Source organism: Lontra canadensis, unplaced genomic scaffold, assembly GCF_010015895.1.
Source record: "Lontra canadensis isolate GAN:19392208 unplaced genomic scaffold, GSC_riverotter_1.0 scaffold240, whole genome shotgun sequence".
NCBI lineage: Eukaryota > Metazoa > Chordata > Mammalia > Carnivora > Mustelidae > Lontra > Lontra canadensis.
The window spans coordinates 42-70,819 of NW_022631234.1; the positions used below are offsets into that span (position 1 = coordinate 42).

Here is a 70,778-nt window from a genome sequence, read left to right on the forward strand (position 1 = left end):
CCTGTAACTGTTTATTGTCTCTCTTTCCTTATTAGAAGGAAAGCTCCATGAGAGCAGAAGTGTTGGGGCACCTGGGTGGCTCAGTTGGTTAAGCATTGCCTTCGGCTTGGGTCATGATCCCAGGGTTCTGAGATCGAGCCCTGCATCGGGTTCCCTGCCTAGGAGACTGCTCAGGAGCTCAGGGTCAGGAAGCCTGCTTCTCCCTCTCCCTCTGCTGCTCCCCTGCTTGTGCTCTCTCTCTGTCAAATAAATAAATAAAAATCTTAAAAAAAAAAAATAGAACAGACACATTATCTCTTTTGTTCTGTGCGGTTTCCCCAGTCCCTAGAAAAGTACCCACACATAGTAGATGCTCAGTATTTGTCTAATGTATGATGAATTGGCCCTGGGATCTAATGCTTTTCTTTCTGCTCTGACCCTCTAGCTTTTGGTTCCCCCCATGATTTATGACTTCTGCCCCCATGGGACATCACTCACTAGTTGTGCCCTCAAATTGGCAATGAGCTCAGCACTTTGCCATCTCCTTCCTCTTCTCTCTCGGTCATTTCCCACAGGCTCCCTGCTCACTGGCTGTGCTCTGCCCTCGCTGAGGACGACAGGGGGATGGCGCAGGGAGGCCTGGAAGGTTACCTGTGGCAGTGCCCATGGTGGCAGGTGCAGTTGCCCTCAATGGGGGCACAGCCAGGATTCCCGTCGGGGCACAGGCAGTGGGCCTTGTCCTCCCGATCCTGGCACTTTCTCGTGGGCTGGCACAGGTTGGGGACACACAGGGGAACCTCACAGACATGACCTGCAGTGGGGAGATGGGTCAGGGAGAAAACAGAGTCCCTCCATGTCCTCGATGGGGCCAAAGCCACTTCTTATGTATGACTTGCTCATACCCCATGAAGCTGTCCTTCAGTGGCTCCCTATTGCCTCAGGATACAGTCTAACTTCTTCAGAATGACACACAGGGCCCTGTGTGACATGATTTTTCTATAACTGCTGAGCCTTCTCAGTTTTCCCTCCACACCTTTGTGCATGCAGTTACCTGCAGCTAAAACATGCAATCACTCTATCATGACAAACTCCTACTCATTCTTCAAAATTCGGCTCAGCCATCACCTCCTCCATGAAGCCCTCTTATCTCTAGTCTGGTTGGCTGGTCCTTTGTGCTCCTATAGAATCCTGTGCAGTCCTCTCCCAGAGCACCTTTGGGCCATAACCAACAAGACTTCTTGGTCTCTCTGCTCTAGATTTAAAGCCAGTTGAGGAGAGCAACTCTCTTATTGCGCTTGTGTCTGTGTCTGGCAGAGGAGACACTTAATATGTTTTTGCTAAATAAGCCAGTGAATGGCTTCCTGTGGAACCCTAATCACACATGATTCATAATTGGGCCCAGCATGTGCCCTAAGGATGACAACTGCTGTCAGCCCCAGGTTGTACAGTTGTGCAGGTTGTGCATGGAATAACTCCAAGGGGTTCCCGTCTCCTTCTCTTCTTACGTCCCAGCCCTCGAATGCCCAGTTGTGACCTCTGCCCCACCCCAAATGGGCTTAGCTCTCCTGCCAGTCCTTTCTAATGCTCCCTGGCTGACCTGTGAAGCCAGAGGGGCAGAGGCAAAAGAAGGCTCCAGGGAGATCCAGGCAGCTGGTTCCAGCGGGGCATGGACCACTCAGGCACTCGTCCACCTCTGCCTCACAGCGAGGGCCTTCAAAGCCTGTGGCACAGCAGGAGGGTAAGGAGCCTGCCCAGAAGTCTGTCCTTTGCCCCACTCTCTCCTCCAGTGTTTGAGCCCTGGTTTACCTGGGAGACACTCGCAATGGAAGGATCCGGGCTGGTCCTGGCACTGCCCCCCATTGGCACAGGGAGAGCTCCCACACTCATTGATGTCCTCCTCACACTGGGACCCAGTGAATCCTGGTGGGGCAGGGAGTGAGTGCAGTGAGATGGCAAAGGTTGTCTGTTTTTCTTTTCTTTCCCTCCCTCCCTTCCTTCCTCCTTCCTCCCTCCCTTCTTTCCTTCCTTCCTTCCTTTTTAGTGATTTTCTCTAGATTCATTAGGCAGTTTGTTACAAATATTTCTGACTGAGCTGTACAGGTATGATTTCATGGATTTAAATAAGAAATTTAGAGTTAATACTTAGAGTCTTCTCTTTACATATATAGAAATAACATTGCTACAAATGGCAATGGAAAGGTTCTTGTTTCAGATGGCTTGGTTTGGGGGTTCGTGTACATGTTTCATTATATAATGAGGCACCAATTTCAGGGCTTCTCAAATACTGATTTGAGTTTGAGAACATAACAGAGAGTAACTTGGTAAGTTCATTCTTCATATAAATAAGCCGTAACTGGATATTTGTATCAAGGCTAAAAATATATTGTGTGAAAGGCATAAATGCAAGTCCTAGCCCTTCCCCTCACCAGGAAAGGTGAACCTGGAGGGCTTCCCAGAGAAGACACCTGGGCAGGTGGAGATGACAAGGGAATGATGCTCAGCCACCCGCTATCTGTGTGACTTTGGGCAAGCTACTCGAGCTCTCTAGGTTCCGGTTTCCTCCTCTGTAAAAGGGGAATAATGGAACATACCTCATGGTGTCATTGAAAGGATTAAATGAAGAATGTCTGAAAAGTACACAGCCAAGTGCCTGGCCTGGAGTAAATATTCAATAAACATCCATTATCATCAGAGCAGGGAACAGACGGGTCTGATGAAGCTGGAAGAGGAAGGCCAGGGCAATGTTCCCTGCATCCAGGGTGAGCGGTGCCAGGACCAGCCCTGGATCCCCACGAGCAGGGAGAGCACACAGAGGACTCTGGAGGAGGGCTAGAAAGGGTAGTTTGGGCGATTTGTCAGGACAGAGATGAAGATGGGTGAGTATACAGGGAAGACCTGGGGAATGTGAAGGGAGTTTGGGGGGCAGAGGAGCTAGAGAAATGGGGGCCTCCTTGGCCAGGCCAGAGTGAGCTTCAAGAGGCTTGGGGTGATTGGTGGTTCAGGGTGGGGCACAGGGCTGGAGTGGGATCGGCACTCACCGGGCAGGCATTCACACCGGAAGCCGTTGAGCAGGTCGTGGCAGTCAGCCTGGTTCAGGCACGGAGCAGAGGCACACTCGTCTGTCTCCACCTCACAGAGCTGCCCTTCTAAGCCTGAGGACATGGAGGTGTGGTGTGGGATGAGACTCAGCCAGGTCAGCCCCGCCTGGGCGGCTCACCCCTTCTGCCCAGGGTTCTAGAACCAGCACGTGTCCCCATCAGGCAGCCCCTCCCAGGGTATGCTCTGCCTGCAGGCTGGAGAGATGAGCCTGGGTCCTGCTGCTCTGCAGTGTAGCTCTGCCCCCTCCAGATGAGAAAGCTCAGGGAGCGGGGCACCTGCTGGGACCTATGGGGGCAGCAAGAAGTACCTATTGGGGCCACTCTCTGCACAGAAGGTGGGCTCACCCGGCTGGACTAATGAGCCTGGAGGTTCTCAAGGTACAAGTGAGACAAATGGGCATCTACGTAGAGGTGCTTTAAGCCTCTTGTTCTACCCGAGTGGGCCTCTGTGCCAGGGAGACCAGGAATCCCCAAGGTGGGTATTTGAAGGGCATTTGGGGAGTTTGTTGGTCCCATATTTGTCCTGTATCTTTGCGCTTCTCCTGGTATCCACAGTCTCACCCTAAACTCCAGTCCTCAGCTGCCTCCCACTTCTTGCCTGGGGAGTCTGCTTGTGAAGATCCTCGGCATCTATCCCTGTCCCTTGGATTGCTGGACGGTTCTCTCCGCTTTTGACCTTGGATGCTGCGCCACTGAGAAAGGCTGTTTTGTGTAGTGGGTAAATCTACAGAAGCCCTGGGTTTGAATCCCGGCCCTGCCACTTACTAGCTGGACAACTCACTTACCCTCTCTGTGCCTCAGTTTCTTCATTTGTAAAATGGGCACAGCAACAATGCTGACCTCATAGGATTGTTGCAAAGATGACAAAAGGCATGTAAGATGCTCAGGTGGTTCCTGGCATGAAGTAAGCTAGTATTTTTCTGGTTTCATTCAGCTTCCTGGTATTGGCTATATGTCCCTGGGGAGAATTTTCTCCCCCTTAGAACTAGCTTGCAGGTAGGTACAGTCCTGTGGCACTTTTTTTCCTGTTGTACCAAATCCACAGGCCCTTTGGGATTTAAAGGGCCTCTACAGGGGAGAGTTTCTGTGATTAGGAGGAACATTCTGAGTTGGCATGAGCAGAGGCTGCTGTTCTGCTCTTCCTTGAGCAGCTTCTGTGTACAGTGGACCAGGCTGTGCACTTTACAATGACTATGAAATGAATGCTCTTCCCTCACCCAGACTTGAGCGGTGCGCAAGCTCACTATCATCTGTGGCAGCCCTTCTCCTAGGAGCCTCGGGTATCCCAGAGCGTTTATCTGGGGTGGGGAGATGAGAAGCATTCTTTGGTAACTGAGCCTAGCTAGCCTGGGGCCGTTTGTATTCCGCAGGGGTCATGCCCAGGGGGTTCAGGATTAGTCCCCTGATTCTATACCCAAGGCCCCATGCATCTCGTACCTGGTGGGCAGAGACAGTGGAAGGTGGCGAGCAGGTCCAGGCAGGTGCTGCCAGGGTGGCAGGGCTGGGACAGGCACTCATTGTGATCAGCCTCGCAGCGGGAGCCCGTGTAGCCAGGGGGACAGAGGCAGTCAAAGGAGCCAGGGGTGTTGAGGCAAGAGCCGCCATGTTCACAGGGACTGGGGCCTTGCTGGGCTGGGAGGAGAGAAGAGTCAGGAGTCCGCAGGGGCCCGGGATGGAAGGGCAAGGAGGCCAGACTGCCAGGGAAGGCATGAGGGCCTGTTTAGAGAGAGAGCCAGTGTCTTTAAGACACAGAAGGACTAAATGGGGTCTGGAGGGCTGAGCATTGGTGAGAAAACTATATAGGGAAGAGATGCCAAATCTGGGCAAAATCAGGAAAAAAGAGATGATTGTATTTTTCACTTGAAAAACAATTTGCAGAGCCTGCTTGGGGGTTCAGAGAGGCTCTGATGTGGGCGGGGGTGCCTTACCCATCTGACACTCGTCCAGATCCTGGTGGCAGGTGGGCCCTGAGTAGCCGGGCTGACACAGGCAGAGTGTGGAGCCTGTCAGGGGATTGGTGCTGCACTGGGCTTCCCCGTGGCACGGCTGGCTCAGGCACATGTCCTCCATGTGGCACAGGAGTCCTGGAGGGCAGAGTGGCTGTGAGGCTCTCCGGGGCCGCTCAAAGCTGCCCTTTTGGTGCCTCTCTCACTTGCCATCTCTACCGCCCCCTCCCTGGGCCTGCTGTCACACCTGTGCGTCCGGGTGGGCAGAGGCAGGAGAAGGAGCCCACGCGGTCAATGCAGGTGGATCCTGGGGCACAGGTGGCAGCAATACAGTCATCTAGGTTCTCTTCACAGCCTGTGCCTCCCCAGCCGCTCACACACACGCAGTGGAAGCTGCCAGCTGAGTTCTGGCACGTACCCCCATTTCTGCAGCGAGGGGGACCAGGAACCTCACATTCGTCCACATCTTCAGAGCAATCCCAACCTGCAGGGTTGGGTGGGAAAGGGACAAAAGCTGGAGCTGGGAGACCTGCAAGGAGGGAAGGCCAGGGGCTGACCACCTAGGTCGCAGGTGCCGTGGACTTGGCTTACATGACTCACCTGTCCAGGTCTCTGGGCAGAGGCAGCTATAGGTGCCCAGCCCATCCTGGCAAGTGCCCCCATTCTGGCACTGGTGGCCAGCACAGTCATCTGGGTTCTCCTCACAGTCCGGGCCTGTGAAACCTGACAGGGACATAAGATTAGCTGAGGGAAGGTGCCCTCCTTACTCAGGGAGAGGGGCTGCGGGTTAGGACACACCTTGGGGGCAGAGGCAAAGATGGAAGGTAGAGTCTCTTCCTGGAAACAGCTGACAGGTGCCCCCATTGGAACAGCCACTAGAGGGGCAGGGTCCTGGCTGAAGGTCACAGTGTGGATCCTCTCGCCCAGTGGGGCAGAGACACCAGAAAGATCCCAGTGTGTTATGGCAGGAAGTGCCCTTGGGGCAAGGTCCCGGGTCCAGGAAACACTCGTTGATATCGTGTTGGCAGGCATGGCCCTCGAAGCCGGGTGGGCAGAGGCACTGGATCTGGGGGTGTGTGGCCAGACACACCCCTCCATTGATGCAGGGGTTGGCCGAGCAGAAGTCCTGAAGCTGACACTGCTCACCTGAGCCAGAGGACAGAGAGGGCTGTCGGTAGCACTACACAAATCCCAGCTCATCTGAGAGAAAGCAGCTCTCAGGCTGGCTTCTCTCTGTGGCTGACTTTCATGTTTCTTTCCCTTTCCTCCCATACCCGCTTTGCCTTGCTCCACCACCCCTTGCCATTCTGGAAAATATGACATGTAGTTGTTGGTGGGAGTATGGCCGATTGGCCCTGCCTGAGAAACTCTGGGTCACCTTTCCTTGGTGGGGAGGTGAGAACTCCCAGGAGACTTAGCATTTTGCTGCCCCCCCACCCCCCCACTGGCTGTGCACCCTCGGGTAGTTCTCTGGCCTCTCTCCTCCGGATTCCCTAATCTTTGGGTGGGCACAGTGTTCCAGATGATAAGGAGATGCCTCCCTCAGCCGCTGGCACAGGGGCAATGGCCAGGGGGGTGGCTGGCACTGAGCTAAGTCAGCCCCTCCTGAGCATGGCCCCCGTCCTCTTCTCAACAACTGTATGTAGACATCAGCAGACAACCAAGGACATAGAGAGCTAGTTCAAGGGCACACGCTTCCTTGGTGGTTGGGCTGAGAATGGCTGCCCAGAGCCCCTGCTCAGAGCACGGGGCCTGGCAAGTTAACACTGATGGTGCTTGTCACACAGCCTGGCCTCTCACCCCCAATTCCTCAGAATTACCTGGGCAGTTAAAAAATCTCCATGCCTGGACTCACTCCTGACCCACTAAATCAGCCTCTCTGGGATGTTTAGGGGCTGAGCGTGGCCAAGTGTGAGAAGCCTGGTTTCTAGTCCACTGCTCACAGCGCACTTTCCTACCCCTGTGGCCTCCACTGCCCTGTCCAGTCGTCCAGTCCCTTCCATCCTCGTAGGTCAGAGGGGCCTTCCTCTCCAGGGGTTCTCCGCTGTTCTGCACTCCCGACTGCTTCCTCAGGCTAGCACACCCTGCCCCCCCGGGGTCCCTCACCTTGCCCCAGGGCTGCACCCCTCTTCCCAGGGTTGATACCCATTCCTCTCTCTGGGCCAGATCCCTTCCACCAGCACATTTTCCAGGCGCTATCACGGGCTCCCACTTCTCAGAAGAGAGGCCATTCAGATGTCCACCAGGCAGAATCCTGGAGTTCCCCCCTCCCCCACCTTGTGCTGGGCAAGAACCCTCTAGCTGCTGGGTGGAGGGGCCAGGAGAAGGGTTAGGGTGGTACAATAAGGGGGCGATGGCAGTAGCCATTCACTGACGGGTTTGGAAATATTTCAACATTTTAACCATTGGTACCACTGGGTTGGTGAAGGTCAGTGTCTGGTAAATGGTCAGCAAGAGTAGCTTCTTGATTCTCACAGGCTCTGTCTTCAGAAGGGCTCCCTGTCGCTCGGACTCCTGTTCTATCTTTCCCAGCCCCTGCTCCTGCCTGTCCCCTCTCCCTCACCCCTGCAGTGCTCACCTGTCCATCCAGGCAGGCAGAAGCACTGTGGGCGGCCTGAGGCCTGGATGTGGCAGCGGCCCATTTTGGAACAGAAGGAAGAACAGGGGTCCTTGAGTTGGGCCTGGCACCTCTGGCCAGTGAAGCCAGAGAGACAGGTGCAGGAGAAGCTGGGGGCCAAGGGAGAGGGAAGGCTGGGGGAGCCTGGGAGGGTGGGAAGCAGGGCTTGGCAGCTGCCCCCATTCTGGCAGAGCTGGGCATCCAGGCAGGGGTCAGGAAACTGGCAGGTCTCACCCAGGAAGCCAGGGGCACATCTGAGGGCGGGGAAGGGGGAGAAGAAGACTCATGTCACTGGGCCCTCTTTGCCTTCTCTCCCACCTCCTTCCTTTGCTTTCTTTTCCCTTCAGAGCCTTCACCACCTCCCTTTCTCCTTCCTTCCCAGTCCTCCCTCTGCCCTGCGCCGCCCCCCACCCCACCCCCAGTCTCCCTCTCCCAGGAGGCACACTCACTGGCAGGTCCCTTGTCCCTGAGATAGGTTCAGGCAGGTGCCTCCGTTGGCACAGGGCTCTGGGGAGTCCCCACAGTGCAGCACTAGGGATGGAGATGAGGACGGCTTGGGACTGGGGAGATTTGTGCTGTTTCCTCCTCTGGATGCTTTGGAGGGACCTACCTGCACCAGCTCCACACCTGTGCCTGCAACCACCACGCACTCGGTTCCGGGTCCCCATGTGGTGCTCCTGCCCCAGCCCCTCCTACTCCGCCCCTCCCAACCCCAGGCCTCTAGATTCTTTCAGCTCTTAATCCCGCCCCCTTTCCTGTTTATTCTCCAGCCTCCCAAGTCCAGCCTCAGGCTCCATCCCTGGGAAGCAGGACAGCAGGGCTCAGGACGGGGGCCCAAGGAACTCCAGGAAGGTGAATGGCTGAGACGTTGAAGGGATTTCCTCCCGGAAGGGCCCAGCATTGAGCCATCCGGGGGTTGGGGACAGCTGGACCGGGAAAGGGACTCGGTCAGCCCTGGACCTTCCCGTGTCTCCATCTCCTGCTTTCTCGTTTCAGCCTCCCCTTAGCAGGTGGTCTGTTTTTTCCCCCTCTTCACCTCCTAAATGCGATTGTGAGGCCCTGCTTTCTCCCAGCTCCAAGGCCAGCTGGGTTTTCCCTGGGGGCAGGCACCTTCCCACCCATTCCCTTGATAGTCACCATCTCTGTGACTTGTGCAACTCCAGGGGCAGAGTCCTCCCTCCCTGTGTGAAACTCTCCTCCATCCAGTGTCCCCTCAAAGCACAGGGCTTGGTCCTCTGCCCCCAACCCACCGACAGCCTCTTAAGGAAGATGGGATCCCTCACTTCTGCCCCATGCCTCACCTCTGGTCTTGACGACTGAGTGACACAGCAACAGCAGCAGCAGTGAAGGCGGCTGCATTCCAGAGCACCAGCCCAGACCCTGAGCCCCTCGCCGCCCTCTCAGGCAAGGACCCTGAGAGCCCTCACTGTGGCCGGAGCCACCTCCTCTGCTCCACGGCCCCTTCCTCCTTCTCTGCCTGCTGCAAGCCTCGCGTCTGAGCTGTTTCCTGAGTCACACAATGTCCTGGACACCCTAGTGATGGGAGGGGGAGGGAGAGGAACATTGAGGAGGATGAGGGAGGGGCCTTCTGTCCCTGACAACCTCTGGGGAGAGGGGGTAGTGGGACTGTGTGGCTGGAGGGCAGGTGATAGGAGGGGAACACTGGGCTGGGGGTGGTGCTGGGACTGAACCTTATTGTGTGGTCTCCCCTTTCTAGAGATGAGAATGGCAATGTGGCTGCCCTTTGCCTTGGGAGGGTCAGGACCGGGAAACAGAGGTGTGAGGTGCTGGGACATCTCTTCCAGGTCCGTATCTGTGCTTCTTGGACAATCTGCAACTTTCCATAAGTTGAAACCACTAACCTTGGTGGAGGGAACCCAAGACACTTTCTTGTCCTTACCTTGGCCCTTGCTGGGGACTTAGTTTTCTCCTTTTGGGGAATAGGCAAGATACTGGGCTGGTTCTGGGGGAAATCTTAGCCTGCCTTTGTTGGAAAACGTGTAAGAACATCATCAATGATAAATGAACATTGTTTATACTAAAATCTGCAGTCTGGATTATCCACAACAAACACTACATTTGGGTAGGTTCCCCTTCCCTCCCTCTACCACAGAGATCCCTGGGATGCAAAGAATGCCATTTTTTTCTTTTAAGATTTTATTTATTTATTTTGAGAGAGAGAGAGTGGGGAGGGGTAGGGGCAGAGGGAAAGGGAGAGAGAGAATCTTAAGCAGACTCTGAGGTGAGTGTGGAGCCCCATGTGGGGTTTAATCTCACAACTCTGAGATCATTACCTGAGCCAAAATCAAGAGTCATACACTTAACTAACTGAGCCACCCAGGCGCCAGCCACCCAGAATGCCAGATTTTGAATTCAAAATTGTAGTAAATAAAATTACAAAAAACAATTCATTGCCTTGACTCATCCTACCTTTGTGAGTCAACCCAGGACAGCTTTGGGGTCAGCCACACACTGAGTTCCTTTAGTAGCACTGAGAACGGAGAGTCTGGGTGACAGGAGGTGTCATCCACAGCCATGCACAGCCCCCAGCTGGGCACTGGGGTGCCCAAGGCTGCAGCCTGGTGTGCCCAGAGTACCTTCTTTTTCTTAAAAATCTTTTTATTTAGAAATCATTTAAAGCTGACAGAGAAAGGGCAAGAATATAATTCTCAAAATTATATTATTCTCAGAATTGTATTACATATTCTGATAATCATATTCTCAGAAAAACTCAGAATCACCCATCAACATCATGACCACAGTTGCTTAACATTATTTCTCTAAGTACGGGATTTTTTTTTTTTTTCCTGAGCCATTTGAGAGTAAGCTGTACCCAAGGTATTTCTTTACTTATAAACACATGGATGTGAATATCTTAAGAACAAGAACATGTTTTACATAACCACAGTACAACTATCAAAATCAGGAAAATTAAATAGACACAGTGCTACAATCTACTGTCCATATCCCAAACTTGCCAATTGCCCCATAATGTCCTCAGTAATGAATTATTTTTCTTGGTTCAGGATCATGTCTTGCATTTAGCTGTCATGTCCTTTCTGCATCCTTTAATATGGGCACAATTCCTTGCCTTTCATTATATTAACATTTTGAAGAAGACAGGTCAGTTATTTTGTAGACTATTCCTAAATTTAGGTATGTCTGTTGTTTCTTCAGTTTATACACCTGCGGCCAGGAATACCACCGAAGTGAGGCTGTGTCCTCAGTGCAGCCCACTGGAAGACACATGGGCTAACATTAGTCTTAATGGTCGGCCAGTATCCCACTGTTTGATGACCCCTAGTTCACTGAAACCACTTTACCATTGTGTGGGCATTTAGGTGGATCTCAAACCTTAAAAATCCTATATGCTAAAAAAACCCCACTATATGCTGCAATAAAGATTCTTGAACATATTTGCATCGTTGTCTAAATTATTTCCTTAGGCTGAATTCCTGGAAGTGAAACCACTGATTCAAAGGGTCAAAGGACAGACTTATTTCACAAGGTTTTGGTATCTAAGTGTTACCGAGCCAGTCTCCAGAAAGCAGACAGGACTGCACGTGAACAAGTAGTGTCTACACATGCCCTTAGTGTTTCCAGCCCTGGGGATCCAAATACTTACCACTCTGCCAGGTGAAATGGTGTCTCATTGTTATTTTAAATTGCGCTTTGTTGCAGGGTTAAAATTGTTTTCTTCTGTTGAGTGACTATTCTTGTTTTTTTTTTTTTTTTTTCCATGAGTTTCCTGTCCACGTTTCTGTCCTATTCATGTCATTGTCACTTTCCTATCATCTTTCTTAATTGGTGGCAGTGTGGGGATGGAGTCCTGGGCAGAAAAGACCTAGTGTGAAAAGTCCCTGCTTTTGCCACCTTCTGGTTTGCTGACTGGTGGGCAGGGGTGGGATTTGGTGTTTGTGAGAAGGGGAAGGAAAATAAGGACACTAGGTTCCTCATGGAACTATGAAGACCTGAGTGGAAAAAAACAACTCTCCATTTCTTCCATGTTCCTGACCCTACTTTTTGTCAGAAAGGAGGCTGGGGGACTAGGCTGCAGCTTGAGAGAAGAGGAAATGGTAACAGGGACAGGGATAGTGGAAGGGGAAGCAGGGGGCACGACAGGGCAGAACCTGAGTTTAAAGACAGTGTTCAGCAAGGTGCATGGCCCACTTCTGGCCTTATCCCTGCCTAAGGATGGTAGTATGCACCTGCTCAAGGTATTATGAGCTGTGCTTGGACCCCAGACACTCTCCTGGCCTCTAGGATCTTATGGGCCAGAAGAGGATTGATGCTTCCTTAAGAGCTTGTTTCTCCATCCCAGAAGACGAAGAAAGTTCTTTCTGGTATAAAATGACCTCATTCCTTACAACAGCCCATCAAATAGAGGTTTGTTTTACACAACTGATTTTTCTTACATCATATATCTCAGAAGAGGATAAGCTTGCCTATCATTCGCACTTTAGTCCTACAGACTTTTGGCCTTAAGAGGATCTATCTCTAAGCTGGGCCTTGATAACGGGACCAAACGCAGGAGAGACAATAGTTCACGGTAGATGTAGAAATACACAAGTGTCCCACCCTGAGAGATTACTTGTGAATATATAGTTCAGAAGACTTGGAGCTGCTTTTGTTCCCTCAGTCTCCCCTCTGCTTCCCTGCTGGTGACATCTCATCTCCCCAGCTTCTTACTACTATAGCGTCCATTGTGCAATCTCTTGGACCTCTTCTATTTTTTATCTGTCCCCAGGTGATCTCATCTAGTCTCATGCTCCTACCAGATTTATATATCACCTATGAAGATTATCTTTGTGTTGAAAACTTCCAAATTTGTTTTTCTAGATCAGACCACTCCCTTGAACCTAAACATGTACTTCCAGTGTCTCATGAGTGCCTCAACCTGGTCATGTCCGGAACTGACACGATCTGCTTCTTTAAACCTTCTCCTCCCTCCCAATGGACTTGGGCTTTGCCATCCTTTCCTTTCACTTGTTCAGATATTGTTGACTCCTCTCTCTCATACTCTACATCCACTCTGTCTTAAATCCTATTGGCTTACCACTTCTCATCTCTTCTCATCCCACTGGTACCACTCCAGTCCAAGCCAGCATCATCTCTTGCATCTCCTGACTTCCCCCGCTTGCTGCTGTCACTGCTTCCTTGGTAATTTCTCCATGTAGTAACCACAGTGAGTCTGTTAAAATACGAGTCAGACCATGTCACTGTTCTGCTCAAAACTCTTTAATCACTCTTGCACTCAGAGTAAAGCCAAATTTCTTACGGGGCAGGCAAGGGCCTACATATCGACTCCCTCCCTGTCCTGAATTGTTTACTTCTCTGACCTCATCTTCCTGTCCACTGTGCCACATTGGCCTCCTACCTGTTCTTTAAACAGGCATATTCACACCTTAGGGCCTTTGTACTTTTTCTTCCTACTGCCCGGACTGCTTTCTTTCCCAGCTATCTGTATGGCTTGCTCCCTCAGCTCAAAAGTCCTCTTAATTCATAGGGAAATATGAAGAACTTAGGATAGCCAAAATGATTCTGAAGAAGAACAACAAAATGGAAGATTTACACTACCCAATTTCACAAGTTACTATAAAGTTATGGTAATCAGGGCAGTGTGGTATTGGCATTAGTTTAGGCATAAAGCTCAATGCAATAGAATTGTTTTATGGTCAGTTGATTTAAACAAAGGTGAGGAGACAATTCAGAGGGAAAAAGAAAAGTCTTTTCTTCAAATGGTACTGGGACAATGGTTCTTTACATGCAAAAAGAGTGAATTTGGAGGGCGCCTGGGTAGTTCAGTGGGTTAAAGCCTCTGCCTTCAGCTCCGGTTGTGATCTCAGGGTCCTGGGATCAAGCCCCACATCGGGCTCTCTGCTCAGTAGGGAGCCTGCTTCCCCTCTCTCTCTGATTCCCTCTCTGCCTACTTGTGATCTCTCTCTGTCAAATGGATAAATAAAATCTTAAAAAAAAAAAGAGTGAATTTGGACACTTACCTCACATGATACACAAGATTTAACTCAAAATCAATCATAGACCTAAACGTAAGAGTTAAAACTATAAAACTGTTAGAAGAAACCCTAAGAGTAAATATCATGATCTTGGATTAGGCAGTGGTTTCAACATGATACCGAATGCACAAGCAACAAATTAAAATTTTGATAAATTGGACTTTATCAAAATTAAAAATTTTTGTGCTCCATAATGCACGTCAAGAAAATGAAAAGATAAGCAACAGAATGGGAGCAAATATTTGCAAATCATATATCAGATAAGGAACTTGTATCCAGAATATAAAGAATTTATATCTCAATCATGAGAATTAGAAAATGGGCAAAAAATTTGAATAGGCATTTCACCAAAGATATACCAGTGGCCAATAAATACATGGAAATACACTCTTTGGAATTCACTCAGCTTGCTGGATCCATAGGTTTGTATCTTTTGCCAAATTTAGGAACTTTCAGCCATTATTTCTTTGAATATATTTTCCTGCTATAATTTTTCTCTCCTCTCTTTCTGGGACTCTGATGACATGAAAGATCTTTTGTTATAGTCCTATACATCTCTGAAACTCTGCTTTTTTTTTTTTTTAAGTCTATTTTCTGTTTGTTGTCAAGATTGAGTAATTTCTATTTTTCTGTCTTTAAGTTCACTGAATCTTTCTTCTGCTGTTTCTTCTGTTAAGCCAATCCACTAAGTTTAAAATTTTGATTATCGTATTTTTAAGTTTGAAAATTTCTCTTTGGTTCTTCTTTATCTCGTCCTCCTCCTCCTCTTCTTCTTTTGCTGAGACTGTTTATTTCTTCATTTGTTTCAAGAGAGTTCGTAAATCTTTTTTGAGGTATTTAAAATTTTTACTTTAATACTTGCCTTCTTGGGGCACCTGGGTGGCTCAGTGAGTTAAGCCTCTGCGTTCGGCTCAGGTCATGATCTCAGGGTCCTGGGAATGAACCCCACATTAGGCTCTCTGCTGGGTGGGGAGCCTGCTTTCCCCAATCTCTCTGCCTGCTGCTCAGCCAACTTGTGATCTCTCTCTCTCTGTCAAATAAATAAATAAAATCTTTTTTAAAAAGTGTATGCAAAAACCTCAAAATTAAAAAAAATAAAAAAAAATACTTGCCTTCTTTAAAATATGCGTCAGATAATTCCAAGATGAAGGTCATCTTGAGTGTTGATTGTCTTTTCTTATCCAATTTGAGATTTTCCTGGTTCTTGCTATGGTTAGAGATTTTTAATTGTATCCTGGGTGTTTTAGATAACATGTTATAAGACTCTGGATTTTAGTTAAATCTATTTTAACAGGTATCTTCTGACACTATGCTGGTAAGGGAAAGATGTGCTGCCTCATCTCTGTTAGATGGGCAAAGTCCAGGTTCCTCACTTGGCCTCTGTTGACACTTGTGGGGTGCATGTTAATACTGCTAGATGGGCTTGGGCATTCGGGCTCCCCACAAAACCTCTGCTAACACACCCTGACTGGGAGTGTGAAGCACCTTTTTACTGTTCCCACTAGGTTTTCAGTGACACTGTGATGGAAAGGGACTTGTTACCAGTAGGCAGGGCTGGAAGTCCCAACTTTCCACTTGGCCTTCTTTGATACCATGCCAGCTCTAGGGAGGAGTACCTTGTGGGTAAATGTGAGTGTCTAGGCTCCCCATTTAATCTTTGCTGGCAGGTTTTTTTTTTTCTTTCTTTTTCCCCCTGTAATATTTGGGCTGGAGTATAGCCGTTATTGTCTAAAAGTTTTCTGTCTAGCTAGGCTGTCCCTTTCTTGGCTCTTGGGCTGGAGACTTTTGGGCCTGTGCGTGTGTGTATGTATGTGCCCGTTAAGAGTTTCTTGGTTCTGGCTTTTCTAGCACCCAGTCTCATGTATATGGAGCAAAAAGTAAACCTAGGGAACTCATCATGTTGTTATTTCGGTCTTGAGATTCTGAGCCAGTCTACCTTCTCTCCATCTTTCAGAGTCTTCTTCTTTTTTTTTAATAGTTTTTTTTTTAAAGATTATTTGTTTATTTATTTGACACAGAGAGAGAGAGAGATCACAAGTAGGCAGAGAGGCAGGCAGAGAGAGAGGAAGGGAAGCAGTTTCCCTGCTGAGCAGAGAGCCCGACGCAGGGCTCCATCCCAGGACCCTGGGATCATGACCCGAAATGAAGGCAGAGGCTTTAACCCACTGAGCCACCCAGGTGGCCCACATCATTAATTTTTGATGTAGTGTTCCATGATTCATTGGTTGTGTATAACACCCAGTGCTCCCTGCAATCTGCGCCCTACACTTTATTTTTTAGAACAGTTTTAGTTTCACAGGAAAATTAAGAAGATGGTATATCCCATGTATGCTGCACTAGGTGCTTCCTACTACTAACTTTTTTTTTTTCAAGAGAGAAAAGAGAGCCCTGGAGTGCGTGGGGGTGGGGGTGGGGCAGGGGTGAGGGGCAAAGGGAGAGGGAGGGAGAGAATCCTAAGCAGGCTCCACACCCAGTGTAGAGCTAGACACAGGGCTTAATATCACCACCCTCGGATCATGACCTGAGTTGAAATCAAGAGTCATACACTTAACAAACTGAGCCACCCAGGTGACTCCCTATTACGAACATTTTATGTGAATATAGTACATTTCTTCTAATTAATGAATCAATATTGATAAAATATCATTAAAGTTCATTATTTCTTTGGACTTACTCAGTGTTTACCTAATGTTCTTTACCTGTGCCAGGATACCATCCAAGATACCACATTACATGTATTTGTCATGTATCCTTGGTCTTTCTTGGCTGTGACATTTTCTCAAACTTTTCTTGTTTTTGATGATCTCGACAATTTTTAATCATATTTTGTCAGATTCCCTTCTTTTGGAATTTGTTTGGTGTTTTTCTCATGGTTAGGCTGAGAGCTTAAGTGTCTTTTAATCTTTCAGGACTTTTCTTGTCATTTATTTGTTGAAGAAATGGTTTGTTTCCTATAGAATTTTCTATATTCTAAATTTTGCTAATTGTCTGCCTGTGTCATTTATCATGTCTGCCTCCTCCACTTTTTTTTTCATGTAAACTGGTAGTTAAATTTAAAGACCTGATATGATTCAGGATTTTTTTTTTGGCAAGGATGTGTCATAGGTAGTGTTGGGCAGTACTTTCCATCAGGAGGCATATAATTCTAATTGGCAGCCGTTGATGAACGTTGTCTAGACCCATTATTTTACAGGGGCTGTAAAGTGGTGATATTCTAGTTCTATCATTCTGTCCTTGTTTATTTCATTCATGCAAAGAAATACTATTTCAGCACAATTTATTTAGGAAAGGCAGATTAATACCTTTCTTTACTGTTTATTTTCTCGTTTTCAGAATAGAGTTCATTCTTTAGTATCCTCTAAAAGTAACCCAGGAATTTTTATTTAGCATAACTATGAATAAATAAATAAAATAATAATAAATAAAGAATAAAGACATTTTAATATATTTTAATCTCTTGCAGTGAATCCTTTTATTGATTGTTCCATATTTGGCCAGTGTGAGTCTCAAGTTGACAAGATTCTAGTGTCTCTGATGGCCTCCTTGCCATCAGGGTCATCTCTTACATATGGCTCTTTTTAGTGAAAATGGTACTAAGAGACCTCAGTTTAGGTGCTAGGGAAGGTTATTACTTATTTATTTTTTAAGATAGGAAGTACACCATATTAACTTGCTGGTGGGTGTGATCTTTTGCATTGCAGAAGAGGGAGGGTTGCTGGAGGAATGTCCTTGAGTAGATGAGAGGGCCCGGGCTACTGCGCTCTGGTGGAGGAGTTGGTTATCAGTTGAAGGTGAAGAGGAGGGAGGGTATGTGATTAAGAAGAAAATGTGAAATAATTGCCTTGAAAGTTTGTGTGAGTAGCCAGGAAAATGCTGGGTCTTCTTATCAGCCAACTTGAAGGGTGTGATTATAAATATTCTATAAGCATGTTTGAATAGTTCTATCCAATCACTTAGCTGCTTGGATGCAGGCATGGAGTAGGTGGGAAGTTGAATTTAGGCAGAGCTGGATTTTTTGCAGGCTGGTATGATGGAGACAGTGAGGAAAATAGAAATTGAGCGTGCAAGGTAGTTATAACAATGGGTCACGAAATTTAAGTGGGATATTGTTGAAATGGGGCAGAATCTGTTACTGTTAGGGTCAAAGGGGCTGGAAGTCTGGGAAGAGGAAAAATTGTGGGGGATGGGCAGGGGAGACAGTGACTTGCAAGGACAGGAGGTGCTGAGCACAGTGTGGGATACTTAAAATTCATTCAGTATTTTCTAATGACCTCCCTTCAGCTTCAGAGAAGCCTTTCCATTTCCTGGGTCCTGGGGTTTTGTGAATCAGGCTTATTGCCTTCCTTGTAGGGACTGCTTCCCCCCACATCCATCTCCCAGCTGCCCTGGCCCTCTCCCCACAAAGGACCATTACAGGGATCTTGGATATTCTGGAGAATTCATCACATGGAGTGAGTGATTGCTCTGTGTTCATGGAAGATGTAGATAAGGGCCCTTGGGACTTTTGGACAGTGGCTCTGAAGATGACCCTGATGATGCTGACATCCTTTCATAATGTCAGAGCCCACAGTAGTTCCTTCTGAAAAGCCTGACCTGGGAGGAGGTGGCGGGCTGAGGAAATGGCCACTGTTCCAGGGCTGGGATTCGGAAGGGGCTGAGAGTGGCTCCTGCCATAACACAGGGTGTGTTCTTCCTAAGTCAGTGAGCTGTGTCTGCCCACCCCCCCCCACCCCTTCACCTGCACACAACTGACTCTGGGCCCTCAGACCTTGGCTGTGGAGGCCAGGAGCTGGTGAGGGTCAGTGAGTGGGTGCTGAATGAGGAGCATGGAGATGGACAGGGAGATACATGAGTACTTGGCCACTGTCGGAAACTGTCCTAGAAGACCTTAAACTGGGAGGTGCAGCATCATGGGTTATCCCTTTCCCAGAAAGATCAACAATTAAACCCTGAAAATAGACTAAAATTTTTACTAGACATAGATGATCAAGGACCGATTCAAAAAGTAAGTCCTCCTTTTTTTTTTTTTTTTTTTTTTAAAAGTAGGCTCCATACTCGTCATGGAGCCCAATGCAGGGCTTGAACTCATGATGCTGAGATCAAGACCTGAGCTGAGATCAAGAGTTGGACACTTAACCACTTGAGCCACCCAGGCGCCCACCCCCATCCCAAATCCCCCATTTTAAATTTAGAAACTATTGCATAAACAGGCCAAAGTTAAAGACAGCACAACGAATTATTTATTTATTTTTTCCTGAAGAGAAAAACAGTCTTGTATTGGGGTCTACTTTGAGGAGCAAAGCTATTACAATACGGAGGAAATTTAAGTCCCCAAATTCCTAAGTATAAGAATGATTGGCAGGATAAGTAATAGAAACAAAACAACTGGTCATCTTTAGTAAATGTCCCCAAATGCAAAGCCCCAGGGACCCAAAGGGTTTGGGAGTCTATTTTCTCCGTTTTTCCTGCCTACCTTGCCAAAGTTTACAGAACACTTGCTGAGGAGAGAGGACCCTTAGATGTATTTTCAAGGGAAGTGCTTTGTCAGTGGTAGAAGAAAGCCCTTAGACAAGGGCCTGTGTTGGGAGTGGTTTGGAGTAGGAAGGGGGAGCGGCTGGGTGGGCAGGGAGTGGGATGGCTGAAGGTTTAATGGGGAGGGGCGGAGTTAGGGAGGTAATAAAGGTGGAGTATGACACTGAGTGGAGGCAACAGGTATTTGGCTGTGGTTTTTAGGGCCTATCCTGGGGGCTGTTTAGGGGTGGATGAAGGGGCAGACTCAGTGGAGATGCAGAGGCTCCCAAGATGCTTGGTGTGGGAGTGAAGAGGTCAGTGTGCTGTCAAAGTAGCTAGAGGTGGTTAGACTGGCAGCTGGCCACCTTCCTGGGCTGCTCTGCTCTTCTCACAACCCATCCTCCCTCGGTGTTTGGGACAGGAGGAAATTCCCCAGTCCATGGTCTGTGTTGATGGCAAAGCTGGGAGTGACTCTTCTGGATCCTGGGCTCCAGCCCAGGACAACAGTCATGGGGCAAGGGCTGCCTAGCCTTGGTCTACCTTCCTCTTCCTCTTCCTTCCAGGTTTTCTGGAACTAACCTAGCTTTAGGTGTTGGAGGATCTGTCTGTACTAAAGGATCTTGGCCTCCCATGCTCTGCCCTCTAGAGGTTCCTAACCTACATGGGAGATCCAGACAGTTATAACAAGTAGAACTGTGGATGTGAAGGGAAGGGGTGCGAACATCCCTTGTGGAAGCTCTGGGAGAAGCCAACTATTCTCCATGCCCTCAGCTCTGACCACCATCAATGGCCCTGTAGCCAAACATTGGATGGTTCCAGCCCAGAACTTTCCATGGGCTCAAGACCCACATGTTCAACTGTGTCTTCCACTGCCCACCAAGATGTCTAACAGGAAAGTCAACAGAAATATGTCTACCTCCAAACTCGTGATTCCCCTCCCTGCAATGAAGTGCTCTGGGCTGGATGTGGGCAGAGGTGCTCTGGATTCTGCCCTTCCGGGCATAGAAATTCCTTGGATGCTGTTGAGCACTGAAGTCTCTCCCCTTCTGTGGCCTGGGGGACTGGGGAAATGAGGAGGCCTTTAGGAAGTTTCTGGAATACTTCCCACTCCTATCCCCCAGCATATCTTTTGATGAATGTGACCTGTCACCTGCTCCCTGGGGGAAAAGACTCGTTTGTGCGGGCACCTGGTTTCTGCTCACTGAGGGTGTCCAAACTCTTGGCTGTGGGAGGAGAGGAGCAGGTTGAGCCCTGTCTCCTGGGAGGTGCTGATGTGGTCTGTGCACCACAGACCTCTTCAGAAGCTGTGGCCATGCTTGACCCTTTGGAAGAGGAACTGTGTTATCTGTTGAGTGCAGCCCCAGGATAGGAAAGGACCCTCACCCTGCAATGGAGGAAGCAAATGGGAAATCCCAGGGAAAAGGAGAGCAGGCAGCCTTGGGGAGGGGCAGCCTATCACAATCACTGGGAGCCACTCCATTCATCCACCTGCATTTTAGTCAAGGAGAAGGTGTCACTTCACAGGTAGAGGGATAGAGTGGGAAATGGTGAGCAGGGTTAGTGGACAATTTGAACCCTATTGCGTGAACTAGACATTTTGGGTGCTCCTTTCTGTCTCCTATCTGACCCCAGGTGGCAGTAAGTAGTTTGAGGAGGGACTGAGCAGAACAGACTGGCAGGAAAAGTTTCGGAATCATGGTGGAAGGAAATTGAGGATGGTTGTTGCCCACAGAAGCTAGCCTGTGTGGGCGGCAGTGAGGGCAGGGACGGTACATGAGGACAGTTTGGATGGGAGCAGAAGGGCAACATGGGGGAAGGTGAGCTGGGATCAGGAGCTGAGGCACTGGGCTTCCCAGAGCAGGCAGATGGGACAGGAAAGTCCTGAGGGGATGGAGACATACTTGCAGAGTGAAGCAGGGTCATGAGGAAGAGCCCCAGAGCTCACTGGGATGAGAGATTTAGGGAGAGGAGGTGGTGCTTAGCTGGGACCATGCTTTGCACCTAGGTCAGCTGTGACTGACCTGGTTTTCTGAGAGCCATGTACACTGAAAACCCTTCTTCTCTGTGTCCTTACTGCATGTGTTCCCATTTGCATTTCCTATGCAAAATTCTCTAAAAATGTCTACCTCTTGAGTGTGAACTAAAGGAACAAAGAGGGTGATTCTTCCTGTTCTCTGTGGTGGTGGTGGCAGAAGTGGATGGAGGCTGTGTGTGGGGAAGGCTCCCGGGGGTTAACTTACATACAGCCCAGACCTGAGGTCTGTTTTAACACCTGCTGGGAGGCCCCCACCTTCCCAGCTGAGGAGGTTGCCTGTTCCCAGGAGGCTCAGCCAGCAGTAGGGGATGGAGCAGAAGTGGTGGCAGGGGCCCTGCTGGCCCCACAGGGCAGTCTGGGCTATGGGTTTTGGTCTGGAGACATCAAAAGCTGTGGTTTTTCCACTCCAGAGCCCCCTAGCAGGCTTCCCTAGCTCTCCCACCTCTACGTGCACCTGAATTCCCCACTCACTGAACTTGTCACTGGGTGGTCACTGTGTCCTTATCTTTGTTGGGGGAGGGTTGCCATCTGGCAGAAGCAATCACTGGGTCACCTGGGAAGGGGCTTGTGGTAGAGATGGATCAGTGTGGGGGTTCTCATATTAACCTCTCCCCTGGGGTCCCTTTGTCCTTTGTTGCTTTGCTTTCTGTCTGTCCCCTCTTCTTGTCCTTTCTCACTTTTCCCTGCCTGCTCTGTAACTGGGGAGACTGACACTATGGATTGATCATGGGGAAGGAGGACACAGGGAACTTGCTGGCAGCTTCGCACTGGGTATGGCCTGTGGGAAGCACTAGAGGGAGGCTTTGGTGGAAGGAGAGCAGGTGGGGTATTTTCCCTTGCTCCCTCACTGTCCTTGTCTGAGCTCCTCTCTACCCCTTCATGGCTGGGAGGGGGAGTAAAATCTCGCCCCTGCCTCAGAAGCCCCTGCTGTTGCCCTCTCCCACTCACTCCTAGATGAACAGCTCTTCTTTACAGCTCTGTGATTGAACCATCTTGATGGAATTCTGCGTTCTTCTGGGCCTGTCCAACTCTCTTCTTCTTACTCTGGCCCTCAGGTGGACTGATAAGGACTGAGTTTCTATGTGGTGGAGGACACTCTCGCCTCACTCACAACTGTGTTCTTTCTCACCACAAACTGTAGGGCAGTGTTCATCTTCCTTTCCATCGCCCACCCTCTTGGGATTCCGCCTTCAACTTCTCCCTCTATCTTAAACCTCTGTTTCCAACTCTGTGTCAGTGTCTCCTCAGCAAGGAAGCCATCTTCTCAGAGATGTCAGACTTGGACCAACCATTTCCAGCTTTGTTCAGGGAATCTGGAGTTTCCCTCGGGGGAGTCAAGGCTGAAAACCCAGGGCATTTCTCTAGCATCTCTGCCCAGGGCCTCCCTTAGGTTGATCTTGCCTTCAGTGTATCTGGGAGTCTCTGCTTTGTGCTCACATTGCTGAGGGTTTTCTCCACTTCACCATGTGTCCTCTCAGTGGCCAGGTTGTGAGACTGTCTGGGGCAAGAGACTTTCTTTTTCTTCCCCAGATGTATGCAGCTGGCTATCACTAAATGCCTACTGAACAAGTGAGTGTGGGCGTTGTGTTCTATAACCTTTCACTAGGGGCACAGTAAAGGATGAAAAGGGAGGGGGCAGGTGGAGAAGAAAGCTTTTGGTTTGGGGGTAATGGCAGAGCCAAGGTCTGCTGTGCATGGGCCTTTTGCAAAGACAAGGGGCAGTTTTGTGTGTGTGTGTGTGTGTGTTTATGGGGGTATCTGTGAAGGGGCATTCTCACCCTATTAGGCTTCAGGGGAACAGTGACAATGGGGAACATTGTGGGACAGACCAATGTCTGGGGATTTGGTTGCACAGAGATGCTGACATTGTCCTAGCACTCTCCTGTGTTCTTAAGAAATGAATAATATTTAATTAAAATAAAGAAATAAAATAGGGCTAATAAATAAAATGAGTAAGCTAACTTCTGGAAGTGAGTAAGTATGTGAATTAAGCCACACCCCCCAGGACACTCTGGTGTCTTCCTGTCCTAACTACCCCCTCAGTGTCAGGGAAACTCATCTGACTTCTTCCACCACAGATCTGTGCCCGTTCTCTAACTTCATCTTCCAGGTGTCCTGTAGAGGGCGGTCTTTTGCGTCTGGTTTCCTGTGCTCCATCCACATTTCTAAGATTCCTTGTTTATATAGTACATTCCCTCCCTCTCTCTGTCCTCCCCCAGGGAAGCCCTCCTTCCCTGGTGTTGTGCGTGCTGGTCACTAGGGGGCACCAGAACTTGATGGAACTTGGGAGAGCTGATGGCCTCAGGGTGACTGTCCCCTCCCAGCTGCCTGTCTGGTGGCCTCCCAGGCTGCTGCAGTTAGGTCCTGCTGCTTCCCTCTCTGATTTCTGGGCCCCAGACTGCTGCTCTCTATTTAGAGCTCAATGAACTTTGGGGTGGACCTGGCTCCTCCAGGGTTTGGTCACAGCACCACATGACCCTGGGCAGGTCCCTTCCTCTTGTTCAGCTTCTGTCTCTCAGCTTTAAAATGAAGAAAGGTTCTCCTCTAAGGATTAGAGTATATTTATTTATTTATTTATTTAAAAATAATTTATTTATTTATTTGACAGACAGAGATCACAAGTAGGCAGAGAAGCAGGCAGAGAGAGAGGAAGAAGCAGGCTCCCCGCTGAGCAGAGAGCCCTATGTGGGGCTCAATCCCAGGACCCTGGGATCATGACCTGAGCCGAAGGCAGAGGCTTTAACCCACTGAGCCACCCAGGTGCCCCTAGAGTACATTTATTGAAATAAAATTCCTTATGTTCAGAATAAAGTGGCCCTTGATAAATGGTGGGCTTGAATATTTGGTGAAGGTCAGCAGAGAGCAGGGGCCTGACCCCAGGGCTTCAGCCTACGTCCTATGGAGACACGTCTCTGACACGGAGGAATAGGGTGTCAGGCATCTTGGGGGCTATTAGAATTAGCCTCTCATGGTTGGTCAGGGCTTCCCCTGCCTTTTCTGCCCCTGGCCTCTCTGATTCTTTCAAGGTCAGAGGCCAAACTGCCAGTTCTCCAGGCCCTTTCCCATAACTTGGCACTCACAACCCCCCCATCCCCCACTGCCCCTGGACTACCTGCTTCCGCCTTGACCTTGGATGGGACCTGACCATGATGGGATTGGAAGAGTGAGTAAATTCTTCTAGGTCACTCCATGGGTCACCCATGTGCGCAGTACATGCACTTGCTCTCTGCAAATCATTCACTACATCTCAGGGACTGGGAAACCTGCTTGAGACACTCTGGGCAGACCTGTGTCTTGTCCCCAGATATATCAGGACTGAACGCAAGGAGAAGCTGCTCCTTCCTTTTCTCCTCTCCCTGCCTCCCTCCCTTCTTCCTTCCTGTTCTTTCCATTCTTTATTTTTCCCTCTGCTCTTTCCATTCTTATACCATCTTCCTCTCAGCTTCCTTTCCTTTTAATTTCTTATCTATCTTTTGCTAATTGGTGAGTATAATAAAATTTATTAAAATTTCTTTTTTTTAAGATTTTTTTATTCATTTATTTGAGAGAGAGAGTGAGAGTGAGAAGAAGTGGGAGAAGCAGACTCCCTGCTGAGTGGAGAGCCCAATGCAGGACTCGATCCCAGGACCCCAAGATCATGACCTCCTCCTCCTGAAGGCAGATGCTTAACCAACAGAGCCACCAGGTGCCCAAAATTTATTAAAATTCCTATAAAATGTCTTTCTCCCTGGTCTCACTCCTTTGCTTTCCTAGAGCTCAGAGAGCATGGGTGGGAGTGATGCCTCCTCATGTCACTGGAATCTCAGACTTTGGAAGCAGAGTGGCTTGCTCACTCAGAGGGGGCTGGGGCAGGTGCTCCTGGCCAGGTGGGCTTTGCAGCTGACCTCTGGGTGGTCCTGGCCAGGCCCCATTCCTGAGAGTGTGTAAGGTCTTAGGAATTTTCTGAGGCACCGTTGGTTGGATATTTCAGTTATAGGATGACAGTCTCCACTGGGAAGGGCTGTGCTCTCCAGAGGGGCAAATGTGCAGGCTCAGAGGATAGTGATCATTCCCACTGAGCCCTTGGCCTGCCCTCAGCTGACTGTCAGGGGAGAGCTCAGCCCATTAGCCAGGGTCGTGCTGGTTAGAGGAGAAAGGCAAAATTTTATTTTATTTTATTTTATTTAAAATCAATTTAATTAACTTTAGTGTATTTTAGTTTCAGGGGTAGAATTTAGGGATTCATCAGTTGTTTATAACACCCTGTGCTCATTATATTATATGTCTTACTTAATGCCCATTGCCCAGTTACCCCATCTCCCTCCCACCTCCCCTCCAGCAACCCTGTTTGTTCCCTAGAGTTAAGAATCTCTTATGATTTGTCTCCCTCTCTGATTTCATCTCATTTTATTTTTCCATCTCTTTCCCTATGCTCATCAGTTTTCTTGCTTAAATTCCACATATGAGTGAAATCATATGTAGTTTGTCTTTCTCTGACTGACTTATATCACTTAGCATAATGTCTTCTAGTTCCTTTCACATCCTTGTAAATGGGAAGATTTCATTCTTTTTGATGGCTGAGTAATAGTCTACACTCTCTCTATGTACCACATCTACTTTATCCATTCATCTGCTGATGGCCATCGGGACTCTTCCCTTAGTTTGGTTATTGTTGACATTGCTGCTATAAACATTGGGGGGGCAGGTGCCCCTTTGAATCACTATGTTTGTATCGTTTACATAAATACCAAGTAGTGCAATTCTTGAGTCATAGGGTAGCTCTATTTTTAACTTGGAAGGACAGATTTTCAAGTCCACACAGAAACTATCACCTCATGTGTGTGTACATGTGTGTATGTACATGTGTTTGTGTGTTTCCTGTTATTTTTCACTTTTTTCTAGATACCCCAAAAAATGGAAAATACCTCTTAAAACTTTTCTGTGCTGTACAATTAGACAACAAAAAGAAATTAAAGGTATCCAAATTGGCAAAGAAGAAGTCAAACTATCACTCTTTGCAGTTGATATGATACTTTATGTGGAAAACCCAAGAGACTCCACTCCAAATCTGCTAGAACTTGTACAGGAATTCAGTAAAGTGTCAGGATATAAAATCAATGCACAGAAATCGGTTGCATTTCTATACACCAACAACTAGACAGAAGAAAGAGAAATGAAGGAGTCAATCCCATTTATAATTGCACCCAAAACCATAAGATACCTAGGAATAAACCTAACCAAAGAGGCAAAGAATCTGTACTCAGAAAACTATAAAGTACTCATGAAAGAAATTGAGGAAGACACAAAGAAATGGAAAATGTCCCATGCTCATGGATTGGAAGAACAAATATTGTGAAAATGTCTATGCTACCTAAAGCAATCTACATGTTTAATGCAATCCCTATCAAAACACCATCCATTTTTTCAAAGAAATGGAACAAATAATCCTAAAATTTATATGGAACCAGAAAAGACCTCGAATAGCCAGAGGAATGTTGAAAAAGAAAGCTAAAGTTGGTGGCATCACCATTCCAGACTTCAAGCTCTATTACAAAGCTGTCATCATCAAGACAGTATGGTACTGGCACAAACACAGACACATAGATCAGTGGAACAGAATAGAGAGCCCAGAAATAGACCCTCAACTGTATGGTCAACTAATCTTTGACAAAGCAGAAAAGAATGTCCAATGGAAAAAAGACAGTGTCTTCAACAAATGGTGCTGGGAAAATTGGACAGCCACATGCAGAAAGATGAAACTGGGCCATTTCCTTACACCACACACAAAAATAGAATCCAAATGGATGAAAGACCTCAATGTGAGAAAGGAATCCATCAAAATCCTTGAGGAGAACACAGGCAGCAACCTCTTCGACCTCAGCCTCAGCAACTTCTTCCTAGAAACATCACCGAAGGCAAGGGAAGCAAGTGCAAAAATGAACTATTGGGATTTCATCAAGATCAAAAGCTTTTGTACAGCAAAGGAAACAGTCAAGAAAACCAAAAGACAACTGACAGAATGGAAGAAGATATTTGCAAACGACATATCAGATAAAGGGCTGGTATCCAAAATCTGTAAAGAACTTCTCAAACTCAACACCCAAAGGACCAATAATTCAATCAAGAAGTGGGCAGAGGACATGAACAGACATTTCTGCAAAGAAGACATCCAGATGGCCAACAGACATGAAAAAGTGCTCCACATCACTCGGCATCAGGGAAATACAAATAAAAACCACAGTGAGATACCACCTCACCCCAGTCAGAATGGCTAAAATTAACAAGTCAAGAAATGACAGGTGCTGGCAAGACTGCAGAGAAAGGGGAACCCTCCTACACTGTTGGTGGGAATGCAAGCTGGTACAACCACTCTGGAAAACATCATGGAGGTTCCTCAAAAAGTTGAAAATAGAGCTACCCTATGACCGAGCAATCACATTACTGGGTATTTACCCTAAAGAAACAAATGTAGTGATCCGAAAGGGCACGTGCACCCAAATGTTTATAGCAGCAATGTCCACAATAGTCAAACTATGGAAAGAACCTAGATGCCCATCAACAGATGAATGGATAAAGAAGAAGTGGTATATATATACAATGGAATACTATGCAGCCATCAAAAGAAATGAAATCTTGTCATTTGTGACAACGTGGATGGATCTAGAGGGTATTATGCTGAGCAAAATAAGTCAGAGAAAGACAATTATCATATGATCTCCCTAATATGACGAAGTGGAGAGGCAACATGGGGGCTTGGGGGGTAGGCAAGGAAGAAATGAAACAAGATGGGATCGGGAGGGAGACAAACCATAAGAGACTTTTTTAAAAAAATTAATATACAATGTATTATTAGTCCCAGGGGTACAGGTCTGTGAATCACCAGGTTTACACACTTCACAGCACTCACCATAGCACATACCCTCCCCAATGTCCATAACCCCACCACCCTCTCCCTCCCCCCCTTCCCCCAGCAACCCTCAGTTTGTTTTGTGAGATTAAGAGTCTCCTATGGTTTGTCTCCCTCCCGATCCCATCTTTTCTCATTAAATCTTTTCCTACCCCCCAAACCCCTCATGTTGCCTCTCCACTTCCCCATATCAGGTAGACCATATGATAATTGTCTTTCTCTGATTGACTTATTTCGCTCAGCATAATACCCTCTAGTTCGATCCACGTCGTCGCAAATGACAAGATTTCATTTCTTTTGATGGCTGCATAGTATTCCATTGTATATATATACCACTTCTTCTTTATCCATTCATCTGTTGATGGGCATCTTAGGTTCTTTCCATAGTTTGGCTATTGTGGACATTGCTGCTATAAACATTTGGGTGCACGTGCCCTTTCGGATCACTACATTTGTTTCTTTAGGGTAAATACCCAGTAATGTGATTGCTCGGTCATAGGGTAGCTCTATTTTCAACTTTTTGAGGAACCTCCATGGTGTTTTCCAGAGTGGTTGTACCAGCTTGCATTCCCACCAACAGTGTAGGAGGGATCCCCTTTCTCTGCAGTCTTGCCAGCACCTGTCATTTCTTGACTTGTTAATTTTAGCCATTCTGACTGGGGTGAGGTGGTATCTCACTGTGGTTTTTATTTGTATTTCCCTGATGCCGAGTGATGTGGAGCACTTTTTCATGTCTGTTGGCCATCTGGATGTCTTCTTTGCAGAAATGTCTGTTCATGTCCTCTGCCCACTTCTTGATTGAATTATTGGTCCTTTGGGTGTTGAGTTTGAGAAGTTCTTTACAGATTTTGGATACCAGCCCTTTATCTGATATGTCGTTTGCAAATATCTTCTTCCATTCTGTCAGTTGTAAACCATAAGAGACTTTTAATCTCACAAAACAAACTGAGGGTTGCCGGTGGGGAGGGGGGTAGGGAGAAGGTGGTTGTATTATGGACACTGAGGAAGGTATGTGCTATGGTGCATGCTGGAGTGCTGTGAAGTGTGTAAATCTGGCTATTCACAGACCTGTACCCCTGGGGCTAATAATACATTATATGTTAATAAAAAATTAAAAAAAAGATAAAAATAAAAAAAAAAACTTTTCTGTGTTGTAGTCAATAACCCAATGGACCTTCATCTTACAATGTCAAAATAAATTAAGATTCACCAGATTGTAGGTTTCTAAAAATGGGGTTTAATCCTTTCCACTAAATACCACATTTTAAAATTACAATTCTTTTTAAAATTTTATTTATTTATATTTATATATATTTTTAAAGATTTTATTTATTTATTTGACAGAGAGAGAGAGAGAGAGAGATCACAAGTAGGCAGAGAGCGGGAGTGGGGAAGCTGGCTCCCTGCTGAGCAGAGAGCCTAATGTGGGATTTGATCCCAGGAACCTGAGATTATGACCTGAGCTGAAGGCAGAGGCTTAACCCACTGAGCCACCCAGGCACCCAGCATCAGGATAATTTATACCATAGCAAGAAAAATCATCCATGGCCAATTAATAGTATTGTAGATAAACAGCTGGACCATGAGCCTGATGAGCTGGGGGCGGCAGTGAAGTTTGCTGTTTAGTGTCCTTTCTGCAGTGTTTTCAGGTGCCCTTCCACTGTCCTTCAGGAAAATCTTCCTTGTGTTTGGTCATTCCTTCCCTTTCCCTCCCAACATGGGATCCCAGGGCTGCATTCAGGGCAGATAACCTTTCTGGCCATATCACACTGGACCATTGCCGAGTCCAAGATCCCCTTTCTGCTCCTCTTTCACGCTGAGTTGTGTGGAGCTGGGGGCTGGGCTGGGCTTGAGGACTGGGGTGTGTAGAGGTGTGGGGGGGCATTGTCCTTGCAACTCTAGCCCTCCCTCCTCTGGGAAGTTCCTGGATGACAGTTTACTAGATGGCAGGGCTCATGTCTGCCTTCATCTCGGTTCCATGTGTGAGAATGAAGTGTCATAAACGCAAGTTGTGTAGGCCAGGTGCTGGCACTTAGGTACTCAATAAATTTGATTTTTTCCCCTCTGACTTTTCACAAAATTCCTCTAATGTTCTCAGGCCTTGAGGAGTCTCCCTCATGGGCAGGGATTGGTGGTGGCAGTGGCGGCTGGACTTGGAGACTGATATTGGTCCTTGTTCATTCATAATTTTTGAATAAAGATGGATTTTCCCAATATTCCCATGTGTAAGTGGAAATGGACCTTTGGGGATGACTGCAGGGGATGTGTTCAGGTATATCTAGATGTCTGGGGTTTGCCCAAAGTTTTATCTTTTATTTCATTTAAAAAGTTTATTTGTTTGGGGCGCCTGGGTGGCTCAGTGGGTTAAAGCTTCTGCTTTTGGCTCAGGTCATGGGCCCAGGGTCTTGGGATTGAGCCTCACATCAGGCTCTCTGCTCAGCACGGAGCCTGTTTCCCCCTCTCTCTCTGCCTGCCTCTGCCTACTTGTGATCTCTGCCTGTCAAATAAATAATAAAATAAATATTTAAAAAAAAGTTTATTTATTTATTTATTTATTTATTTATTTATTTGGGAGGGGAGGGGAGCAGTTGGAGATGTGTGGACAGGGAGGGAGAAGGACAAGCAGAATCAGTGCCCAGTAGGGAGTACAACACTGGTCTTGTTTCAAGGATCCTGAGATCATGACCTGAGCTGAGTTGGAAGCTTAACAATTGAGCCACCCAGGCGCTGCTGCCCAGAGTTTTTAATATTTTAGACCACACATTCGGGTATAAAGCAATCACTCCCATGCATCAATGGGTCCATCAGTCTTTGCTTCATGAAAAAAATTTAGTGGATCACTCAGAAAAATTGAAAGTGAATGCAGACTGGGAGAGGTTTTGCTGGGTGTGTGATTTTGATTGTGATTGAATTCTGAGAGATTGGTTTCCTCACCCGTAGAATGAAGACAATAATGACCACAACCTGGCAGAAGTGGGGCCAGGGAGGCTCTAGCCCAAACTGGTGTCTTAACACCAGTCACTTAGCACATGAACACTCAAGCACTGGGTGGGCGTGAGGGAGCAAACAAGGTGGTTGAGTCTGATGGTTCTATTCCAGTGATGTTTCAGGGATGCATATATGTTTGAGGTCGGAAGAAATAAAGAGCAGAGAAGACGTGGAGTTGTTGTATCCATGCAGGGGCTGACTTGTTCAGATCAGAGTTAAGAACCTTCCTGTTTCTCTGGACTGAAGTGTTTTCCAAATTGGACAGAGAAGCCAACGTGCTGCTGAGGTGACTTCTCCGCACATGAGCTCAGGCACAGTTTCCTGAGTGTTTGCTGTGTGCTGAACACGTGACCAGGGCACACAGTGCCTCCCTTTGTGGATGCCAGGGACATTCCACAGGAGATCACAGGTCAGAGCTGTGGAGGAGAACAGGGCACCACTAAACCCCAACAAGCACGTGTATGGGGCTCAGATGGGGATGAGCAGGTTGACGAAGGCCACTCTGAGGGAGGTCACTTTAGGTGAGACTGGAATGGTGACCAGTTTGGGGGATGAGAGAGAAGAGGAACATCCAGGGGCTTGTGAGAAGGCCTGAGGCTGGGAAAGCTCCATGAACTGGAGGAACGCTGCCAGGCCAGGGGGGAGCACTGGGAGCAGTGGAATGAGGTCAGAGAGGAAGCTGGGGCCCAGGAACCACAGACAAGAGGTTTAGCAGGGGGATCCCTGCAAGGGGTGAAGCAGAGCTGATATAAGATGATTTGAGAGGTTACAACCTTGGATTGAAAATGAACTTGAGAAGGCGAGGCTGGAGGTGGGTAGGGGACGTCCATGGGGAAGCAGGGACACCATGTCTGGGTGAGGGGGGAAGTGAGATGGGTGTGGAGCTAGAAGGTAGCCATGGATATGGATTAGAGAAAAGTCTTGAACTTTCTGGTGCACTGGCAGCAGACTGGGTGGGAAAGTGGAGTGTGTGGTGGAATGACCCTCCAGTTTCTGGCAGACATAACTGGGTGAACCCAGGTGTCCTTTACTGAGATGGGGAACTGCAGGAAGGGAGGGGCTGGAAAGGAAGGCCTAGTGCTCCACGGTATTCCTTCAGAGACCATGGAATCTGCCTTTCCTGCTGCACACTGTGGCCTGGCGGGGAGGGGCTGAATGATGTACCCAGTGGGGCACCTGGGTGGCCCAGTGGGTTAAAGCATCTGCCTTCTGCTCAGGTCATGATCCCAGGGTCCTGGGATCTAGCCCTGCATTGGGCTTTCTGCTCAGCAGGGAGCCTGCCTCCCACTCTCTCGGCCTGCCTCTCTGCCTACTTGTGATCTCTGTCTGTCAAATAAATAAATAAAACCTTTAAAAAAAAAATAAGTGGTGTACTCAGGCCTTGTGTGATAGTAAAGTATTAAGAAGGCACAGGGTGCTGTCCAATCAGCTGGGGCAGGGCCAGGGTCCTGGAGCTGGTCCTGGAAGATTCTGTGATGCTCAGGTTTAATCCCTCTGTTGTCATGCTGTGGGGAGCACCTGGGTTATTTCCTGGTGATAAAAAGCAAAGCAGCTGCACTGGGGGCTTTTCAAAGGCTCCTGCCACATAGCATTCACCAGCTGACAGGATTCACCAACCAACAGAATAGTTTTGGTAGTGAACAGAAAGTACAAGTAGCCCCAAGCATAGGGCTTTTTTAATCTTGGCTGTGCCACACACACTCCTTACTTCTGGTCTAGAAGCTAGCCAACCTGGAGAGTGGCAGTTGTTCAACAAAGGATAATGGAGTCTCCGTCTCTCTGTGTCCCCCTGCAGAGTGGGTCAGTGTATTTGTACCTGCACTGTTTCTGTGGTTCTGATCATGCTGTTTCCTTCCTGATAACTAGGGTGCACTGTCCAGTGGGCAGGGCAGAGTCTGCTAGGGTTGCATTTTATAAGCTTTCACTTTCAAATGGTGGAAGGAGTCAGCACAGGATTCTTCTGTCTGGGAGTGCTGAGTTTCAGGCCTGTTTCAGCTGAGACCTCTGCAACCTGTGCCCGGCTGTGCTTCTCTGCTCTCTGGGAACCAGATGCCAGACAAGAGGAGCCTGTGGCAACAATGTGGGATCTGGAAGCAGGGTTTGGGGCTTGAGCAGTGAACTGCGTGTGCAATCTCTGAGAGCAGATTTGGAGCTGGCTGAGGTTTCACAGTACTGAGTTAGAGACGCTCCAGAAGCCCCAGGTTTTCAAGCAGGTGAGTGGGTTCTGAAGATACTTGCTGGACAAGAAGAGGAAAGTGGGGAGCAGATGCTTGGGAAGAGGTAGATGAGATCATGGTGGGGCTGGGGAGCTGGTGCGAATAATAACGAGGCTCTGAGATGATCCAGGACAACTACAGTGGGGGGTCCACTTCATTCATTGATTTAATGACATTGCTGTAGCATTCCTAGGAACAGGCACTGTTCTAATGTGCATTGACTCTCCATACATAAAATCATAGGATACTTCTTATACCGTGGTTTGAGGTCTTACTACTCTCTCCATATTGTATATAGGACCTGGGGCAGACGAGGTCAAGAAACTTGCCTCAGGTGATTCCCACAGCAGGTGGCTGAGTGTGGAGGAGACCTTAGCAGTCAGCCCCAGAATCTGTCCTTCCCAGGACCACTGGCTGCCCCTCTCCCCTCTCAGGGTCAGTGGTTTGAAGCCCTTCTTTTTGACCAGGTCTCATTTTATCCTGTGCTTCCCACTGCTCTGCTGGGATCCTTTATCCTGAGGCAGAAACTCCTCAAAGATAGAAAAGATGAGGATTAGCCGTTTATGGGGAATTGTCTGGCTTCAGCTATGAGCAAGTCCACGTCCTTGGCCCTGAGTAGAAAAGGGCTGCAGGAGGCAGAAGCTCAAATCAGGGTGAACTCACCTATCAAAGGATCCCAGAACAACGTGCCTGTGGTGGGAGCCACAGTGTCCTTCAGGAGGACGCAGTCTGACTGTCATGCTTCTCAGTCATTCTCTGGTCATAATTAGGGGGCAGCAGCAGCACACAGGAACTGGTGTGTCCTTCATGGGACAGGGCTCTGAGTCTACGCCTTTTGTCCCCGGACATCTGTGGTGTCCCGTGACTCATGCAGACTTGGAGGAAGCCTCTGTGCTGAGGTGGGAAAGGTCTGGTCCTGTGGGCAGAGCAGGCTGGGAAAGTTTCCAAAGGGTTAGGAGGGTTTTCTTGGCATCAGGTTTGTGGGGCCCCCACCCATCAGCATACTGAGCAGTAGGAAAGGCTGTGCTCCTGCTGGGGACTGTTGCCAGCCCTGAGCCCTGCTGTCTGCTTTGACGCCCAGAGCTGTGGGCTGGCCCTGCCTCCTCTCTGGATGTGTCACCTGCCTCTTGTCCTGTGTCTCCCCAGCTCAGAGGAAATGGAGGATTGCTGCTGGGGCTCTTTGCTCTCCCATCTCCCCTCCCTGCTTCTTCTCTTCCATCTGCCTGCTGGGGGCTCTGCAGATGAGTGTGTCCCCTCCCCCTCCCTGTGTCTCCCTGGGGTGGGTGAGAGCCCCCAGAGCTCTGCTGCTGTCTCCATCAGGACACATGGCTATTGGTGGAGGCTCTGGCTCTACACAGATTCTGGAGATGCCTCAACTGCTATTTGAAATTAAACACATAAGAAGAATCCCAGAACTACAATGTAAGGGCAGGGGAGCACAACAGTTCTCTAATGAGTTTATGTCTTATAAATTAAAAAATGTGAATTTCACTATGAAAAGTATGAAAATAATTGTCTCTTTATTTTTTCTTTCCTGGCTTTACTGGTACTTATATTTCACAAATATTTATAGGGTACTGAGTACATGTTAGGTGCTACTCTGTGTACAAAGCAGCCAGTCTCTATCTTTACAGAGCTTACATTCTGGCAGGGACAGCGAATACGAAATACTCCGTACAGTCTATGTCTGTTAGAGGAGTGGAGAGCATGGGACAAGGACGTAGAGCAGGTGGGCCAGTCAGGGCTGCAGGATGGCAAGTGGGCAGGCAGCAGTGCTCCATAAGGTGGTCACTGTATGCAGTGAGATGGGAACAAAGACATGGAGGAGGTGGGAGGAGCCTGTCTGGATCCCATGGAAAGAGGTTCTCCACAGTGAGGAGCAGCCAGACAAAGCTCGCAGTGAGCCTGGGTGTTCAGGAGCAGAGGAGGTGAGTGTTGGCCAGAGCAGAGTGAATGAGGGGGAGAGAAGCAGGAGTTGGGGATCAGAGAACAGGGAGGGTCTTCCTTAATGCGCTCGGGATCACTTGGGCAACTGCAGAATCATTGAAGGGCTTTGGTAGAGGAGGGACATGGTTTTTGTTACAGGTTTAAAGGTTCACAGACATTGACTGGAGGGAGGATGTCACAGGAAGACTAGTAATTGTCATCTCCCAGGTGAGACAGATAGTGACTCAGCCAAATTTAAGTAGCACAGGAGCTGAGAAGTCAGTGTTTGGTTGTCTGGTGGGGTTTGTCCTGCAGAAGTGTCCTGCTGTGACATATCTACCAGGTCTCAGAAGACCAAGGCCTGCAAGGGGCTAGGGGCAGTGGGATGAACCCTCTTTGGTAACAGGTAGTAATTTGGGTTCTGTGAGCAGTGGAGTGAAGGCAGGTTTTAATGGAAGTAGCTGTGAGGTCTAGTTTCTAGCACACATATAATTCAGTAGAAGACAAAGACGTGGGCAAAAACAATAACTTTAAGAGTGGGTGTAGGAAAGTCCTAGGTGTGGTGCAATGAGTAGGATGTTACCACTAGGGCACAGTAGTGCTCTTTGGTGAGTTTTCAGTCCTGTCCTAAGAGGAGGCAGGTTAGAGCTGTGGTTCTCAGAGTGTGGTCACTGGGACATCAGTATAGCTTCTTACCACCTCCTTAGAAATGCACATTCTTGGACCCACTCCAGACCTACTTAACCAGGAGGTCTGGGGATAGAGCCCAGAAGTCTGTGTTTCACAGGCCTTCCTGGTGATTGTGATGCCTGTGGAAGGTTGGACCTACTAAGTTAGAGAGTCCTTCATGGAAGGGCCTGGAGTCAGGAGCACAGGCTGCTGAGGAGACTCTTTGACACCATTTCTGTGTTTCAAAATTGTTGTAGGATAAAGTTGTCATATTAGGAATTGTCACAGCTGAGTCCCTCAGTCAAGGCCTGCCTCCTGACAGCATGTTCCCTTCCCTGTCCTGCATCTCTCCAGCTTTCTCACTTCTATGTTTGTGTCCACAGAGGAGTTTATGGTGATTGGCCCCTCCGAACCCATTGTGGCAGTGCTGGGTGCGGACATCACGCTGCCATGTCTTGTGTCCCCGGCCATGGATGTGGAGAATATGGAGCTGTGGTGGTTCTGCTCCAAGTTCTCAGAAGCAGTGTTCATCTATCAAAACCAGCGGGAGCAGACAGAAGAGCAGTTGGCTCAGTACAGAGGGCGAACCTCACTGGTGAAGGATTTCCTCACCCAGGGGGAGGCTGCTGTGCGCATCCACAATGTCCAGGCTTTTGACAATGGGCTGTATACCTGCTTCTTCAGAATGGGAATCTTCCATGAAGAGGCCGGTTTGGAACTGAAGGTGGCAGGTGGGTGCTGATCGATATTTAGAGACCGGCAGTATTGGAGTTCGGAACCACCTCAGGGTCTAAGTTAATAGCCCTCAATTTATACAAGAGAGAAAGGAGGGTCTTTCACTCTTCGTTTATTCAGTTTAAATATATAGTACTCCTGGTACGTGATAGCTATTGTTCTCTGCACCTGGATATCTCAGTGTAACAAATAAAGGTCCCTGCCCTGTAGAGTTTATATGATACAGACAATAAATAGCCAAATAGATAGGTTATAGACAACGTTAGATGGTAATGAGTAGAGACTTAGCCAAATAAATATTTTAGAGATGAGATTTCCAAGCAGAAGAACATCCATGTGAGACACCTGAGGGAGGAGTGTGGCTGGTGACTCTGGGCAGAGAGAGAGGCCACATGATTGGTGTGTAGGTGAATGGGAGGGTGGTGAGAGGTGACTCTCCGGAATATAGAGGTGTTCCTGGTCCAGGTGCACAGAGACGGGATTTATCAGGAGAAGCCCATGAGTAATACACACTTGAGCAGATATTTGAGTGAAGCAGACAGTGTTCTGAAATGGCCTTCTGGTTGATGGATCTGTGTGGGGCATACACAGCATGGTGATTGTGGTTCTGAGCAATCGACAGAATTGTTTTGGGCCTGGAGTGTGTACTCTCTGATGGGTGCTGATGGTGGGACTGGGGAGGAAGTAGATAGGAGTTTTGTTTGTGGGGTAGTGGGAGTGGTAATATCAGACCATCAAAGGCTTCATGTGCTCTTATGCCGTTTAGATACAGGGCTGAGGGAATTTTCAACAGAGCAGTGGAGCGAGGTGTGTGAGGGCAGGTTTGCTTTGGCAGCTGTAATGGAAGGTGTATGGAAGGTGAGCAAGACTGGAGGCCTGGATGTAGTTATGGGGTGGAGAGGATGGACCCCTGCATTCATGTAGGGGCAGTGTGGTGGGAAGGGAACACTCCAGCATCGGAGAGTTTTGGAAAGTAGACCCAGCTGAGTGAGGAGATTTGAGGACAAGGAGAGTTTGGAGGCATGGAGAGAAGGGACTTCAGGTGCTCATAGGTCTTTTTTTTTAAATTTGTTGTTTAGTGGTCTATATATGGATTTTATGTGTAAGCTGCAGGTTGCTGCCATAATGCTGTTTAACACAGACATAAAAATCTCAGTGGCCCGTAACACCAAACATGTATTTAATCTGGCATTCAGGGAGTTCTGCTCATCTGGGCTGTGTTTGGCTAATCTTATTAGGTCTTACTCATAAATCTACAGTCATGTAGGGGAAATATAATTAAAAACATAATCTTCCAACTCAGAATCTTGTCTCTAAGATAGTGGAAGAAAGGTCCTTTTTATTATTAAATTAGCATTAACTACAATGTACTGTGCATCACAGAGATTCTATCAAGAAATGCAAAGACAGAAGAAATCTCATCTTTTCCATATGCAGACAGAACTCATTCCATACACGTTCTCAGGATCAACAGTTATGAGCCCTCAAGTAGGTGGACTTGCCAGCGCTATTTGTCTAGATGGGCATCTTATATTTTCTTGGAAATTGGGTGAGCATGTAAGTTAGCTAATTGGCTTTATTCTAAGGAAAACCAAATTCTCCTACCCTAAAAATAAAAAAAAATAATTCCAGTGTAGTTAACATAGAGTGTTATATTCATTTCAAATGTGCAACATAGTGATTCAACACTTTTACATATACTCAGTGGAATTTTCAACAGAAACTCTGCAGGCCAGAATAGAGTGACTATTGGGGACATCAGTATAGCTTCTTACCACCTCCTTAGAAATGCACATTTCAATGTGCTAAAAGGAAAAAAAAAATCTGCAGCCAAGAATCCAGCAAGGGGATCATTCAGAATAGAAGGAAAGATGAAGCGTTTCCCAGACAAATAAAAGTTAAATTGGTGTTTTTTTTTTTTTTTTTTTTTTTTTAACCAATTCTCCCATCATGATGACAGGCGGTGATTTTACACGTGGATCGTGGTGCCCACCTAGGTTAGGCTCCTACCCTGGCAGAGAAGGGGGAGAGAGGGCTGCTGTCTTGCTTGGTGAGAGCAGTTCAAAGCGAGGGCTCCCAGGTCCTTGAGAAACACATTCTTGGATCACAGAGCTGGCAAAAGGCCTAATTATTATTTTTTTTAAAGTACTTATATACATTTCAAAGAGGAGAGAAAACACCCAGAACCACAAGTTTCCTAAAGTATATGCTATAAGAAAAGGCTTGGAAGGGGCTCTCTTTCCCTATTTTCAACAGGGACAATAAGCCTCTTATTTTAATATATTTTGTCCTGACAGTGGACCTTGGCTGGGTTTGCTCAGCTGGTGTTGTCCAGGTGGCTATTGGTTGATCTAGGACAGCTTCAGCTGGAAAGGCTGCGCTAGCCTGAAGATGTCTGTCCTGTGGCAGAGGACAGGGCAATGGCGGAAGCAGTTTCCAACCTCTGCTAGAGTCACATTCCCTGAACTCTCAGTGGTTGATTCAAGTCACAGGATGGAGCCCAGAAGCAGAGTGTGAAAGCATTAACAATAGGTGGCAGAGGGCTGGCTGGATGTAAAGAAGTCTGAAAGGTTGGGGATATTTTCATCATTATCCTCTCACAGATGGGGCCAAACATGAAGTAGTTCAGGATTTGAGTCTGAAGCATCTGTGAGGAATCCTGGCACAGCTAAACCAGAGATGTGGATATTAGGGAGCGAGCTGAGGAGGTATGTAGTTGGTGGAAGTGAAGACCGAGTGGCAGTGGGTGTGCCCGCAGATGCCCTGGAGAGTGTGTGAGTTGAGAAGAGCAGAGAAGGATGGATCATGGAATGAAATTCCTCCTTCTATCCCTCTGGGTGATGGAATTCCCACCCTCATGGTTGGGGAGAAGAGCCTGCTCTCTGGGCCTGCCACAGGTCCCCATGATCCTTCTTTCTGTTCTCCATGGCAGGAACCCTTACATTAATCCTTGTAAGGACCACTCCCCCAAGGAGCCCCCAAAATGCAGTGCTGCGGATGGTATTGTGTACAGGAAGGTTCTGCTGGAATCCATGGGCTCTGGATGGCCTCCTTGTATTCTCCATCTTCTCTCTTTAGGTGTGGGCTCTGCCCCTCAAGTGCACATCACAGGGCCAGAAGAGGACGGGGTCCGAGTTGTGTGCATGGCCTCAGGGTGGTTCCCAAAGCCCCAAGTGCAGTGGAGAGCTCTCAGTGGAAAGAAGTTCCTGATGTTCTCTGAGACCCAGGTCCAAGATGCTGCAGGGCTATTCACTATAGAGGCCACTCTTGTGGTGAGGGACAGCTCTTCAGGGAATGTGACCTGCTCAGTCCTCAACCCCATCCTGGGCCAGGAGAAGGCAATGGCCATTTTCATCCCAGGTCAGTACTACTTCCCACTCCTAGAAGGGTGGGATTATCTGGTTGGGGGTCCCTGTGTGTGCTGGGCTGGGCTGTCAGAGCAGTGCCCTGATGGGATGTCTGGCTGGGCACAGAACCCTTCTTCCCTCGGAGTTCTCCCTGGAAGCCGGTTTTCATGGTGATCCTGACTGTGCTGATGCTCCCACTCCTTGGGGCTGCCCTCTACATCATGAGAGAACATACTGCAAAGCTCCAGGAGACACAGGAATGGGAGAAACTGCACAGAGACAAGGAGGAGGACCAGCAGATAAAGGAGGAGGCACTGAAGGCTAGAGGTAAGGCAGGGCAGGGTCAAGGCAGAGAAGTGTGGAAGCTGGTGGAGAGGAGAAGCGGACAGTAAGGACCCTGGCCAGGAGCAGGGGCTGAGGAGGACCAGAGAGGACAGGTAGGGCTGTGGAGGCTTGAGGGGTCTGGAGTTAGATCTTCTAGGAGACATATAGATGCTCTTGCGGGTTTTCCAGGTGCAGTCTTTTCTGCTCTTAGTGATGGGAGTTTAACTGTATTTTTCACTTTTTTTCAGATGAACTCCAAGCAGATCTTGGTACGTTGTGTCCTTTCCCCAGAAGTTTCTGTGTCACATTTGTAGGAGACATTCTGGTTCATAGCTCACTTGTTTCCTATGTTGCCTTTCAGATTGGAGGAAATCTGTTTACCTGGCTGGTGAGTGACTGGATGTCCTTGGGTCTCTTGCCCCCTAAGCCATAGCTTTCCCTCTCCGTTTCATGCAGAGACATGTGGACCCATCCCTGGTGCGGAGGTGGAAACTGGTGGGAGGCAAAACTTGCTCTATGGGCTTTCTCCATCTGGGCTATTGTTTCACACATGGTGCTTTGAAACCTGGAATGATGGTAGTCACTGGAGTCTGTGGTGCATCTTGGTTTGATCTACCCGCCTCCTTTGTAGGAATTTAGTCTTCAATGCAACTGGTTCTCAGTCAACCTGAATACTCTGTTACATTTTAGAGAAACTATATAAATAAATGGGGTCATTAAATTTAGGAGTGTGATCCCTCCACATAACACCATCGTGGGAGAGTCTTTTCTCTCCAGTTCCTGGAGGTACTGATCACAAAGTGTTGGGTAGAGGACTGGGCAGAGCTTGGGTGGGAATGTCGTGGGATAAGCTGTCAGTGATCCAGTGATATGTTTTCTGAGAACGTTTGGCCACTTCTACCCTAGAGCTCACCTAACATCCTGGTCCTTAATTCATCTCCCCTTTTGTGTTATTTCGCATATCTCTCTTTCCTGGAAATCATTGGATGTAATAATGATTTCTTACATTCATGTAATAATGTATACGTTATTCCCTAGAACATTTTCATACATTGTATAATTTTTGAACTTTAAAACAATTGAAAGCAGATGGAATAAAAATTTTACATGTTTTTTTTTCATGTGAAAATTTCTTAATTTTGGGATGCGATTGATATTGGAATTCATTTCAGAAAAATTCTGTGGATGAAATTTGTTAGTATTATGCATTTTCTTTTGGTAATCAAGAATGGTTGGACACAGTGTATCTTTCTTTGAAGGAATACTATTTTTTATTAAAAATTTATTTGAAATGCACATGTTGACTTATTGTTGAATCCCCCCTGCACCCCTTAAAAAAAAGAAGAAACAAATTTAGATGTTGACTGTATTTATGCTGAGTACCTCCCACACTGCTACCAACTTTTTAAACATGAAATTTCTTTAGAGATTAAAATTCTTCTCCACTGGCCCCAGGAGATCTACCTGACTCTTATGGGTTCAGTGTTTCTGCAGAAGTTGTATCTCTTCTATTGTTCAGAAAATCAAATGCATATAGATAACTGGCCTTGCAATGCTTGTGTGCATAAAATTGAATGAATAACTTGAGTTTTTTCACCTTAGAGATTTTTTTTTTAAAGATTTATTTATTTGACAGATAGAGATCACAAGTAGGTAGAGAGACAGGCAGAGAGAGAGGAAGGGAAGCAGGTTCCATGCCGAGCAGAGAGCCTGACTCGGGGTTTGATCCCAGGACCCTGGGATTATGACGTAAGCCGAAGGCAGAGGCTTTAACCCACTGAGCCACCCAGGCGCCCCCACCTTAGAGATTCTTTTTTTTTTTTTTTTTTTTTTAAAACTTTTTTTATTTTTTTTTAAGATTTTTATTTATTTATTTGACAGACAGAGATTACAAGTAGGCAGAGAGGCAGGCAGAGGGAGAGAGAGGAGAAAGCAGGCTCCCTGCTGAGCAGAGAGCCCGATGCGGGGCTCGATCCCAGGACTCTGGGATCATGACCTGAGCCGAAGGCAGAGGCTTTAATCCACTGAGCCACCCAGGCGCCCCACCTTAGAGATTCTTAATGTCAGAATCAGTCGTTCAATTCTGTGTTATTTTCATTTGTCTCTTTGGACTCTGCTGAATTTATTTGTTTATTTTTTAAAATTTTGTCTCTTCTGGTTAAAATTGTTTTTCTTGGTTGACTCTTGAGTCTACTTGTCTGTAGGAGAATAGAAGTTGAATAGTTAAAAGTGCTTTTGATTTTTAATTTAACTGTTATTTTGATGGTTTTACTATTCAACCACATGTATCTTTTTTTTAAAATTTCTTTTCAGTGTTCCAGAATTCATTGTTTATACAGCAAACCCAGTGTTCCATGTAATACGTGCCCTCCAAAATACCCACCACCAGGCTCACCCAACCTCCCACCCTCTCCCCTCCAAAATCCTCCGTTTGTTTCTCAGAGTTTTTATTTTAATGTTGTGGTTTTTAAGACTCAGGACACTAACTTGGCAAAGGTCACACAGCAGCAATTGGCAGGCATGGAACTCAGCCTGTAATGCCGGCTCTCTGACCTGTGGTCCAAGGAATTTCCCAGAACATCCTATTGTCTGCCCATGTCAGGAGGGTATCTCCTCTCGAACCTCTCTCCTTACTCTGTTATAGTGTCTCCTGTAGCACAGAGAGGAGGCAAGTGCCAGTAGATAAATACTATGCAGACTTGTTCTGGCTCATGTCTCACCAGGGTGTCTGTTCCCTGTTCCCGTTAACAACCCTCCCTTTCAGCCTTGAAGAAGGCAAAACTGTATGTAGGTAAGTGACTCAGTTTCCTGTGGCTTTACCTTCCCAGCCTCCACTGTGCCACCTTATCTGTCATTGGACTTCACAACAGGATGGGGTTGGTGTCCCTGATCTCCTTGTTATGTTTGTTGTGTCCTTCTGAAGACTGCAGGGACTGTCCTTGGGAACACAGATCTGCCTCTATTCTGACACATCCTCTACTGTAGGTTGCTGTTAGAATTAGCAACACGCTCTGAACGTACCTTGTTCACTAATAGTTTTGTTGGTACAGTGACAACAGAGTGGTCATTTGTAAGGGTAGCTGGACCATGGCATTGATGGTGTACTTCAGAATTTGCTGTCTCTGGAAGATTTCAGAAATCAAGCTTGCCTGCTTAGGACTCAGGTCTTCCTTAAGGGATCCTTGTTTCTGAATACATTTTATCCTGAAATTCCTACCTCTTTTTTGGATCTTGCTTTGGTTTTCCTGGTTTTTTTTTTTTTTTTTTTTTCCTGTTTCTCTGGAATGATGGTCTTCATTTTGCTTCTGCATGCTCTGACTCCTTGTCCAAGCCAGGTATCTTCCTCTAAACCTCCATGGTTGTTTTGGAAGTAGTTTTCTTTAGGTCAGCTGTTCTGATTCTCAGATCCAGAGCCTCCAGGATGTGTAGGGAGTTCTGGTAGTAGGTTTGTGAGATTCTGACCATTATATACAAAATCTTATGTACGTGTTTGTATTACAGCATTAAGAAATTGATTTTTTAAAGGACAGCAACTTATAATTGTTCACAACCATTATCTCTCCTTTTAGGAGAATTCTGGATTTACCTGATGGGCTCAGTACTGGTTAGATTTATTAGGGGCAATGTGTAAGGATTGCAATAGGAGAAGCTCAGAGGAGTGAAAATTGTTTACCAGAGAAAATCTGGGAGTAAATCAGGGAAAGAAAAGGTGGTTGGAGAAGATGAGAAAGAAAGTAGAGAGCCTGTGATTCCTCTCAGAGACACTTTGGGTGTCTGAGAGTAGAACAGACACTTTGGGTGGCTTTGGGTAGGAGAGAGACCATAAATGACAGCCATGGTGGTTAGAGTCAGAAGTACACAGAGGACATGCCAGTTATTGGGTGTGCAAAAAGTAATAAACTCCTTGATACATGTTTGAGAGATTTCTGAAAAGACTTATATTTATTTTAATGTGTTTTGAATTAATTCTCTAACTGGGTTTGCTTCACATAATGAGGCCATTTCACTCTTCCAAAGTAGCCGGGGGAGGAGTGTGATCCTAGGGTTGAAGAATAGGGGTCCCATGCTGTAGGCAAATATTAGAGAAAGTGTCCTGTTCTTATTTTATAATCGTTCTAATTTTGTTCTGGAGTCTCTGTCCTGTTGGAGGTAACAGCTTTACCACGCGGACTTTTCAGGGCCTAATGGCAGATATACATTTGCTGTGATCAGTTGACTTTTCTTCTTCCCAAAAGGGAGTATGAAGTTTGGAGGAGTTTATGCTTTGTGTCACTGAGGGACGGGGTTCCTTTATTCTTCTCTTGCTCATTTCAGGACCTCACTTTATAGAGGGCAGCTTGATGTGGTCCTTAGAATAATTGGGTTTGAGGTTCCATCTAGGTTTTTGGAGAAATTGTTATTCCACCCCTGCTGCATTCGTATCTCCAGTTCCTTAATCTTACTCACATCTGTAAAGTCCTCTCTGCCAAAACATATTCACAGTTTCTGGGGATAGGACACAGCCATACTTGGGGGCAGATCACGTGTGATGTCTCCTGCTGCTTTTGATCTCTCTAGGTGATTATAGAGAGAAGCAGGGATGTTTTTCCTGATATAGGGAAGCAAATTCATTACTTTCTTTCACTAGATGTATGTCTTTCTTGCTTTGAACTTCTCTCTCTCCTTCCTTGAATCTTCTCCATTACCTCTTGATGGGCCAAGATTTCTCTGGTGCCATGTCCTGAACTCTCCTCACCCACGGCTGAGAGTCATCCTCCAAGTGCAGCTCCACCAAGTTCTATTGCGTCTACCATGGCTTTGAATCAATCTGCAAGTTCAGTTCAGCCAGTTCTTTATAAGTAAACGGAGGCCTCAGAAATTTTGATCTCCTCGGTTCTTTCTCAAGAAAACTTAGCTTTCAGGATGGATGTGTGGCTAGAAATTGAGAAAGCCTCTTTTGATAATGAAATCTGTGCAAAGAGCCTTCTTTTTAGGTCAGTAACCAGCCCCTCAGTGGTGTTAAGCTTTATGGCTTGGGTTTCATGGGAATATTGTAACATGACGGCTATGGGTGTATGATAGAGAGAGTGTGCGTGTGTGTGTGAGAGAGAGAGAAAAAGAGAGAGAGAGAGAGAGAGAGAATTAATGTGTGTGAAAAATAAATTTATCAGGTGAAAGCTTCCAAAACATTTTTCCCTATAAGTCTTGGTTCAGTGTATTTCAGAGATAGGTACTAACACTGGTCTGTACAGTCTCCTCAAGTCTCTGATTTGTTGTTCACATTTGTGCAATGTGGTTTTCTTGTAGATTGGCGGAAGGAGAAGTTCCAGGCCTGTGAGTTACTTCAGTCGTTTGGGTGCTCCTACTGCTATTCCATGGCTGCTGACATCTTCTTCAGCTTGCTGGGGTGATACAGATGCTGGCATCATCAGTGGTAGTGGGGTGGGATGGGGCGGTGAACATCATGTAGCTGGGATTACTGGGTGTGACTGATACTGGATATAAATGGATATTATTTAGTGTTGGAGTCCAGTCGGGCCCTCAAGAGCCCTGTGACATGTCTAACACCCAGATTAGTCTTATGCTTACTTCTTCTGGTTGGAGGGCTGTGTGCTTGAGCCAGAAGGCTCTCATCTCAGGAGCTTTGGTCCTCCCTGCATGCAGCTAGGTGTCTGGGGGTGGGGTGGTGGTTGTGTGCCTTGTTATGTGGTAAGGCAAGTCCTTGAATGATTGGCAACTGTCTCTGCAGTGTCTGTCAGTCTGGATCCAGAGTCTTCCCATTCCAGCCTTGATGTCTCTGATGATAAGACTAGTTATCGAGACCTTGAAGGACTCGACCAAATACACAGAAGTTGGGTTCTATAGCGTCTTGGGTCATGAAGGCATCACATCAGGGTGCTGTTACTGGGAGGTGGAGATAAGGAATGCAGAAAGAAGTAAGTGGGCCCTGGGGGTCTGTAGGAGAGATGTGGAGAGGAAAGGCTGGTACCAGGAATCCCCAGAAAAGGGGATCTGGGCTGTGGGGGTGTATGGATATACATTCTATTCCCTCCCTGATAATTCAGAACTCCTTGTGCCAATTCCCCAGAGGGTAGGGCTTTTCCTGGACCTGAAGGAAGGGGATGTCTCATTCTACAACATGACTGACGGTTCCCACATTTTCTCCTTCCCTTTTGCTTCCTCCTCTGGGACTCTGTTTCCGTACTTCAGGTTGAGGTCAGGAGATGTGTCCCTGACCACCTGCTCTGGGGTGGCTGGGCCTCTGCAGACTCCTGTTCCCGTTAACAACCCTCCTTGTTCTTCAGAGGAGCCTGTGAGCCTCTCAGGTCAGGGGTTCAGCTCAGGCTGTGGTGTTGCTGGTGCTCTCCCAAGGACTGAATCCCCATTACTTCCCTCTGGTCCTGAAGCTATGTCCCCATAATGCTCCAACACTGTCCCAGATTCCTCATGGTGGCTCCTCCTGGAGCTGCAGACTCCCAGGAGTAAATAACCTCTGAAGTTAGTCCTGAATAACCTGGTGTCTTGCCCTTCTCTTCTGGCTGTAGATTGCTGGGGTGTGGTTATGAGAATAGGCGGTTCATGCCTTATGCTCAGGTATTAGAAGATAAATTGACTTTTTCAGCTGTAAGGGGTTGGCTGAATTTTACTATTTGAAGTCATGTTTCTTTTGATCATGAACATTATTTCATGGAGTCTTTGTATTGTTTTGATGTGAAATAAGATGTCTGAATTATTCTGAAGAATTAAATGGTGTTTATTTTATACAGTTTGAGTTGTGCAGATGAGCCCAGAAGCTATGGGTGGGTTATCGCTCTATTTTAGGAAATGTGTGACTAAAAAACATTGTCCATATGAACATTTCTGAAGAAATCTATGGCTAATGGACTTGAAGAAGATTGGAGTATAATATTCTATTGTATGTGCTTCCTATTCTGGAATGGATGAGACATACTTATCTTAATGAACCTTAGTAAATATCTGTTATTTCTTAAACACTGGTGATGCATTAATTCAGGGAATGGGAAATGAGAGTTTGGGTTTCCTTGTGAGTCAACAGCAGTTGGAGAGAACAGAACTGCTACCAGAATAAAGAGGTAAATGAAGATGAGTGTTTTCAGACCCTGGATGAATTGCAGAAAGCTTTGACCATGAGCACAGTTCCAGAATCTATGCACGGCTTCTCAGTACTTCTAGTCCAGTTGTAAAGGTGGATGGAACCCACAGGAAACACAAGGAAGCCAGACTGTTGAGGACTCAGACCTTAATGAAGAAAGGTTTGTTGGCTCCTGTACTAGAACACTGACCTGTTGTGGTTCTGGGAGAGATGAGGAAGACACGGAATTGGAGGTGGAAGAAGGAGGTCACAGATCTCAACTCCTGCCTGTGACCAAAAATAGGAAAAGGACTGGAGTCAGGTTGCATATTTCTTTCTTGTCATGTAGATGTGTCCTTTTTATTAATTATCTATTTTCCTTCTCCCTTCTTACCAGTGTGATTTTATGCAAGTTGTCCCTGGTAATATTTCAAATATAATCTCTAGGTAACAGATTAGTCAAATGAGTGTGGCTGGACTTAAGGAATAAATATAACTGATTCAATGCCTGGGACTGCCTGTTTATTCCATTTTGGGGAAAGAGTGAGAACTTTTTCACTTGTTTAAGTGTAGCCCTGTAGATGGGTGAAAATGTGGAGTTGTGTTGTTATATGGAAGTTCCAATGTGAGTAAATGGTGTATGTGGAAGTTGAGGAACTAAAAGTGTGAAAACTGCCCATTACTGATTCATTGTCTTTTGATTCAAATCTACCCTGTATGTGCCCTACTTGTTGATACCGGATGTCATAAATGTTTCATTTTTGCCATGTGGCACATTTGGCACAGTCTTTGTCAGTTAGTGCACTGTTGGGTTTGGCCAGCAAACCCTGAGATGGTGAATGAAAAGACTCCTCCAGACACCTTAATAGGAGAAAGGAGAGGCCTGGGGACCAGACACTCTAGTGGCAGAGGTCCTCCAGCCAAGCTTTGTCTCCAGTTTCATTGGGATCATATCAATACACCAAGCACAAGCACAAAGCAAGGAAGAAAGTGTAGCCTTAATGGGCAGGACAATAATATGTGGGGCAGCGTGTAGTAAGAACAAGGAGGCTAGGAGCTCATGAAGTACATGAGCACCACATGTGCCTGTTTCTCCTTGAAATTTAAACATTTACTCCCTAGATGAGAGCCTTGAGGCGCAGTAAGAATGTGGCCACTTTCAGCCAAGAAATTTCAATGGAGGCCTAATGTTCTGGGCATTCCTCCTTTGTTTTTCAATTAGACTCATTCAGGGAGGCGTATGCAAGTCAGATTTTGTCTATGCAGACATTGAATTTCTACAGGGCACCAGAGGGAATACAGCAAGATGTAGCAGGAGTAAAAGCTTTTTTCTTTTGGGTTTTTTTTTTTTTGTTTTTGTTTTGTTTTGGAACCATATTTTAATTCATTGGCATTGTCAATTGAGAACAAGACAGGATTTCTTTTCATTCAGGGAGATCTTATTCTTTCTTTCTTTTTTTCTTAGATTTCTTTTTTCTTAATTTATTTGACAGACAGAGACCACAAGCAGGCAGAGAGGCAGGCAGAGAGAGAGGGGGAAGCAGGCTCCCCTCTGAGCAGAGCCCAATGAGGGGCTCGATCCCAGGACCCTGGGATCATGACCCCAGTCAAAGGCAGAGCCTTTAACCCACTGAACCACCCAGGCGCCCCGGGAGATCGTTTTCAATCTGTCGTTACATGGATCCACACATCTTCACCTTGGAAAATGTAGCATTTCAAGCTTTAGCCAGGGTAGATTAGTCTTTTTTCAGATTCACAATATTTGCAGTGCTGCCAGAAGTCTTCTCAGCATTTGCTTTGAACTCGGCCTTCAGTGCATCTCTCATTGCTTTTGCACAGATCTGGGAGCACCGGATGTAGCTGAGTCCAGCCTGTCGCCAGTACGCCACCTTGATGTCGCGAGGGTGGGCATGTCTGGTCGAATCACGAGGATGCCTCAATGTTGGCTTGACGCACGGCCCGGAGGCAAGAAAGACTCTTTTTGTGTTTTTAAAAAAAACATTTTATTTATGTATTTGTCAGAGAGAGATTGAGTGAGCACAAGCAGGGAGAGTGGCAGGCAGAGAGAGAAGCAGACTCCCTGTGGAGCAGAGAACCCGAAGCAGGACTTGATCCCAGGACCCTGGGATCATGACCTGAGCTGAAGGAAGACATTTAACTGAGTGAGCCACCTAGGTGTTCTAGTTTTGGTGTCATTTCCCCCTTGATCTTATAATGCTGTTGACAGTGGCCTGGAGAAGACTTAGCTTCTCTTGCCTTTGGGTGAATGAGTATGGCATTGTAGCTGGTTGTGTTCTAGAGGGCTGCCTCCCAGGGAATCTTGCCAGTTCTCTAGTGAGGGTTTTCCTGCCCAACAGGCTTGGTCTGCAGCATGTTGGTGAATTTCTTTCCTTCCTGGGGACTCTGGTCCCACCTGGTCCAATAAACAGAATGTCAGTCTTATTCTTTCAAATGTATTCCGTTTTTTGGATGCTCTATCTCAGTTCTAGAGGTAATGTCTGCTTACTGTATCTTCTACTTCTGGTTTCCATAGAGCTTTCTTTTATCTCTTTCATAATTAAATACCTCTTTCTTAATAATTCTTTCTATCAGATTTTCCCTGTTAAAATGACTGATGTGGCTTCTGCCTCCTGACTGGACACTGGCTGATACAAACATCTAAACTGAACTGTATGTTGGAACAGGGCACTGCACTTCTCATAATATATAGGAAAGGGTAGTGGAAGAATTTTCAGATTTACCAAACAACAACAACAGCAACAACCACAACAACAACAACAACAACAAACCAATAAAGCCATAAATATACTCTTTGGGATCTGTGCATATATTTTAAATGCTCTACATGTTAATATATTATCTGACATGTTCATCTCCTCCTTCCATATGGCTTGTGGCTTTATGACACTGGATTCCTTTTAGATGGGCTATGGGTATATTTCCTTTGAAATGGAGAGGAAAGGAAGATATGGATGTGATACGAATTATCCAAACAAAAAAGAGGAAATCTTTTGAAACAAGTGCACCAGTTGCCCATGTAATTCCAGAAAGAATGGTTAAAACCACATTCTTGGGGGGCGCCTGGGTGGCTCAGTGGGTTAAAGCCTCTGCCTTCGGCTCAAGTCATGGTCTCAGGGTCTTGGGATCAAGCCCCGCTTCGGGCTCTCTGCTCAGTGGGGAGCCTGCTTCCTCCTCTATCTCTCTCTCTGCCTGCCTCTCTGCCTACTTGTGATCTCTCTCTCTGTGTCAAATGAATAAATAAAATCTTAAAAAAAAACCGAACACATTTTTAGGAGGAGTGAGGTCAGCATCATGGCAGAATGAGTCCTTCCATTTGTCTTCCCCTTTCTGTTTACAACTAGTAGGATTCCAAAACCCAACAAAGTTTCCTCTGCAACAGCACACCAGATGCCAAAGAGATCCATCCATGTTTACATCTGAAGAAGTGTGTATTGGGCCTCATGGAGACCAGAGCCCAGGCAGGTTGGTGGGGCCTGCTATCCTGGCTTCTACAGTGGTGGTAATGCTCACCTGTGACTCCTGTGGCCGAGGAGCTGGGGTTGGAAAGGAGTGAGTGAAAGGCTACTTGGGTCTGTGGGCCGTGGCTGGAGGACCCCCTAGTTATGAAGCCACAGCGCAGGGTCCTCTGAGGTAGGATATCTGTGACCAGGAAGGGACAGTTGGGGGAAGGAAAAGGCAAGGGAGGGAGGCAGAGAAGAAGAAACACTTTATGCACTGTCTGCCCTGAGAGTTCAGCAAAAGATCTCCCAGGTCCCTGGGACTCCTGAACTTGAGGATCTTCCGCCTGGAGTGTGGGGCACACCCAAAGCCCAAGGGCTTAGTACATACTGGCCCCTCCAGAGGGCTAGCCTCCTACTTTTTTTTTTTTTTTTCTTTAAGCCTGGTCTATACAGCTACCAGGGCTACTCTGGTAAGAGAAACCAGAAACTTGTTCTCTTCTGCCACCTGCTGTAATACTAAAGAAGGGCCTCTAACCTCCCACCCATGAACTGTTAGAATCAAAGTTAACAAATTTTTACCTACAAAAGGTGTTGGCTACTTCAAAGTATTCGGCTAAGGAAAATCTCTTTAAAGAGCATGAAAAATCATGGTAATATGGTTTTGCTAAAAGAAAATGACAGTTCTCCAGCCACCAACCCTACATTGACAGAAGATTGTGATCTAAGTAATAGAGAATTCAAAATAACTGTCAGAACAGAATTCAACAAGATACAAGAGAATCAGGAAATTCAATGAACTCAGTAATAAAATAAATGGATAGAAGGAGTACTTTACCCAAGAGACCGAATTTCTAAAAAAGTAACAAACAGAAATTCTGGAGCTGAACTCAGTAAATGAGATGAAGAATGCATTAGAAACATTGGAAATAGAGCAGATCAGGTGGAAGGGAGAATACATGATCTGAAAGGTGGAATCTAGAGATGATTCAGGTGGAAGTGAAGAGAACTAAGGTTTATTATTTTTTTTTCAACGTGAAGAAACCCTGGGGTGCCTGGCTGCTTCAGTTAGTGGAACATCTGACTCTTGATCTTTGGGTTGTGACCTGGAGCTCTATGTTGCATGTAGAGATTACTTAAAAGGAAAAAAAGCTTAAAAAATGAAGAAATCCTGCAAGAGCTACCAGTCTCCATTAGGAGAGCCAGTTAAGAATAGTGGGTATACCAAAAGGAGAAGAGAAGGAGAAGAGGGGCTGAGTTGTTATTACAAAAGTATTGACTGAGAACTTCCCAATCCTGGGGAAAGAAGTGGATATAGTAGTCTGTGAAGTTAATATATAACCTTATTATCTCAATACAAAAATACCATCTCCAAGACACTTTCTGATGACACTGTCAAATGTCAAAGATAAAGAAGGAATCTTGAAAGTATAAAAGAAAGTAACATAAAAATGAGCTCCCATAGGAGAGATCATAAGCAGATTTCTCAGCAGAAACTCTGCAGGCCAGGAGAGAGTGGAATGACATACTCATAGCATTGACAAATAAATATTGCCAGACAAGAAATCTGTATCCAGGATTTATCTTTCAGACATGAAGGAGAAATAAAGACTTCCCCAGACAAAGAACACTTGAGGGAATTACCCACCACTAGTCCTGCCTCCAAGACATATTGAGCGGAACTTTAATACTGTAATGAAAAGATGAAGGTACAGAGACTCTGAGTAAGCTGGCAGAGTCAGAAACTGTAACCTTATTTTAGAATAGGGTATTAAACACTTAATGATAACAGCAATGGTTAAAGTTATTAAAAATAACTAGAGCTACTACAATTGGTAACAAAACCCATGCCAGGAAAAGAGTTTGTGACAGCAAAAATGTAAAACGGGAGGAGGAAAATGAGAACAGCCATGTAGGCAAATGAAGAAAAGTTGCCAACAGCAGGAAAAGCACCATTTAATCTATGAGACATTTTATACAAACCTCATGGTAAGACAAAACAGTATCTAGAGCAGAGAGAACCTTAAAAAAGGGCAAACTGAGGGAATCATCATGGAAAACCAGCAAGTGATAAAAGTAGACAGAAACACAAAGAAGAAGAAATAATAAAGATACAAAACAACCAGAAAAGAAAAGATAAAATGACAATAGTAAGTCCTTACGTATCAATAATCACTTAAACGTAAGCGGGTTGAATTTACCAATCAAATGACAGAGAGTGCCTTGATAAATTAAAAACATAGACCCAAGTATGTGATGCTTTCAGAAGGGTCATTTTAGCTGTAAGGCAAACGTAGGTTTATAGTGAAGGAACGGATGTGGATAACCCAAGCAAATGGTACCAAAAAGAAAGAAGGTGTAGCCATGTGCATATCAGACAAGATAGACTTCAAGCCCAAAAGAAGATATAACAGTTGTAAATACATGTGCCCTCAATACCTGAGTATTGAAATACATTAAACAAATACAGATCTTAAGGGAGAGATAGACAATAATCCAATAATAGCAGGGACCTCAATACCTGACGGTCCACAGTGGATTTATCATCCAGATGCAGAATCAGCAAGATTCTAATTCTAATTTTAAACAACTGAGGCCAAACACCTGGTTCTTGGACTAGTCTTGAAAGCATATGCAGAACTATATTGTATTAGTTGCATTATTACCTTAGCTGCACGTCACGTTTTATTCCCTACTGAGGACGTTTTTGCATCTCTTAACCTCATGCGTGATTAATCACTTACTTTGCTTTTTACCCCTACTCCCTGTTTACCCACTGATTATAGAACCCTAATGGGGAGTGGAAAGAAACATTTGTCTCAAAATTATCTGACATACTTCATCATTCCAGGTCCTGAATGGGGTGTCTTATTTTCCGGAACAATATAGAGCTCCAGATTGTTTGAAAGCACACCCTCTCAAGGTTTCCAGAAACATCTCATCCTCCTCGTAACATTTACCTCCTTCCCCAAACAAGTAGTGGCTGTCCCTTTTCCTCCAGAGGGCAATGCAGCTTTGGGAATGATAGCCAGCCTTCTCACTGGGCTTTCCTTGTGATAAGGAAGCTTTCTTTGCCTCAAAACCCATGTCTCAGACATTGGCTTACTGGGCATTGGGTGCTCAACTAGTCCGAGTTTGGTAACACAATCAATAGGTCAAAGAGGAAATCAAAAGGGAAATGAAATAATGGTCTCAAACAAGTGAAAATGAAAATACAATATATCAAATTTTGTGGGTTGCAGTAAAAGCAGTTCTGAGAAGAAGTTTAGAGCAGCAAAAAATTAGAAAGATGTCAAATAATCTACCTTTATACTTCAATGAACTAGAAAAGGAGGAACAAATTAAGCCCAAAGTTAACAAAAGGGAAGAAATAATAAAAATCAGAGCAGAAGTAAATGAAACAGAGGCTAGAAAAACAATAGAAAGGATCAATGAAACTAAAAGCTGGTTCTAGAAGATGATGAACACAAACTGGCAAAAAGTTAGCTGATCTAAGAAAAAAAGAGACATAGTAATGTATGGTGACTAATATAATAAAAAAAGAAGAAATAAAAGAGGGTTATTACAATGGACAGGACAGGAATATGTAGAATCATGAAAGACTATGAATAATTGCATACCAACAAATTATATATCTAAAGGAAATGGGTACATTCCTAGAAACACACAACTGACCAAGACTGACTTAGGAAGATGTAGACAACCTGTACAGACCAGTCTAGTCATCTGAGAGGCACAGGTGGAGGCTGAAGGGCAGGAAGACAGGCTTGTAGGGGAGGCACAGACACCAGAGATCCTGGGGTTGAGGAACACATTGTGACTGGCATACACAAGGAGCTCTCCTTATGGCCGTTCTCTGCCCACTGATAACCAGATGAGCTCTGACCTGGCTGAGTTCCAAGAGCCCCCTCAACTTGCCTCTGTATTCATTGTGTAGCCCTGGGCACCAGGAGCTTTGGAACAGTTACAGTGAGATTCCAGAAAAATGGCATCCGTACTCCACTGCTATCCCTACCAGAAAGACAGCTCTCCCTGTGGTCCTGCCTATTTGTCTCTTCCCCCAGAGCCCAGCTGGTGGAGGATGTGCCCTGGGACAATGTCCCTGCAGAGAAGGGGCAGGTCTTTCTGCTACCATCTGATTGAATAGGACAAGTACTGGCTCTGCCTTCACACCAGTGTGAGGAACCCCAGCCCTCAGGACATTTATCCAGGCCCCGCCCCTCCTAGCATCCTGCTCAGACACCACTGGGGTTTTCTGAATGGTAAAGTGGACTCCAAAGTCCCTGTTATTGAAGAGAACTTGTTAGAGGACAAAGATTTGTTGAAGCCATGCCATGCTTGGAAGCTGTCCTTATGTTCTTCCTATCTTAGTCCTGTGAACTCCCTGCAATTAACTCTTATCTGATGTTAATCAGAGCACCATGTGCTCCCTGACCAGCCTGCCAATGTGCCTGCGCTTCCACCAGCCATGAACACAGGAAGTTCCCTACCTGATCTCACCAACCTGCACTTTCCCTGGCACTTCCCACCCCCCAGGGCCCTGAGGAGACAGCCTACCCCAGCCTGAGTGAGGGCATCAGTACCTCCAAATCAAGACACAGCATGATCCACCTCAGGATCAGTGGGAGACAGTGCCTGGACCAAGTTTGGGCTATGATGAGGCAGGACTTTACTCCCTGCTCAGCTACCCATCCAGTGGTCTTCCCTGAGCAATCCCAACCCCTAGGCTTCCTGGTGCAGTCCCCATCCCCATGTTCAAGGCTCTGATAGCCACCCCTCACTGTTAGCCGCCTCCCTGGGCCACCCTTCGCTCTGGCTCTCTCATCCTCCAATTCCTGCCCCTCTGCTTCCTCTCCTGTGCTGGGTACCCCCCTTACCCAGCTTCTTCCCCTGGAATCCCTTCCCGCCACCACCATGTGCCCCTCAGCCTCCTGAGCTTGCCCAAAGGCCCAGCTGACACCCAAGAGCAGCTGCTTAAAAAGTTTTTGACAACAATGTCTTGCGCCTTGTTCTGCATCACTCAGGGTGTCCTCCTGGATACCAGCAAATTGTACACTGACCAGAGGCTGCCTCCATACCCATGCAGCCCCCCAAATTTGGTTCTGCCCACCCAGCCACCTACCCCAAAGCCTCTATAGCATCCAGCGATGTCCTCTCAGGCCTGCCCAAAGTAACCTTCAGGTGGGCAGCCCCTGGGCAGCCCACCACACTGTGGGACACTATACCCACATATATGCTCATACTCAATGGGCATGAGCAAGAATTTTACCATCAGCCAGTGAGGGACTTCAGCCTGGGAAACCTGTTTCCTCACAGCGTGCTCTTTGATGACTGCTGCTAGGACTTGTTTGTCCCCTAGCACGCACACACTCTGTCTCAGCAGCAAGAATGGTTTAGCATGGAAGCCCATCAACCAGCCTGATGTTGGATTCCCCAGCTTTTCTGAGGAGCCTTTATTTTTTGGGGACAAGGGTCAATTAGTGGCCTACAGGACCCCCATGCCCTCAACCACCAGAACTTGACCCTCTGTTCCTGCCATGGCTCAGGGCCCAACATCATCCTCCCAGGAGAGTCCTCCCCAGGTTATTGTAAGGAGATTGTGGCAGCTCTGGCTGGAGTGCCTGGCTTTGTGGGGTCAGCAACCTGGCTGGGGTCGGGGTTGGGGCTGGAGGAGTTGTTGCACATGGAAACACTGGGCCTGGAATGCTTCCACATGCTGAGCAACCCCTATGGCTTGCTGTGTGATCCTGCTGTGGAGGACTCATTCCAAAGTCAGCATCTGCAGTGAGGAGCCTCATCAACCTCCCTCTTCTTGGCTCTGCCCCATCACTGTTCCTTTTCTCCCTTCCCCTGGGTCAGGAGAGACTCTACTCTGCCCACAGAGCCTCTTTCTAACCTGAATGAGGGTACCAAAGAATGAGGAAAAGCCAGGGGTTTGTCCTGGTGGTCCCTGAATTCTGCACAAGGGTTGGGTCCAGTGAAGCTCAAGGGGGGCCTAACACTTAAAACTTGTAACTCAAGAGATGGAGTAAGCAATCAAAAAACTCCCAAAAGAAAACCTTGTGGTCAAATGGCTTCACTAGTGAATTCTAATGAGCATGCAGTGGAAAACTAATATCAGTACTCCTCAAAATCTTCCAGAATGTTAAGGAAGAGGCAACAATTTCAAATTCATTCTACAAAGGCAGTATTATTTTGATAGCAAACCGGAAAAGGATACCACCACAACAAAAAAGCAATAAACCAGTATCCTTGATGAATACGGATGGAAAAATTCTCAGCAAAACATTATCAAACTGAGTTCACACATTAAACAAATTAGACACCATGGCTAAATGGGATTTATCTGTGGGATGCAAGGGTAGTTGAACCTACAAAGATCAATAAGTGTAATTTAGTACATCAAGAAAATGAAAGATAAAAATCACATGATCATCTCAAAAGTTGCCCAGAGAAATTAGACAAAATATACCATTCCTTTATGACAAAAACTCTTAACAGATTGGGTATAGGAGGAGCATACCTCTACATAATAAAGGCCACCTACAGGAACCCCACAGCAAACATCCCACTCAATGAAGAAGAATTGAAAGCATTTCCTCTAAGAACAGGAACATAACAAGGGAGGACACTCTCCCCACCTCTATTCAATATAGTAGTGGAAGTCCTAGCTAGAGCAATTAGGCAAGAGAAAGAAATAACAGCCTTCCACACCAGGAAGGAAGAAGTGAAAATGTCACTCTTTGCAAATATCATCTTACATGCAGAAAAATCTGCAGAGTTAATAAAAAAATCTGTTGAAAGTAATCAATGATTCAATAAAGTGACATATTACAAATTGACTTACAAAAATCAGTGGCATCCTTTTACACTAACTCTGAAGCATCAGAAAAAGAAAATAGCATCAAAAGCAACAAAATAGGAATATAAGAAACCAGGGCAGTGAAGGTCCTGTACAATGAAAACTATAAGACTTTCCTGAAAGAAGTTGAAGACACAAACAAATGGAAACACATCCCATGTTTATGATTTGAAGAATTAATACTGTTGAAATGACCATATTACACAAAGCCATTACAGAGTCAATGTGATCTCAATCAAAATACCAAAGGCGTTCCTTATAGAAATAGAAGAAATCATTCTGAAATTTGTGTGGAAGCATAGGAGACTCCAAATAGCCAAAGCAATCCTGCAAAAAGAGAGCAAAGCTGGAGGTAGCACATTTCCTTATTTCAAACCATACTCCAAAGGCATAGTAACAGAATACAATGTGGTAATGGCACAAAAAGCAACATATGCACCAATAAAACAGAATAGAGAGCCCAGAATTAAATCCCAACACATGTGGTCAACCAATAATAGGTAAGAAGCCAAGAACACCCAATGAAAAGGATAGTCCCTTCAAGAAATTGTCCTGGGGGGACGCCTGGGTGGCTCAGTTGGTTAAGCGGCTGCCTTCAGCTCAGGTCATGATCCCAGTGTCCTGGGATCGAGTCACACATCGGGCTCCTTGCTTGGCAGGAAGCCTGCTTCTCCCTCTGCCTCTGCCTGCCACTCTGTCTGCCTGTGCTTGCTCTCTCTCTCTCTCTCTCTCCCTCTCTGACAAATAAATAAATAAAATCTTAAAAAAAAAAAAAAGAAATGGTGCTGGGAACCCTGGAGAAACACAAGCAGAGCAATGAACTCTTTGGATCATCTACTCCTTTCAGAATATATTTTCAATGTGCAGCTAATAAATATGTACAGACATTATACAGATTATAAAAAGAAATTCAAGCAACATGTTAAGATAGTTCCCTTTTTAATAGTAGAAGTTCTAATATGATTTCTAATATAATAGCACTCTAATATGATTTCTAATATAATAGCACTCCTATTGCTGGTGCTCCCAATCCGATGCCCTCTGTTTAGAGCTCAGCTAAGCTTGGGGTGCACCTGGCTCCTGTAGGATTTGGCCACACAACCAAATGACCCTTGACAGGTGTTCTCCTATTGTTGAGCTTCTGTCTCTCAAATTTAAAATGAGGAAAGACTCTCCTCTGAGGATTAGAGTAAATTATTTATTGAAATAAAGTACATAACGTTCGGAGTGAAATGGCACCTGGTGAATGGTGGGTCTGATTATTTGGTGAAGGTAAACAGAGAGCAGGATCCTGGCCTCATGGTTTCAGCATACAGTCCAGCCTTTGCAGATAAGTTTCTCAGATAGAGACTCTGACAGAGGCTGATTCCAATCAGGCTTTCAGGGTTGGTCAGGGTCTCCCTTGCTTTTTCTGCCCCAGGCCTCTCTCCCTTGATACTTTCAAGGTGAAGGCCAAAGTGCCAGTTCTCCAGGCCTTTTCCCATAACATGGCACTCACATCCCTCCCCCGAGGATTTGCCCATTTCAGCCTTGACCTTGGATGGGCCTGACCTACATGAGACTGAGAGAATGAGTACATTCTTCCAGGTCACACTTGCTCTCTGCAAATGATTCACTGACATCGCAGGGACTGAGGAATGCGATTGAGACACTCTGGGCATTTCTGTGACTATGTACTGAGTGAAGTCTTTCACTGACGGACCAAAATACATAGTGTCCTTTATTTTCATACCTTTACTCTCAATGTGCTTTGAAGAATTAAACCATGACACATAAATGGATGTGCAACAGGTTCAAATATCTCAAATATCTTTCCTGCTGCCTGTCGATTGCTTTTAAAAATTATAGTCTCAAAAAAATAATAATAATTACAGTTCCATTAACTGGAGGTAGGTTAATCATACAGGGAATTATTACTAATTGCTCAATAATACTTGAAACCATCCCAAGGGGCTTTAAATCAGTATATTCGGGCAGAATAATAACGAGTTTTTCAAGAGAAGGTAGTTCATTAAGAGTAACTCATCTTCAGTTTTAAGAGGAAAATTCTTATTTTCCCTCTCAGTTTGTCAATCATCTTCTCCAGCTGACAGCAGTGGAGGAAGATGATAAGAATGAGGAGGCGCTTGAACTATCTGAATCTGTTTCACTGTCCAAGTCTGAATCCGAGTCTGAAGTCTTTAGAGAGTCTGGGGTCCCTGCCGGCTCTGCGGGGCCCGGGCGGTGACGCAGTTCCCTCCGTGGGGAGGTCGGGGCTTGACTGTGGAGCGAATTCAGGTGGCTGCTCCTTGGCAGGCTGAACCTCCTTGGTCTGTCTGGTGTCCTGGGACACTGCATCCGACTGCAGTGTCGGCCGTGATGCTGGGACACGTATACAGCCCCGAGACTGCACCGCCTGACCTTGGCCATTCCCCAAACCAGTGCCATTAAATTTCGGAGTTTCCCGCTGAGCCGCGGTGGCCTCAACTACTTCTAAGGTGTCACGCCAGAGGGCACTGACAAGCTCACAGCTCGCTAGGAAAAAGAACTGTGCGTGTTGTAATCGCATCTGCGCCAGATTTCCCGCGTTTCTAGGGTAACTGCACCCGGACCTGCCTGGAGACACGGCCCCGTCGCTTACACAGCAGCACTTCCGGCGGAGCCTACTCTGCTCTTGCTTTTCTTTTAATTTCTTATTTACTCTTTGTTAATTAATGAGTATAATAAAATTTCTCCAAGTGTCTATAAGACTGTCTTTTTCCTTATGTGTGAGTCCTTTGCCTTTATATAGCTCAGGGCTTTGGTGGGAGTGATACCTCCTCACTTTCCTTGGAATCTCAGACATTAGAATTAGAGTGGATCGCCTACTCAGAGGATGCTGGGACAGGGCCCACTGTCACATGCACTGTGCAGCTGACCTCTGAGTGGACATCAGCATGCTCCAACTCTTGGGAGTTCCTTAAGGAATTCTCAGAGGCACTTTTGTTTTGATACTTCGGTTATGGGATGACAATCTATTGGGAGGGGCTGTGCTCACCAGAGGGGCAGATGTGTGGGCTCAGAGGATGGTAAACATTCCTGTTGTACCCTTTGACGTCTCATAGCAGGCTGCCAGGGCAAAACTCAGCCCACCAGCTAGAGTAATGCTGGTTAGAGGAGGAAGGAAAATTTTGAAAGGCCAAAAGAATACTATTGCATGTGCGTGTTTGTGTGTGTGTGCTCTCATATTCCACATCTTTCCAGGTAGCAGACAAGCAAAAAACTTTACCCCGCAGTAGAAGATAACCCAGTGAACCCTTCATCTTAACAGTGTCAAAATAAATGAAACTCTCTGTAAGCCAGAATGAGTGGCATGTTATATGCAAAGTGCTGAAAGGAAAAAGAAGTACAACCAAGAAGAATGTACTTGACAAGACTATTGTTCAGATTTGAAGGAGAGATCAACATCTTCCTAGAGAAACGTAAGCTAAAGGAATTTATCACCACCAAATCAGCCTTACAATAAATGTCAAACTGACTTTTTAAAATGGAAAATGAGGGGTGCCTGGGTAGCTCAGTGGGTTAAAGCCTCTGCCTTTGGCTCAGGTCATGGTCCCAGGGTCCTGGGATCGAGCCCCGCATTGGGCTCTCTGCTTGGCAGGGAGTCTGCTTCCTCTTCTCTCTCTGCCTGCCTCTCTGCCTACTTGTGATCTCTGTCTGTCAAATAAGTAAATAAAATCTTTGAAATGGAAAATGAGTGGCCAGAAATTGCATAAGTAAGTTATGAGTAAAAATATGTAAAATGCAAAAAAATATGTAAATATGATAGCTTGTATATAAAATATGGAAGAGATAAAGAAAAAGAAAGAGAAGTTTTTTTTTAAATGAATGTGTTTATTTAAAAAATTTATTTATTTATTTGACAGGGAGAGAGAAAGAGAGAGAGCACAAGAAGTGGGAGCAGCAGGCAGAGGGAGAGAGAGAAGCAGGCCGCTGAGCAGGGAGCTGGATGTAGGGCTCGATCCCAGGATCCTGGGATAACACCTGAGCTGAAGACAGACGCTTAACTAACTGAGCCACCCAGGGATGTGTAAAGAATGTGTTTAGACTCAAGTGACTGTCCAATTAATATACACTGCTATAAGGTAGGATATTATATAAGAACTTCAGGGTAACTGCAAACTTAAAACCGGTAGTGGATACACTAAATTAAAAAAATAGAAAGCCAAACAACACTACAGAAACTCGTCAATCACAAAGAAAGAGAGGAAGTTAAGGAGACAGGAAGAGAGAACTACAAACAACCAGACAACAAATAACAAAATTTCAGTAAGGACATATGTGTCAATAATTATGTTAAATGTAAAGGGCCTAATGTTCCAATCAAATGACAAGGTAGAGAATGGATAAATAAGCAAGACCTATCTATATGGTGCCCAGAAGAGATCATCTCAGATGTAGAGATACATGCAGAGTAAAAGCTAAGGTATGGAAAACGTAGATGCATGCGTTTGGAAGCAAAAAAATAACAAAACAAACAAAATCAAAACAAAATGAAAACAACCCAGAGAAGAAATGCTTATATCAGAAAAAATGGAATTTAAAACAAGGATTGTAACAAGAGATAGAGAAAGACATTACATAATGCAAAAGGGTGAATGCAACAAGAGATATAACAAGTCTAGATATCTATGCACCCCACACTGAAGCATCTAAATACAGAAAGCAAATATTAATGAACATAAGGAGACAAGATGATATGGCACAACAAGAGTAGGGGGCTTTAACCCCAAAGTACATCAATGGATAGATCATCAATGCAGAAAATCAATAAAGAAATCATGTCTTTGAATGAGAAATGAGACCATGTGGACAATGTATATAGACCATTCCATCCCAAAACAACAGAATACACATTCTCTTCAAGTGTATGTGGAACATCTAGAGTATATCACATGTTAGGGCATAAAACAAGCCTCACTAAATTTAAAAAGATTGAAAGCATGCCATGCAACTTTTTTTGACCCCAATGGTATGTAACTAGAAATCAACCACAAGAAAAAAACTGGAAAACACACAAACACGTACAGTCTAAACAACATGATACTAAACATCTAGTGATTCAACAAAGCAGTCTAAGAGAATAAAAAAATGGGAAATATATATAAATATATAAATATCTATAAAAAGTGAAAACATAAAAAACAAAAATATTCCCCTCCATATAATAAAAAACATAAAAATAATGAAAATGATGAGACAATGGTAAAAAAAATCTTTGAACACAGGGAAAGCATTTTGTTAAAATTTAAATTCAATTAGCCGATGTATAGTACATCATCAGTTTCAGATGCAGTGTTCAATGATTCATCAATTGCATATACACCCAGTGCTCATCACATCGTGTGTCTTCTTTAATGCCCATCATCCAGTAACCCCATACCCCCACCAACCTACCCTTCCACAACCTTCAGTCTGTGTCCCAGAGTCCAGAGTCTCTCATGGTTTGTGTCCCTCTCTGATTTCTTCCCTCTCTTTGAGTGAATCCATATGATAATTGTCTTTATCTGACTGACTTATTTTGCTCAGTGTAATACCATCTGGTTCCATCCACATTGATGTCAGTGGTAGGTATTCATCCTTTCTGATGGCTGAGTAATACTCCATTGTATATATGAACCACATCTTCTTTATCCATTCATCTGTTGATGGATTTCTCAGTTCCATCCAGAATCTTGCTATTGTGGATATGGCTGCTATGAACACTGGGGTTCATGTTCTTCTTCTTTTCACTACATAAGTATCTTGGGGGTAAACACCCAGTAGTGCAATTGCTGGGTGGTAGGGTAGCTCTATTTTCAAATTCTTGAGGAACCTCCATACTGTTTTCCAGAGTGGCTGTACCAGTTTACATTCCCACCAACACTGTAAGAGGGTTCCACTTTCTCGTCATCCTCTTGTTTCTTGTCTTGCTGCTTTTTGCCATTCTTATTGGTGTAAGGAGGTATCTCATTGTGGTTTTGATTTGTATTTCCCTGATGTCAAGTGATGTAGAGCATTTTTTCATGTGTATGCTGGCCATTTGTATGTCTTCCTTGGAGAAGTGTCTGTTTATGTTTTCTTCCCATTTCTTGACTGGATTACTTGTTTTCCTGGTCTTGAGTTTGAGAAGTTCTTTATAGATCTTGGATACCAGCCCTTTCTCTGATATGCCATTTGCAAATATCTTTTCCCATTCTGTGGGTTGGCTTTTAGTTTTGTTGACTGTTTCCTTTGCTGTGCAGAAACTTTTAATCTTAAGTCCCAATAGTTCACTTTTGCTTTTGTTTCTCTTGCCTTTAGAGACATGTCTTGCAAGACTTTGCTCTGGCCAAGGTTGAAGTGGTTACTGCCTTTCTCAGAAATTTCCATGGATTCCTGCTTCACATTTGGGTCTTTCATCCATTTTGAGTTTATCTTTGTGTATGTTGTGTGGTTCTCTTTCTTCAGTCACATTATTAATGTATAGAAATGCAAATGATTTCTGTGCATTGATTTTGTATCCTGTCATGTTGCTGAATTGTTGTATGAGTTCTAGCAATTTTGGGGTGGAGTTCTTTGGGTTTTCCACATAAAGTACCATGTCATCTGGGAAGAGAGAAAGTTTGACTTCTCTTTGCCAATGTGAATGCTTTTTACTTATTTTTGTTGTCTGATTGCTGAGGCTAGGACTTCTAGTACTATGTTGAACAATAGTAGTTGACTGGGAATCCCTGTCATGTTCCTGACCTTAAGGGAAAAACTCTCAGTTTCTTCCCATTGAGAATGACATTTGCTGTGGGCTTTTCATAGATGACTTTTATGATACTGATGTATGTTCCCTCTATCCCTACACTTTGAAGAGTTTCAATGAAGAAGAAATGCTGTATTTTGTCAAATACTTTTTCTGCATCAATTGAAAGGATCATATGGTTCTTGTCTTTTCTTTCATTTATGTATCTACCATATTGATTGATTTGTGAATTTTCTCAGTGTTGGTTTTGATCTCTCGTCTTTCTCATGGTTTTCTTAATTTGAGTCCTTTCTCTTTTCTTTTAAACAAAATTATTGGGCTTTATTTATTCATTTCTGGGAGAGAGAGAGAGCCTGAGTGAGCAAGAGAGAGAACAAGTGGGGGGAGGGGAGAGGAAGAAGCAGACTCCCTACAAAGCAGGGAGCCTGATGTGGAACTCGATCCCAAGACCCTGGGATCATGACCTGAGTTGAAGGCAGTTGCTTAACTGACTAAGCCACCCAGGTGCCCATGGGTCCTTTTTTCTTTTTTTTAAAGTCTGGCTGGGAGATTATCAATCTTAATAATTCTTTCAGTGAACCAGCTTCTACTTTCATTCATCTGTCCTACTATTCATCTGGTTTCTATTTCACTGATTTCTGCTCTAGTCTTTTTTATGTCTCTTCTCCTGTTTCTCTTCTCCTGCAAATATAGCTTGGTTTAAGCTATATTTGCTGTTATTTCTCCAGTTCTTTTAGGTGTAAGGTTAGCTTGTGTATTTGAGATTTTTCTAATTTCTGAGAGAGGCTTGTATAGAAATACAGCTCCCTCTTAAGACTGCTTTTGCTGTATCCCAAAGGTTTGAACAGTGTGTTTTCATGAACTTTTCAAGTTCTTTAATTTCCTCATTGACCCTTCATTCTTTAGTAGGATGCTCTTTAACCTCCAAGTGTTTGATTTCCTTCCAAATTCCTCTTGTGATTGAACTCAAGATCAAAACACTGTTGTCTGAAAATATGCAGGAAATTATCCCAGTCTTTTGGTATTGCTTGACACTTAATTTGCGACCCGGCATATGATCTGTTTGGAGAATGTTCCATGTGCACTTGAGAAGAACGTGTATTCTGTTGCATTAAGATAGGTTTGTTGCCAGCCTAATGTTTCTACCTAATGTGTCTAAAGGTTAAGAATCTTTTGTCCTGAGCTGCTTTCAGGATTTTGCTTTTATCTCTGAAATTTGTAAGCTTCACTATTACATGTTGGGGTGTGGATCTATTCTTATTGATTTTGGGAGGGTCCTCTCTACCTCTTGGACTTGAATACCCATTTCCTTCCCCAGATTAGGGAAGTTCTCAGCTATGATTTGCTTAAATATAACTTCTGGCCCTCTCTTTCTCTTTCTTCTCTCTCAGGGACCCCCAAAATTCTAATATTCTTTCATTTGATGGCATTGCTGATTTCTCAATGTCTCCCCATTTCTCAAAGTCCTTTAGTTGTTCTTCTCTCTTTTCCTCAACTTCTTTCCTTTCCATCAACTTGTCTTCTCTGTCACTTACTCTCTCTTCTGGCTTATTTACCCTAGCTGTTCAAACATCCAATTTAGACTGCATCTTAGTTAAAGCATTTTAAATTTAGACCTGATTGGATTTCATTTCGGCACTAAGAGACTGTCTAGTGTCTTTTATTTATTTATTTTTTTTAGGCCCAGCTAGTAACTTTTTACTTATTATCCTGAATTCCATCTCCAACACTTTACTTATATACATATTGATTAGATCCATGACAGCATTAACTCTGGTTCTTTCTTTTGTTGTGAATTTCCCCCTTTAGTCATTTTGTTCAGAGAAGAATGGATGAACAAGTGAAATAAATAAAATATATCAATCATGATCCATGTGAAATACACACCAGACAAATCCAAAGAGGTCAAAACGAAAAAGAAAAGAAAAAGAAAGAAAGAAAGAAAAAAAAAAAAGAGAGGAAGAAGAGACAATATAATTTCCCAGATGGACAAAACAGGATGATACGCTTGTCCTGGGTGTATTTTAGTCTATTTGTTAGAAGACACTAAATCCCAAAACTGTAAAAAAAACAAAACTTATATACACACAGAAATAAAATAAATATAATGAATGGAAGCCAAAAAGGCAGAATATATTGATAAAATGTAAGTGTGAAAAATGGAAGTTAGAAAAAGACTTAAAAAATTGAGGAAGACACAAAAAAAATGAAAAGACATTCATGCTCATGGATTGGAAGAACAAATATTGCTAATATGTCTATGTTGCTTAGAGCGATCTACACATTTAATGCAATCCGTGTCAAAATGCCATCAATTGATAGAGGGGGGCAAAATGGCAGAGGAGTAGGGGACTCCATTTCACTGATGCCCTGAATTTAGCTGGATATCTACCAAGCTGTGTGAACACCCATGAAATCAGCCTGAGATGTACGATTACATGTCTGGATCTCTATGGGGACAGAGGATCTTCAGTCGAGAGGTACAAAGGTTGGAGTCGTGATTGTGCAGACCAAAACCAGAGGATAAACAGAAGGGGGAGGGGCCCACCAGAAGCTATCCACTGGAAAGTAAAACAATATCCCAGTGCAAAAGGATCCTGCACCTGGGGACCAGTGATAGTTTGCAGAGGGGTGGTGGTGGGACAGGAAGGGCCCAATATAACAGCACTTGAACAGAATCCAGGAACTTATGGGGAAATTGCTGGACCAGGGCAGGCACTTGTGAAGACATGTGCCTGTGGGCCTGGGGGGCTGGCCTTTGAGCAGGCAGCTTCCGCAGCTGCCACCCTCGCCACCCAGACTGGGATCACTCATGGTCTTGGTGGCACAAACATGCAGCCAGGAATACTTTATCCAGCATGGCTATCATTCAGAAATATGTAGTGACAAAGAGCTTCCAGGACAGGCAGAAACTGAAAGAATATGTGACCACTAAGCCAGCCCTGCAGAAAATATTAAGAGCAATTCTATAAAAGGAGAAAAACCCCAAGAGTGATATAGAACAGAAATATACAGAGACAATCTACAGAAACAAGGACAGGCAGCGTGATGACAATAAAATCCCATCTTTCAATAATCACTTTCAACACAAACGCCCTAAATGCTCCCATAAAATGGCACAGGGTTGGATAAAAAGGTTGGATAAAAAGGACCCATCCATATTCTTTCTATCAGAGACTCATTTTGAACTTAAAGCTAAATGTAGACCAAAAGTGAAGGGATTGAGAACCATTTTCATGCCATCGGACCTCAAAAGAAAGCTGAGGTAGCAATTCTCATATCAGACAAATTAGATTTTAAGCTAAGGACTGTAGTTAGAGATACCTAAGGACACTATATCATTCTTAAAGCGTCCATCCAACAAGAAGATCTAACAATTGTAAATATTTATACCCCCAACATGGGAGCATCCAACTACATAAGCCAAATGTTACCCAAAAATTAAAAAAAATATATTGATAGTAACACCGTAATAGTAGGAGACCTCAACACTCGACTCTCAGCAATAGATCATCTAAGCAGAAAAGCAAAGAAGAGGATAAGGGGAGTTAGAAAGGAGAAGGGAGTTGAGGGAAATTCGAAGGGGAAGTGAACCATGAGAGACTATGGACTGTGAAAAACAATCTGAGGGTTTTGAAGGGGCGGGTGGTGGGAGGTTGGGGGAACCAGGTGGTGGGTATTAGAGAGGGCACAGATTGCATGGAGCACTGGGTGTGGTGCAAAAACAATGAATACTGTTACACTGAAAATAAATTAAAAAAATTAAAAAAAAGAACGTTCTCTTCTGTTACGATAAACAATAAAAATTTCAGAAAAATTAAAAAAAAAAAAGGAAAGCAAAGAAGAAACAAGAGCCTTGAAAGACACACTGCACCAGATGAACCTGATAGATATATACAGAACATTCCCCTGAAACAACAGAATACTCATTCTTCTCAAGCACACATAGAACTTTCTCCAGAATAGACCACATACTGGGTCACAAATCAGGTCTTAGCCAATACCAAAAGACTGGGAAGATTTCCTGCATATTCTCAGACCACAGTGCTTTCTTTGAAACTGGAAGTCAGCCACAAGAAAAAGTTTGGAAAAAATTCAAACACTTGGAAGCTAAAGATCAGCCTGCTTAAGAATGTTTGGGTCAACCAGGAAATCAAAGAAGAATTTAAACAATTCATATAAACCAATAAGAATGAAAACACATCATTATAAACCTAGGGGATATGGCAAAGGCAGTCTTAAGGGGGAAATACATAGCCAACAAAGCCTCAGAAAAATAGAAAAATCCCAAATTCACCACCTAACTTTACACCTTAAGGAACTGAAGAAAAAACAACAAATGAAGCCTAAGCCACACACAAGAAGAGAACTAATTAAGATTAGAGGAGGTATCAATGAATTAGAAACCAGAAATGCCAAGAGCAGATCAACAAAACTAGAAGCGGGTTCTTTGAAAGAATTAATAAGATCAATAAACCACTGGCCAGACTTATCCAAAAGAAAAGAGAAAGGACCCAAATGAATAAAATTGTGAATGACAGCAGAGAGATCACAACTAATAGCAAGGAAATAGAAACAATTATTAGAGATTATTAACAACAAACACATGCAAATAAATTAAGCAATGTGGAAGAAATGGATGCCTTCCTGGAAACCTATGAACTACCAAGACAGAAACAGGAAGAAATTGACAACCAGATCATGCTGCAGTTCATGGTTTATGGCGAACTGAGTTGAGGGTCCTCTCCCGGGTTTGCTGACCCTCACTGCTTTCTTCATTCCAATGCTTAGGAGCTCTGTCTGCTCATGCACCCCTGTGACCCTGGAGATTCTAAGACCACACTGTCACACCTAGGATTCTGCCCTGCTTCCCAACCTGAGCACCTTTCAGGCAGGGATGTCTCTCATTGGAGCAGATTTATAAAGGTTCTAATATTGGGCTCTGGGGCTATATCACTTTCTAGTAGCCATTTGACAGAGACTCCCTCCCTCCACTGATTATCTTCTGAGATATCCCTTCAGATTCTCCAGACCTCCTACTTTGCAAAAAGTGGTCATTTTTTGGTTTGTAGAATTCCAGCAATTCTTTCCTTACATCTCAATTTGAATTCATAGGTGTTCAGAATGATTTGATAGTTATCTACCTAAATTCAGGGGACCAGATAAAACGAAGTCCACTACACTTCTACCATCTTGCCTCCCTTCCCAAAATGCAAATTCTATAATCCATGCAAGAAGATGAGGTGACTTATATCGTACATAATGAATTTAACAGATCTTGCTCAATATGTTTGGTGTCAACAGTAGAAAGACTCCATATACTCTCTAGCCTTGGGTCACACATTGTGCACACATTGTGCAATTTTTATATTTCCATAAACTAAGTCACCATCCACCATACACAATCACTATCTTAGTGTTCATAAACACAAGTTTCCAATTTCACATCAGGTATTGGTAGTCCAACTAATCCAAACCTCCTTCAGCAACAATTAATGACTGATCAGAACTATCAAGTGATGGGCCTGTTATCAAAGGAACAAGACTGAGACAAAGTGAAAGTTATGCAAAGCTTTATTTTATGTTAAGCATTAGAAGTCAGACTGACCGGCCAGGGCCACCTCCAAAGAGAGCGACCCCCTTTGGTCTTACAGGCTAGTTTTTATAGAGCACAACCGCAGATGTCTACGTATGTGGCTTTTGCTGATTGGATGTCTTTTACCTGACTGGCCTTATTTTAGGTGTGTGTTTTAGCAACGGTTACCTGGAACTGATATCAGTAACTGCTGAGGCATTTATTAAACAACAAATTGGCTACCTAGGCAACATGGCAACAACAAAATGGCTACCTAGGCAACAAAATGGCTACCTAGGCAACATGGAGTCACTCTGGCTAAGCAGGCCCAGGCAGGCCCTAGGGATTTAACAGGTTTTAATGTGGAATCGGCCTGAACATCAAGATCTTAGGGCACCTGGGTTGCTCAGCTGGTTAAGCATATGACTCTTGATTTCAATCCAGGTCATGATGTTCCAGGTTGTGAGACCAAGTCCTATGTTGGCTCCATGCTGGATGTGGAGCCAGCTTAGGATTCTCTCTCTCCCTCTGTCTCTCACTGCCTCCATGTTCCCTCTCTCTCAAAACGCCAAACCAAAACAAACAAAAAACACCCATCACTGTTCTCAGCAGCAACTATTATGAACAACCAAAGCACCTTCTCACCACTGTATGAATGGATCCTCCAGCAAGGGGATTTTCTTCAGCTCTAACAATAAAGAAAAGCTCTAAATATGCAGAGCATCACTATTAGGAGAAAAGGTAGCTGTTGGAACTGACACTCTGTAGAATAACGGTGTGGATGAGATGT

General features: G+C 45.4%; 2 protein-coding genes and 2 pseudogenes across 3 annotated transcripts; 2 read left to right on the top strand and 2 right to left on the bottom strand.

Annotated features, from left to right (window-relative positions):
* Positions 1-601: 601 nt before the first annotated feature.
* LOC116862410 (neurogenic locus notch homolog protein 4-like) lies at positions 602-9,135 on the bottom strand. 2 transcript variants are annotated; one of them, XM_032849689.1, is made up of 12 exons: positions 8,942-9,135; positions 8,090-8,171; positions 7,602-7,894; positions 5,822-6,169; positions 5,624-5,746; positions 5,271-5,507; positions 5,006-5,161; positions 4,515-4,709; positions 3,018-3,131; positions 1,786-1,899; positions 1,577-1,699; positions 602-790 (listed from the first exon to the last, which is right to left on the bottom strand). In XM_032849689.1, the coding sequence occupies exons 1-12, from the start codon at positions 8,997-8,999 to the stop codon at positions 627-629; spliced, it is 2,007 nt and encodes a 668-aa protein (XP_032705580.1). In that variant the 5' UTR covers positions 9,000-9,135; the 3' UTR covers positions 602-626. The 2 variants fall into 2 exon arrangements, with proteins under 2 accessions (XP_032705580.1, XP_032705581.1); XM_032849690.1 differs by lacking the exons at positions 602-790; positions 1,577-1,699; positions 1,786-1,899 and adding an exon at positions 2,004-2,543.
* A 25,058-nt stretch (positions 9,136-34,193) lies between these two features.
* LOC116862412 (butyrophilin-like protein 1) lies at positions 34,194-46,739 on the top strand. The gene is given in 10 exon segments (XM_032849692.1): positions 34,194-34,531; positions 36,269-36,616; positions 39,699-39,980; positions 40,094-40,294; positions 40,540-40,560; positions 40,653-40,679; positions 43,056-43,082; positions 45,578-45,604; positions 46,020-46,087; positions 46,089-46,739. Coding segments are annotated over 10 exon segments (1,734 nt in total). The 5' UTR covers positions 34,194-34,401; the 3' UTR covers positions 46,692-46,739.
* Positions 46,740-54,647: 7,908 nt separating this feature from the next.
* On the top strand, positions 54,648-56,609 carry LOC116862414 (annotated as a pseudogene).
* A 2,333-nt stretch (positions 56,610-58,942) lies between these two features.
* LOC116862391 lies at positions 58,943-60,231 on the bottom strand (annotated as a pseudogene).
* Positions 60,232-70,778: the final 10,547 nt, after the last annotated feature.

Excerpts from the sequence above, each read along its gene's own strand:
- LOC116862410 (XM_032849689.1), bottom strand. The coding sequence starts at position 8,999 with ATGCAGCCGCCTTCACTGCTGCTGCTGTTGCTGTGTCACTCAGTCGTC. Across the intron at positions 5,747-5,821 it reads TCTTTGCCTCTGCCCCCAAG|GTTTCACAGGCCCGGACTGT; the intron begins GTGTGTCCTAAC and ends TGTCCCTGTCAG. Across the intron at positions 5,162-5,270 it reads CTGCCCACCCGGACGCACAG|GACTCCTGTGCCACATGGAG; the intron begins GTGTGACAGCAG and ends TCTGCCCTCCAG.